At 43.6% G+C, this 72,089-nt stretch overlaps 1 protein-coding gene across 1 annotated transcript; it reads left to right on the forward strand.

Annotated features, from left to right (window-relative positions):
- The first annotated feature begins 25,595 nt into the window (after positions 1-25,595).
- On the forward strand, positions 25,596-49,343 carry ADRA1D (adrenoceptor alpha 1D). The gene is made up of 2 exons (XM_079126182.1): positions 25,596-26,708; positions 45,966-49,343. The coding sequence occupies exons 1-2, from the start codon at positions 25,598-25,600 to the stop codon at positions 46,565-46,567; spliced, it is 1,713 nt and encodes a 570-aa protein (XP_078982308.1). The 5' UTR covers positions 25,596-25,597; the 3' UTR covers positions 46,568-49,343.
- Positions 49,344-72,089: the final 22,746 nt, after the last annotated feature.

Consider the following 72,089-nt stretch of genomic DNA (forward strand, 5'->3'; position numbering starts at 1 on the left):
AGGATGAGCAGGTGTTCCTGGGGCCAACAAGAGCCATTAGAAAGGTTAGCAGGGCAGAGCAGGGAGCTCAGGTGGAACACTGAAGACTGAGTATGTCCACCTCACAGCTGTGCCGGGCATTATCCCTAGAGGGAAGAACCAATTTACCTACTGGTCTATTAATCTAGGGTGCCCTGAAAGTCCTAGGACTGGCTCCCATCTCTTCCAGGTCCTAGTCCCAGGCCCTACTCTTCAATGGCTTGATGTTTTCTTTCCTCTTCAAAACATGGTTCTTGGGGTGGGGATATAGCTTAGTTGGTAGAGTGCTTGCCTCGCAAGCTCAGGGCCCTAGGTTCAATCCCCAGCACCGCAAAAATAGAGCCCCAGCCATCCCTGGGCCCCCAACACAAGCAAATGTGTAAAGAGTCTCTGTCCACCCATCAGGCTTCCTCTTTCCTACCCACCCGTGTGTGTGTGTGTGTGTGTGTGTGTGTGTGTGTGTGTGTGTGTGTAGAAAGATCCCTGGATGATAAGTTCAGGGCTCAGGGCTGAGGACAAGCTAGTGCCCATCTCTGGTCCTCTCTGTTCTCTATCAGCACAATGGAAGTCATAATTCCAGTCCTGTCTACATCACAGGGCATGTTAGGATGAAAGAAGGTAAATGTACGGGAAAGCTCTTTGGAAACTTTCAAATGTTGTGAGGGTTTATTATGATTATTATTCATGTCTGATTTCGCCGCCTCCGTGGAGCCCAAGCTCAAGTTTGTGCCTACGCCATGCCAAAACAACCAGTCAAATCCATCAAAAAGTCACTCAATTGAGTGGGAAAAAATGCAAGCAGCTCTGTTGTATATTATCAAAAAAATAAAGCCACAGGCAGATCACTGGTGTTTTTGAGAAAGTGCAGTGGGTTGTTCTGGGCACAGTTTTGAGTTTTTGGGGGACTTTCACCTCCCATGAACTAATAAAGAGTGACAATAGAAAAAATCAAGGTCCTTAATTGTTTGCCAGGAGGAGCATGGCCTTAGATGCCAGGCTGAGGAGCAGGAGGAGGAGAAGACAGGAATTCTTGCAAGGGAAGGCCCGTCTCTCTCTTAACCCTTACTTATAGAAAGTATTAGGCCAATGGTTGTCTTCTGTTGGGGAGGTCACCTTCTCCAGCTAAGAAGCAATGTTGGGAGGTCCCCACATGGGTTAGAGGGAAGGAAGAAGATACCTGAACAGTCCAACAAACCAGCAAATGCTGCAGGCACCCTGCCCTGACTACATGGGCCTGGAATTCAGAAGATGGGGACTAGGGATTGAGGGATTGGTATCTGGGGAGGGAGAAGATTCTGAGATAAGAGGATGTTTTTAAAACAAATGTCCCAAGAGGGTTGCTTCAGAGTGGCAGGGGAGAAACTCAAGCCAGTTAATTTGCTCTATGTGAGCAGTTCCACCAAGCATTTTGCTGGAGGAAAAGATGGAATCTCATTTTTAAGAAGAGGTTTGGCTATCATCCATGAGTTTTATTTATGTAAACCTCCCTAACACACCATTCTCATCAGGAGGTATCTGGCTCTAAAATGAAATTTTTGGATGGAAATGGGAATATATATATGAGTAAAAAACCATGTTGCATTCCGAATTTAATTCTATCAGTTAACAAGCCCTTCCCCAGCATCTGTGAATTCTCAATCCATTGCTAGAGGCAGATGGGAGGTGAAGTGGGGTGGGAAGAACAGGGTGTCAAGAAGGATAAGACCAACAAGTATAAGCAGGGCCAAATGAGGCCATACCATGTGGTGTTCAGAGTTGAGTGTGGCTGAAGCAGTCCCCATAGACAAAGTAAGTCTCAAAAGTATTTGGAGAAGAGATTTTGGTAAACACCAAAGCAACCCTATCCAAATATGTATTTTGATGATGGTATGTGTACAGTGTTAGTAATGAGTCCAGATGGATGATTAATGTAGTAGCTGTCATCAGTGTCCCATCTGAATCCCCTCAGAACCAACCATTTCCATGACTTCCAACTACCTCCACCTGAAACTCCTTCCGAGGGGCTCCCCTTGGGCTTCAAAAGCTCTCCCTGCATGAGTAGACGACAGGCTAGAAGTGACAGGGAAGTAACAACCCCCCCAGCAGATTACACCAATGACAGGTGGAAATGGGTGTACAGATACCCCACCTCGCTCACCCCACTGGTGGGATAACTCTGAGTCCCAGAGTTCTCTGGTGAGACTAAGTTGCAGTTGCCCACAAGAGTAAGCAACTTGAAAACACACCTTTATTGGTTGCCTTCCCTTGCTTGTCTCATGTCCCCACGCTCAGTCAGTGCTTCCCGGGATCATATCCCAAACAAAATACTTGAACTTCAAAACTTGTCTCAAGGCCTACTTCTTAGGAAAATAAAATTGAGATAACACATTTATTTTTACTATTCTATTGAGTTTAATTTCCTATTTTTCAGTCTATTTTATTCTCTAGAAGGCTAAGGAAGTAAAAATTATTCTCATTTTTCAGGCGATGAAATTGAGACACTAAAATTTAGGATAACCAGCTGAAGATCACATAATTTACATAGCTGGTAAATTACTTACCTTGGTTTGCTGAGTCCTAGTCTGGAACTCCCACCACCACATCCCATACAAAATTAGTTCATGCTAATTTATCCTAATACTTCATCCTGGGAATATTCTTAAAGAACTGGTACTTGGAATAATACATTTTCTAAGACTTTGCATATTAAGACTATAGAAATAATGACACTGTTACCTTTACATATGAACCACAACTTAGCAGGATCATGAATTCCTAGATCACAATCCTGGACTTCTGCTGGTGAATAATTCTCAAAACAGTGGTAGACAAGACTCTTTATTATGGAGATACTAAAGTTATGACATTTATGATTGGGAAATATACCAAAAATAAATACTTTTTACTAAATGGGACTTTTTAATTTTCCAAAGGAAGCATATAGTCCATAGAACTTCCCAAACACATTTTATTAAGAGATTTTTCTTTCAAGCAATATCTATCACATCCTCCCAAAACAATGACGGATATAGCCTCTGCTTAAAAGATAACCATGCACTCTCTTTTTTTTTTTATTGTAAACAAATGGGATACATCTTGTTTCTCTGTTTGTACATGAAGTAGAGGCATACCATTTGTGTAATCATACATTTACCTAGGGTAATAGTTTTTGATTCATTCTGCTATTTTTTTCTTCCCCCCTCTTTTCCCACCCCTCTTTTCCCTCTATACAGTCCCTCCTTCCTCCCTTCTTGCCCCCCTTCCACCCCATTATGTGTCATCATCTGCTTATCAGCAAGCTCATTCGTCCTTTGGTTTTTTGAGATTGGCTTATCTCACTTAGCATGATATTCTCCAATTTCATCCATTTGCCTGCAAAAGCCATAATTTTATTATTCTTTATGACTGAGTAATATTCCATTGAATATATATACCACAGTTTCTTTATCCATTCATCAATTGAAGGACATCTAGGTTGGTTCCACAGTCTGACTATTGTGAAATGAGCAGCTATGAACATTGATGTGGCTGCATCTCTGTAGTATGCTGATTTTAAGTCCTTTGGGTATAGGCCAAGGAGTGGGATAGCTGGGTCAAATGGTAGGTCCATTCCAAGCTTTCTGAGGAATCTCCACACTGCTTTCCAAAGTGGCTGCACTAATTTGCAACCCCACCAGCAATGTATGAGTGTACCTTTTTCCCCACATCCTTGCGAACAACTTTTGTTGCTTGTATTCTTGATAATCACCATTCCAATTGGGGTGAGATGGAATCTTAGTGTAGTTTTCATTTATATTTCTCTTATTACTAGAGATGTTGAACACTTTTTCATATATCTGTTGATTGTTTGTAGATCATCTTCTGTGAAGTGTTTGTTCACTTCCTTAGCCCATTTGTTGTTTGGGTTATTTGTATTCTTAGTGTAGAGTTTTTTGAGTTCTTTATAGATTCTAGAAATTAGTGCTCTATCTGAAGTATGAGTGGCAAAGATTTTCTCCCACTTTGTAGACTCTCTCTTCACATTGCTGATAGTTTTCTTTACTGAGATAAAGCTTTTTATTTGAATCAATTCCAGTTATTGATTCTTGCTTTTATTTCTTGTATTATGGGAGTCCTGTTAAGGATGTCCAATCCTAAGCCAACATGATGAAGATTTGGGCATACTTTGTCTTCTATTAGGTGCAGGGTCACTGGTCTGATTCCGAGGTCCTTGATCCATTTTGAGTTGAGTTTTGTGCAGGGTGAGAGCTAGGGGTTTAGTTTCATTCTGCTGCATATGGATTTCCAGTTTTCCCAGCACCATTTGTTGAAGAGGCTATCTTTTCTCCATTGCATATTTTTGGCCCCTTTGTCTAGTATGAGAAAATTGTACTTATTTGGGTTTGTGTCCATGTCCTCTATTCTGTACCATTGATCTACCTCTCTATTTTGGTGCCAATACCATTCTGGTTTTGTTACTATTGCTTTGCAGTGTAGCTGAAGTTCTGGTATTGCGATATCCCCTGCTTCACTCTTCCTGCTAAGGATTGCTTTAGTTATTCTGGGTTTCTTATTCTTCCAGATGAATTTCATAACTGCTTGCTCCATTTCTGCAAGAGACATCATTGGGATTTTAATTCGAATTGCGTTGAATCTGTATTGCTATACTTTTGATAGTATGGCCATTTTGACAAGATTAATTCTGCCTATCCAAGAACATGAGAGATCTTTCCATCTTCTAAGGTTTTCTTTAATTTCTTTCTTTAGTGTTCTATAGCTCTCATTGTAGAGGTCGTTCACCTCTTTTGTGAGATTGATTCCCAAGTATTTAGTTTTTTTCAAGGCTATTGTGAATGGGGTAGTTTTCCTAACTTCTCTTTCTGAAGATTCATCACTTATGTATAAAAATGCATTGGATTTATGAGCATTGATCTTGTAACCTGCTACTTTACTGAATTCACTTATGAGTTCTAAAAGTTTTCTGGTGGAATTTCCAGTTCCTCTAAATATATAATCATGTCATCAGCGAACAGGGATAGTTTGAGTTCCCCTTTTCCAATTTGTATCCCTTTAATTTCTTTGGTTTGTCTAATTGCTCTGGCTAGAGTCTCAAGGACAATGTTGAATAGAAGTGGTGAAAGAGGGCATCCCTGCCTTGTTCCAGTTTTTAGGGGGAATGCTTTCAGTTTTCCACCATTTAGAATGATATTGGCCATGGGCTTAGCGTAGATGGCCTTTATAATGTTATGGAATGTTCCCACGATCCCTATTTTTTCTAGTGTTTTGAGCATGAAGGGATGCTGCATTTTATCAAATGTTTTTTCTGCATCTATCGAAATAGTCATGTGATTTTTGACTTTAAGTCTGTTGATATGGTGAATGGCATTTATTGGTTTCCTGATGTTGAACCAACCTTGCATCCCTGGGATAAAATCCACTTGATCGTGGTGCACTACCTTCTTAATATATTTTTGTATGCTATTCGCTAAAATTTTGTTGAGAATTTTTGCATCAATGTTCATTAAGGATATTGGTCTGAAATTTTCTTTCCTCAATGTGTCTCTGTCTGGTATAGGTATCAGGGTGATATTGGCTTCATAGAATGAGTTTGGGAGGGTTCCCTCCTCTTCTATTTCATGGAATATTTTGACAAGTATTGGAATGAGCTCTTCTTTAAAGGTTTTGTGGAACTCAGCTGAGAACCCATCTGGTACCAGACTTTTCTTTGTTGGTAGGCTTTTGATGACTTCTTCTATTTCATTACTTGAAATTGATCTATTGAAATTGTGTATGTCCTCCTGGTTCAGTTTAGGTAATTCATGTCTCTAGAAACCTGTTGATGTCTTCGATATTTTCTATTTTGTTGGAGTATAGATTTTCAAAATAGCTTCTAATTATGTTTTGTATTTCAATCATGTCTGTTGTGATATTTCCTTGTTCATTCCAAATTTTAGTAATTTGGGTTTTCTCTCTCCTTCTCTTTGTTAGTATGGCTAAGGGTTTATCAATTTTGTTTATTTTTTTAAAGAAACAACTATTTATTTTTGTCAATATTTCCTATTGTTTCTTTTGTTTCAATTTTGTTGATTTCAGCTCTGATTGTAACCATTTCCTGTCTTCTACTACTTTTGGTGTTGCTCTGTTCTTATTTTTCTAGGGCTTTGAGCTGTAGTGTTAGGTCGTTTATATGTTGATTTTTTCTTCTGTTATTGAATGCGCTCTATGAAATAAATCTTCCTCTAAGTACTGCTTACATAGTGTCCCAGAAATTTTGATATGATGTATCTTTGTTCTCATTTAAGAATTTTTTTATTTCCCTCCTGATGTCTTCTGTTATCTATTCATCATACAATAGCATATTATTTAATGTCCAGGTGTTGGAGTAGTTTCTGTTTTTTATTCTGTCTTTTATTTCTAATTTCAATCCATTATGATCTGGCAGAATACAAGGTAGTATCTCTATCTTCTTGTATTTGCTAACAGTAGCTTTGTGGCATAATATATGGTCTATTTTAGAGAAGGATCCATGTGCTGCTGAGAAGAAAGTGTATTCACTCTTCATTGGATGGTATATTCTATATATGTCGGTTAAGTCTAAATTATTGATTGTGTTTTGAGATCTATGGTTTCTTTCTTCAATTTTTGTTTGGAAGATCTGTCCAGTGGTGAGAGAGGTGTGTTAAAATCATCTAGTATTATTGTGTTGTGGTCTATTTCATTTCTGGAATTGAGAAGGATTTGTTTGATGTACAAGGATGAGCCAATGTTCGGGGCGTATGATTATTATGTCTTGCTGATTTATGCTTCCGTTAAGCAGTATGAAATGTCCTTCTTTATCCCTTCTAACTGTGGCTTGAAGTCCACATTATCTGATATGAGGATGGATACTTTGACTTTTTTGCTGAGTCCATGTGCATGGTATGTTTTTTCCCATTCTTTCACCTTTAGTCCATGGGTATCTCTTTCTTTGAGATGAATCTCTTGCAGGCATCATATTGTTGGATCTTTCTTTTTAATCCAATCTGCCAGCCTATGACTTTTGATTGATGAGCTCAGGCCATTAACATTCAGGGTTATTATTGAGATATAATTTATATTCCCAGTCATTTGACTCATTTTTGGGTTTATTGACACAATTTGGCTTCTCCTTTATTTGACTATTCCTTTAGGGTGGTTCCTCCCTTTGCTGATTTACATCATTGTTTTTCATCTCTTCCTCATGGAATATTTTGCTGAAAATGTTCTGTAGTACCGGCTTTCTTTTTGTAAATTCTTTTAGCTTTTATTTATCATAGAAGGATTTTATTTCATCATCAAATCTGAAGGTAAGTTTTGCTGGGTATAAGATTCTTGGTTGGCATCTGTTTTTTCAGAGCTTGAAAAATGTTGTTCTAGGCCCTTTTAGGTTTTAGGGTCTGGGTTGAAAAATCTGCTGATATCCGTATTGGTTTCTCCCTGAATGTAATTTGCTTTTTTTTCTCTTGCAGCCTTTAAAATTCTGTCTTTATTTTGTATGTGAGGTATTTTCCTAATAATGTGCCCTGGTGTGGGTCTATTGAAATTTTGAATATTTGGAGTCCTATAAGCCTCTTGTACTTGGTTTTCCATTTCATTCTTCAGATTTGGGAAATTTTCTGCTATTATTTCACTGAATAGATTGTTCATTCCTTTGGTTTGTTTCTTTTAATAATTCTTAAATTTGGCCTTTTCATGATATCCCATCATTCTTGTAGATTCTGTTCAGGATTTCTTACCATCTTCTCTGTTTGGTCAACTTTGTTTTCAAGATTAAATATTTTGTCTTCAATGGCTGAGGTTCTATCTTCCAGGTGTTCTATCCTATTGGTTATGCTTTCTATAGCATTTTTAATTTGGTTTATTGTTTCCTTCATTTCAGGGATTTCTGGGTTTTTTTTTTATTTCAGTATCTCTAACTCTTTATTGAAATGATCTTTTGCTTCCCACGTTTGCTCTTTTAACTTTTGAGTGGTGTGATCATTCAAAGCCTGCATTTGCTCTTTCATCTCATCATTTGCTTCTCTAATCATTTTAATTATGTACATTCTGAACTCCCTTTCTGACATTTCTTCTGCCATGCTGTCATTGGATTTTATCGATGTAGCATCTAGGCTTGTTTGGGACATTTTCTTCCCTTGTTCTCTCATATTGCTCAGGTATCTACCCCTCTATTAGTGAAACTCTGAGATATTGCAGATTTCCTCTATTGACTCATAGTGTCCCTGTAGATTTCTAGTATATCACCTCCCAGCCTTCAGTAGCCTGAAGTCTTAGAGGAACTTGATAGTGCAGTGATCCACCACGAAGCTGCCCCTCTAGGGTGGTGGCCTTCAGGTGGGGTATATTCCCTGCCAGTGGGCAGAGGCGCCTCCCTGTTGACTGATGGTCAGCCAAAGGGTCTAGACTACGGGGTGGGGCATGGCTGGTCTAGGCCTGTGTCTCTGGTTCTACTGCCCTGGTGGAAAGTCTTGCCCAGCAGGGAAGACTCACCTGTTGGGAAAATTTTTCTGGGCAGCTCTCCTCTGAGAAGTTCCCTTCAGTCCAGAACTACCGCCTGGGCTGGGCAGCCCTTCTCTGCAACATTCCCTGGGGACCAGACCTACTGCCTGAGCCAGGGAGCCTCACCCTGCACCAAAGTCTTTCGCTGTGTGGCCCTCCTCTGAGAAGCTGCCTGCGGTCCAGTCCTGCCGCCCAGGCCTGGGACCTCACTCTGCATCGAAGCCTTTCACTGGGAGTTCCTCCTCTGCAATGCTCCTGGTTGACTGGGTTCATGGCTCCAGCAGGGGAGTCTCACTGGGCCACTCTACTCCACGAAGTTCCCTGCTTTCCAGGATTACCTGCTTTCCAGCTCCTTTCCGGGGAGCTCACCCAGTGGGAGTGACTCACCTGGCTGCTCCGAGTTGGTCCCGAGTCTCTCAATACCTCCTCTTCTTGAATCCTGAGTCCTGTCAAAGGGCCTCCAGTCTCCTGTAGGTGTCTCAGGAAGGAAGCCGCCTTTCCGATGAGGGTGGCCATGCCCTCAGGAATAATTCAAAATGCCTGCACCTACAAGGTGCCTGCAAGTTTTTAAAAAACTTTTGCAACACAGCAAAAAATAAAATCAAATAGCCTGATCTTTTTAAATGGGCAAAGGATTTGTAGAGACATTTCTCTGAAGATAAATAAATGGCCAACAAGCATATGAAAAAATACTCAACATCGCTAATCAGAAAAGAGCAAATCAACACACACAATGTGATATCACTTCACATCCATCAAATGCCAATGTCAAAAACAAAAAAAAAAAAAAATGAAAATAAGTGTTCATAAGGATGTGGAGAAATTAGAACCCCTGTATACTGTTAGTGAGATTATAAAATAGTATAACCAGTAAGGAAAAATAGTATAGAAGTTTCTCAAATAGAACCATCACAGATCCAGCAATCCTACTTTAGGGTATAACTAGAGGGAACTGAGAATATAATCTAAAGAAAGATTTGTACACCCATGTTCACAGAGCATTTTTCACTAGCCAAGAGGTAGAAGCAATCCAAAGGTCCATCAATCTATGAATGAGAAAATAAAATGTGGTATATATATTCAATAGAATATTATTCAATCTTTAAAAAGGGAAGAAAAATCTTATCATATGCTATGACAGGCATGAGTCTTGAGAATACTATCAAGTGAAATACATAGTCACAAAAAGACAAATACTAAATAATTAAAATTATTATATGTGTTATCTTCAGTCAAATTCACAGAAACAGAAAGGAGAATGATGGTTACCCAGGGCTGAGGGATGTGGAAAGGTGAATGTTTATATAATGAGTATAGAGTTTCAGATGTACAAGATGAAAAATTTCTGGAGACTCATTTCACAGTGATATAAATATAATTAACACTCTAGACTATGCATTAAAAATGCTTATGATGGCAAATTTTATGTTATATGTTTTTAATCACAAAAAAAAAAATAGAAAAAAGCCCAGCAGTTCAGGAGGCTGAGGCAGGAGGATTACGAGTTCAAGCCAGCCTCAGCAAAAACTAGGTTCTAAGCAACTCAGTGAGACCCTGTCTCTAAATAATATAGAACTGGGGATGTGGCTCAGTGGTCGAGTGCCCCTGAATTCAATCCCTGGTATCACCCAAAATAAATAAATAAATAAATAAAAGAATCAAACTTCTATTCTGCCTGTATATAACTATACTTAAGAATAAGATAATTGAAGAGGGATAGTTCTTCATACAGGAATCACAGCTAATCCATACAGAAGGAATATCAGATTTAGAAAATCACAATTTCACACTCCCTGATGAGATAATTAATAAACGTTTTAAAAAAGTCACTCAAACCATTAAGTAAAATTTGTGGGGAAACGTTATGATAGATCAATCAGGCTGACAACCCCTGAATCCATGGTTTATTCTTAGCATCATAAAAATGGACAACCAGATATCACGGAATTCCTAATGTGATACAATAGGATATGTACAATAAGATTATGCTTTAAAAAAAAAAAAAGGTAAAAGACGATAAGCAAAAATATTTGAAAAATTCTCAAATCAAAATATTAAACAATATCATGGGACTGAGGGTGCAGCTCAGTGATAGAGCCTTCCCACTGCCCAGCACTGCAAATAAAATTTAAAAATAACATCATGATAAAGTGACATTGAAAAACGCAGCATACAGACCTCTGCATAAAAATAATGATAAAAGTGGCAAAAAAAAAGATTAGAATAAACTTTTTCAGAACTCTGAAATTTAATCAGAGTGCATTATTAACAGCATTTTGGGGGATGAAAGGACTGAATCTCATTAAGAACATCAAGAACACCCTCCTCCCCAGGTCCATGGTAGTCTCAAAAGAGACACTATTCACAGTGAAAAGCAACATCCTGGTAGCCACCAAAAAAGACCAGAAAAGGACTGGAGTATTTTCAAAACCCTGATTCCAAAGAGCTGTCATTATTTGACCTGTCTGGAAATTCCCTAGAAGATCCCATTTGTAAGACTATCTATTTGACTTGGTTCAGCACTTTCCCAAGGTGAAAAGCTTTTTCCCCCAAGGAACATCAAAAAACACTACACAACTAAATCACCTTCCAAGTTTCCCACCTACCTCACCTGCAGTTCTTCTTCTGAATCTTTGCTAGCTTGCCCTCCATTATCGTGTGATCTTATCCATTTCCATCTGTGTGCTGTTCACCCCCAACCCCCTCCTCAGGACTCGAACATGGATATCAAAACACCTCCTCAACACCTCCACCTGAATGTCTCAGAGCATCTCACACTTACTACATCCAAAACATAATTTTTAAATTTCTCCCCAAAAGTCCTTCCCCTGCCCCACACTCTGCCTTTCTTCTCCATGTCAGGAAACAGAAACTCTCACCATGCAGCCAGTTACATAAGTCAGAAATTCAGGAGTAATCCTTGATACTCTCCTTTCCTTCAATCCCCCTCCACATCCAATCCATCAGAAGTATTGTCACACCACCTCCAAAATACATCTCAAATCTGTTCATTTCTCTCTCTCTCTTGAAGCCACCATCAGCTCCTGCCTGGACATACTCAAAGCTCTATCTGATCTTGGTTGTCTTCCCATCACACCTGGATCAAAGCCCATGTCCTTCAAGCCCTCCATGATTTGTCAATTGTCTACTCCTCAAGCACCCTCACTAGCTCCTGCCTCAGAGTCTTGGCTGCTTCTCCTGGCTTCTTCTTGTCACTCATATCACAACCTGGATGTCACCCTCCAAGGAAGAAGTCTCTAATGATGAACCTCAAGAAACTGCTTCTACTTTACATTAACCTGTTGGATTTTCTTCATCTCACTCATCACCAGCAGAACCCAACTTTTTGTTTTCCAATAGCTCTCCATGAAGGCATAAATCTCTGTTATGTTCATCATCACCTGCCCAAAAGCTAAGAAGAACATAGGACACAGAGCAGGTGCTTCATAGATGTTTATTTAATAAATGAATGGCTAAGAATGAGTTCCCACTTCTATTCTTGCCATTGTCAGTCTGGCATCTAAAGGGATGAGTTAAAAATAAACATCAAGGTACATTGTTGCTCCTCTTTGGATACTTTTCTCTATTGCATGGAAAGTTTAAAACAAATAAGAAGCTATTTTATAAAAATAATAGTAATAGCTTGGTTTTAAAAAATATCTATTTAGCCAGGTGTGATAGCACATGCCTGTAATCACAGTGACTTGGGAGACTGAGGCAAGATGATTGCAAGTTCAAAGCCAGCCTCAGCAACTTAGCAAGGCCCTCAGCAACTTAGTGACACTTTGTCTTAAAATATAAAATAGAAGGTCTGGAGATGTGGCTCAGTGGTAAAACTCCCCTGGATTGACACAGTAGCAAAAATCAAACAAACAAAAAGACACCTTTTTCATCTTCCCAGGACCCCGTTTCCTCTCAAACCTTCAATTCTCATCCTTGAAGCTCTGGGCTCACCAGATTTCATGTGGTACCAAGAACAGCAAGACTTTCTTACGTGCTTTTCTTTCCGCCTGAAATGTGTGTGTTCATCACAAACCTGGTTTCTCAAAATCCAATCTCAGTTGACATGTCATCCTCTTGGGGGCCTGTCCTCATCACTTCACCTAAATTGCCTCCATTATTCTGTCACAGTGCATAGGTATGTCCGTCAGGTGCACCTCATTGCACTTTTGTTCTTATCCTCCCATAATAGACCACAGAATCCATGAAAGTCAAGGCTGACTCTTACTCAACATTTCATCCCCAATGACCAGCAAAGCACTTGATGCCTACTTTACACCTGTAATAAATATTTGTGGCATGAACGAAGGAACAAATGGAAGGCAATGCTCCACCCAAAAGAGTAGAGCAGCAACATGATCTTTGGGGCACTGTGGCAAGACAGTAAGTAAAGTTTGGTTGGCAGAATCTGGTCTCCTCCTCAATTCAATTAACCCAGGTATGAATATCAAGAAGCTGTCTCCATTAGCATTAGCCTGTTTGGCTTTTTTCATATCACTCATCACCAGCTGATCCCATCCTGTTTACTTGCTTGCTTGTCTTTCTCCATGAATTCAAGAACTTCTCTACTCAGTTCACCATCAATACCCCCTAAACTGAAACGATGGATAAAAGGTAATAGCTACTCCCACAGTCAACATTTTAAGGAAAAGGAAATGCAATTAAATAGCACAATGAAAGAAACAAAAAAATCTAACAATATCCTCATACCTCTGCCAACCTGGGAGATCCATGGCATCCTAGCATCTTGATTCTTAATACAATGGCAAGAGGCAGTTCTGGTTTGTCAGAGGAGGTGGTTGTCAAACCCCTTCCTGTGCAGGTGGAATGACGCTTTTAGCACACAGCAGGGACAGATTGCAGGCTGTAATTTCACCCTGGGCTCAGTTATCAAAGCCATGCCACTTGCTCCCCAACCTTACAATATGCCTAAAAGTACTCCCCCAAGGGGTTGGGTGCAGCTGGGGGAGGTCTCTTAATGTAAAAAAAAAAAAAAAAAAATGTTAGAAAAGTAAGAAGAGCATGACCCTGAATCAGAGCTGATCAGAAATGAGCTCATTTGGGCCTGAATCACTGAATCAGCCCCATAGTGGCAACTAACCTTCAGAAAGAAACTTCTAGAGAATTATTGTCAGCATATTTTAGCAATACATACATACCCATGTTTACAGTAGCGTAAGTTCACAATAGCCAAGTTGTTAAACCAGCGTAGGTATCCATCATCAGACGAATGAATGAAGAAAAGATGGTATACATACACAATGGAGTTTTATTCAGCCATAAAAAAGAAAAAAACATATGTCATTTGCAGAAAATGGATGGAACTTGAGAGCATTGTGTTAGTCAAACTAAGCCAAACTCAAAAAGTCAAAGGTCGTATGTTTTCTCTCACATATCTTTTCTCCTTCCTAGAGAGAAAAAAAAAGTGTGTGGGGGGGGGGGGAGGTGGAGGGTGGACCTAAGGAAAAGCAAAGAGAGATCAATAGAGTAGAAGAAAGGAACCAGGGGAAGGAAGACAGTGAGGGAGGGGGAAATACTAAGGAATGATATTGGCCAAATTAGATTGTTACGTGCATGTCTGAATATGTAACAGCAAATCCCACCATTATACACAACTATAATGCACCAATAAAAAAAAATGTGGGGGGGGGGGGGGAAGAAGCAGCCTTTGGTCAATCCCCTTGCCCTTCTTTGACTACCCACCTGCCCAAGGAGCAAGACTACTGCCCAAACCTCATTCTACTACAACTCGACTCTCACTCTGCTCACAGCCTGACCCCTCAGTCTGGCCTCAAATAAACTGCTAATCCCAGGGTTAGACTTGTCCTTGAATGTGCATCTTATTTTCTTACCCAGACTCTGAACTCTCAGGGGTAAGGCACCAATATCTTCGTCATATACAAATGGACAATGGCCAGACCATATGTAACCGTGGAACTCTGATCTGCAGCAACCATTCCATTTCATCTCTTTTGCTCTTTTTTGTTCTTCCATTTTGTGCCATGCTGTCAAAATTGATGTTTGTCACAAGAAGAAGAATCCTAGGGTAGAACGCAGGCATATTCTTCTCGGGATTGTTGATCAACTAACTGACCTCATTGACCAGAGTTTGTGGTTCTTACTGGACTAGAATACATTGAGTCAAATTTTGCTATGGGTCACCAATAAAATTGGATAAAGTTCTCCTTCCTTATTAATCTTTTGTCTAAAGTCTTCTCTCTGATTTTCTGCAGGGAGTAAAATTTGTCAAGTCTCCATTTGACCGATCTCATCAATTCCTGGTAGATATGAGTGCCACTAATTCTTCAAGAAACCCTGCCAACTTTGTTCAACCTCTTCCTCCAAGTAATGGCACCATGTAGGTAGCAGATGTTTCAAACATGCCAAAGAATTTCCCTATCTCACGCCCCTTAACTATAACCCTTAGCTCCTTCCTAAATAATAGCCCCAAATCGATGATTGACAAGTGGGTGTGGGCTAAGAAAACCCAGCTCTTTTGCTGTCCTGGAAACATCTCAGAGGCATAACTTCTATTTCAGAACTTCCCCACTCGATCAGACTAAAGCTACCCTCTGTGGGACAATGCAAGAGACAACACCCTTGCTTGGCTTCCTCCCCTCCCTTGCACCCAAAACCTTATTTGATTTTTTTCTGGGAGAATCTCTGTACATGGGTCCTTGTATCAGGGAGCTCAAGATAAACAAAGTTTTTCTACAGGTTGGAAACGCTTGAATTTTTTTTTTGCCTTGTTCTGAGTTGAAATTAACTCTCCACCTCCGGAGAGGAACAATAATTGGTATGTAAATGTGAGGAATCTCCCCACACTGGCAGGAAAAGAAAGAAAGAAAAGAACGAAAGAAAGAAAGAACGAAAGAAAGAAAGAAAGAAAGAAAGAAAGAAAGAAAGAAAGAAAGAAAGAAAGAAAGAAAGAAAGAAAGAAAGAAAGAAAGGAAGGAGAGAGGGAGGGAGGGAGGACAGTAAGAGATTAGACCTGCAGATTCCAGCCCTCATACATGACCCCAAATAATGCCTCTTTCTACCAGCCACGCTGAAAAACTTCACAACTCACAGGCTACTAGGTAGAGCACACAAAATGATCTTCACTTAGTGCTAGGGCAAAATTATCCCTATAACAAGCACTACTCTGATACCAGCTAACAAAGCGTAACAACAAAACCCAAAAGGACCAAACTGTTTCCAAGTAACTTAACTGCATCCTTGAACAAAGTTTAAAAATATTTACTATTATACAAAAATACCTCATACTCACAAAAGTATAATCCACAATGTCTGAAATCCAGGGAGAAAAATCAATGCATCAAAATTGACCCAGAACTGATACAGATATTAAGTATGCAAAGACTAATTAAAGCAGTTATTATCACTGTACTCATATTTTCAAAAAGTTAAATAGATGCATGGAAAATATTTAAAAGTCCCAAATCAAACTTATAGATAGAAAAACTAAAATATTGAGATGAAAAATATGCTACAAGGTATTAATAGAAGATTCAACATTGCAGAAGAAAAGATTAATGACATGAAGACATAGCATCCAAAATGAAACACAAAGAGAAAAAATAATTAGAGGAGAAGAAGAAGAACAAAAATGAGGAGGAAGAGAAGTAAAAGAAGAAAATACATGCAATCAAATCACAATAAATATAATCACCATATATATAACCTCAAATTTCCTCATGCTCCTTTGTAATCTTTCACTGATCCACATTTTGTTGTTATAGATTAATTTGTATTTTTAGGAATTTTGTAGAAATGAAATCATGTACAAAATAATTATACTCTGCTTTTAAATGACTTCTTAGATCCTCTAGACCCATCAGATTCTAAGACATCAATCTCCTACCACCAAGAAAGATAAGAATATTGAGTCAAGCATGCATTTCTCCCACAGAATCCCTAGCTCCTTGATCTTTCTTATACAGTCAAATTCCAGACACATAGCAAGTCAATCTCTTAACTTCTTTATTCCCATATCCAAACTCTGGATCTTGTTAGAAAGTACCAGAATTTATCCAATTTCTTCTCTCAACTGGACCCTTGGGAATACTTAGCAATCTTATTTGTCCTTGAACAACTCTCTTTCCCATTTCCCTCAAGGGTTATTACAACTTTTTATTACTTATGTCAAATCCTCTACTCTCCACCATCTCCATCAGGCAGAATTTCCCTGGATTTCCTCTCCCAAAAACCCACAAACTTCCCCTTTGCTCATTTTCTCTCTAAAGTCAACTCTAGCTTAAAATCCCCATCTCTGATACCTATTGGGTACTCCATTCATCTGCATCAGCATCCTGCTCCTGAGCCTTCAACTCCTACCTTCCTTTTGGCTCTTTCCTTGGGCTCAAAAATGCACCCAAATCTTTTCCAGCTAGAAAGAGTTCATTGTCATCCTCCTACTTGCCTCCAGTTACAAGTCTTTCCTCTCTCTTTTTATTCCCAACAATTTCCTACATCTATTTTCTCATTCCTATTCCCTCCTTAACCTTCTATGATGGACTAAAATACATTTGGATTATTTTCAGTTTCTGGTATTATGAATGAAGTTGCCATAAACATTTTATACATGTCTAGTGGGGAAAATAAGCCTGAATTTCTAGGTCACAGGTTATTTGTATAATAAACTTTAGTATAGGCTGCAAATCATCTCCCCAACTGCCAATGTCAACAAGCCTGAAATCAAATGATTCATTTCTCCTTGTATCTGTCAGCTTTTGCTACATAACAAACTACCACAAAATCTCATTGGCATGCAACTACCAGTGTTTATGTCTCACATATCTACTGATTGGTGGGGTAGCTTCACTCCAGGTGTGTCATTTTGATTCCTGGGATGAAAATGCAATGGTCAACCAGTATGTGGCAATCTATCAGTGATAGCAAAAGCACAAGAGCATAAACCTAACCACACAAGCACATTTCAACCCTCTGCTTTCATCACTTTGCCAACATTCCATTGACCAAAGAAAGTTACATGGTCAAACCCAATGTCAAAGAGCAGAGATATTTATTCTTTCCACTGTGAGGCCACAAAAAGAAAGTGAATATATGACCCTACTACAGGAGAATGAAATTTAGTGACTGATCATTTAATCTTACAGACTAAACGTGTATTTATAGACATATCTGTGCCTCATTTGAAACTGCTTAGGGAAAAATGCACATACTTAGGATGCTGTCACTTATTCTTTGAGGTAAAGATCCAAAATTTGCTAGAATCCAGCCTCTCAGCTGAATCCCAGCCCCCTAATGAGGCGTGAATGAGGCTATCAACTGAGCCCCAGGTTAAGGTAGGCAACACTCTCCTTAGGCAAACCTATCTACAGGAAGGTGAGGGCTAACCCTAAGAAAGGGTTTTCTAGAAAAGGTTCATGGCTCATAGCTTCTCATAGAGCTGAGAAGTTCTATGCCATGGACAGTTCACTCCTACATTGGCATCAGGGACATAAACCTCTCTGTTCCAGCTCCCTGTTGGTACCTCTCAGCTCTCTCTTGGGGAATGGTGCCCACTCCTGCCCTAGAAAGACCAAGCTCCCTAAAATGCATGAAAACCCTCCCCAGTCATCTCTTGCAGAAGTGCTAGCAACCTGGCACAGAGGTAAGTACTCTAATTCCCAGGGACATCCAGCAGTACACAGTTCTTCATGCTTTCATTCATTCATTTATTGATTCATGCTTTCGCCCACTGACTGAACAGTCACTGAGCAACTCCAAGAGACCAGCATGGCACCAGCTGCCAGGCATGAAACATGTCATCATCACTGAAAAACCCCAAAAGTTCACTACCTCCATGTTGAACAGGTAAACAATCAAATCACAAGACATTACAGAAGACTAAATCAAAGATAATAGAGACACAAAGGAGGAGGTAAGTGGGATTTTTGCAGACTCTTAACCCCCATGTGGGACAGGATTATTATCATCATTTTACAAATGGGGAAATGCAAGAGGAGAAAGATTAGGTGACTAATTCACAGAGAAAAGAGGAAGGGAGAATTGTAGGAGCCCAAGAGAAAAGGCATGGAGAACACTAACATAGGGAAGGCCAGCCTCATTTCCTAATTATTTTCCTAGAATGGTTGGGAGTTTTTGCTTCTTCCATCCTTCCATTCCTCCAGGGAATCATTATCAAGGGAAATCCTCCTTTCTTCACTTTCTTCTCCAGAGATTGAATCTTGGCCCAGGAGAAAGGAAATGGAAAATGGCTTTGGGCCATTTTATTCATGAACTGGAAGTTTGACATCCCAGCAGGAGTTGTCTCAGCCTCCCTAATTGGGATTGGAGTCGTGCAACCCTGCCTGGCCTCTCAAGTTGATTATAGGACACTTCCTCTCTAAATGGACTAGCCTATTTTAAATCTGTGTTAGGAAATCTCCCTCATTAGCATTTGCTGCTCCATTTGGGAATCAGAGAACTTGTCAGGTTAGCAAAGTGTCTCCCTGGAAGTTTATTTCAAGTACCACAGAATATTCTCATGGAATATCTTCCTCACTTCTTCTAATTCCCCATCCAACAATGGGTAGTCAGATCATAGGGGCCAGGGTTGATGGTTGCCTTGTATGTCATGTCTATTGAGAGATATGAAGACTCTTTGATGAAATGAGAAAACCATTATTCATGGAATTAGCAGATCTAGATTACAAAGTGGAATTTCAGGTTCTGATAAAGATAAAAGATTCCCATTGGTGTGGGATGGATCCTACGAAGGGGGATTTCTTACTCCTCATAAAGACTAAAAGAATGTTAGCTGAGCCCCCCAATGGCCTCCTTGATTCTCTTTTTGTATTCCAAAGTTCAGTGAGTTGGAACTGTTTCTAGAGTATTCCCAAATGGTATTCCCCATTCTAACTCTTTTTCAGAAAGTCACACTGGAAAGGTCCATATTAAGCCTGATTTAGAAGGAATAGAAAAGTCGCATGGAAAGTCACAAAAATATCCATGGTCCTTGGTAGAGTGTTAACTGAGGGTTCAAAGAAACCGATAACTGCTGTTTTCATAATGCATCCGTCAGGCATTTCCTAGCTAATGCTCAAATGGAGATTTCCTGTGACTTGCTGTTCTGCAGCACTGACAGGCTGGACTGTCACCAAACCCATTCTCTATTCCTGGGCACTTGGCTAATCTACATTTTCCCCCTTGCATCTAAGTGGGAATGTGGCACTGGTGGGCTTAAAAACAAGTTTTGTGCTTGACTCTTAAAATATCCACATAATCTTCCACACTTTCCTTTTGTTCTTTGAGCACCATTATAGATAATCCACAAGAGGTCTCCACAAGAATCTGGATGATTCTAAGCCTCTGGGAAATAATGGAGCCACACATTGGAAGTACCCTGGATCCTTGAGTCATACCATGGAGGAGATCTGCCCAGGAGAACTACTCAACCAGGTACAGTCACATTGGACTTTGACTAAATGAGTACGTTTTATTGTGCTAAGCCACTAAAATTTGGGGGTTTCTTATTATAAGTTTCAATATACTCCAACTAATCCCTGTCTTGAGAGTTTTCCTCTCTAACTGGTCTTCCAACTTTGTCCAATATCCTGTTTCCCAGCATATTTCCTCTCCTGAAGAAAATAAAAAGAAATAAAAGAATATATCTTTGGAACCGAAAAAAACACAGCTGCAAAGCAAAGAACACACCCCCCCCAAGAGTCCCCAGAGCAGTGGGCTTCTTGCCAGGCTTTGAGTGGGAATATCTTTCCACACGGCCCTCTACCTTTTCCACTATAATAGGAGATACAGTTATTAATTTCCAACTCCATTAAGTTTCAACAGACATTAGAATAAACAATGAAATCATAACTGTCCTCAAGTTCCATCCAGCTTCTGTTAAGAATGGGGTTATGGATTACCCAGCCTCTCCTTCCTACAGAAACAATATCCTTCATCCAAATACTCCCTAACCCATGCCAACTGAGAGGCAACCAATTCTGTGCACAAAACTCTGCTGTTCTGAAGGCGGGGAAGGTGGCACTGAGTCCTTACCCTTTCACCCAGTGCCCTTGCCAATCAGTATGTGTATGGGGAAGAATGGCACAATTAAGGGCATCAAAAAGGCTTAGGTTATAAGTCAGTCAAGATTATGGGTCAAGGTATAGCCAGGGTCAAGGTCAGGCCATGATAATATTTAAGGTAAGGCCAGGGCTAGAGATCGGTTTGCAGCTGAGGAATAGAATATATGTCCACGTTCTTCACAGGACTGAGCCCAGGAAATGGCAATTTTAGCCAAGCCTTCCAATGCCATGCCCTTTCAGATTCAATGGTCAGCTCCCCACTGCCATTCTGAGGTGGAGAGGTGCTGGAAAAGAGTTCCTTTGAAATAGGATTTCGTTGAAGATTTCACTGGGGGTTGGGGGAAATCTCCAGGCCCAGGTGTCAAATCCAGAGAAAACTTTTATCCATGGAAATTGGAAAACTCTCCTCCTAACTCTCCTTGGTAGCATTTTCTGTAATTTGAATGCAAACCTCAGGATAGCAGGAACTTTGCTTCATACAACATTATATCCCCAGTGCCCAGAACAGTTCCTGGCATATAGGTGATGTTCAGTTAACTTGTCCTAAATGGACGAATAGAGGTTGCTCAGGATGGTGACAGGGCACTAGAGGGACCAACTGGTGCCCACAAACAGAATGGATCTGTCACAATCACCTCCATAAACATTGCCTCCCATTTAGCATCTTGACTCTGATGGTGCCAATGAATCTGTACCATCTTCACAAAATAGGTATTGGTCCAGGATGCCTCAGAAATGCTCTTTAGGGGCTGGAGTCCAGAGTTGGTCAACTTCAAACTTCTCACGTATGAGACAAACCGGTTTTTTTTCTTTACTGTCACTCTAAAGAGGGCCTGTAAGAGAGGAAAGATAAATATAGGTGCTCAGTCTATATTTTCTTAAACTGGGAACCATGCCACTTGAAACACAAAGAACCCAAAGGCCAGAGGGTTCTTCAGAGCTTATTGGTCCAGAAACTTTCCCACAGTACTCCTGGAGCTCAAGATACCATGGCAGAGTCTCTGGCTTGAGGGGAGGCCTCCTGATGCAACCAATTGGGTCTATGTGAAAACTTTACTTGAAGCAAGAGTTCCCATTCTTTGCTGGGCATGGTGGCCCACACCTATAATCCCAAAAACTAGAGAGGCTAAGGTAGGAGGATCACAAGTTCAAAGTCAGCAACTTAGCAAGGTCCTAAGCAACTCAGCAAGACCCTGTCTCTAAATAAAATAGTAAAAAGGGCTTGGGGATGTGGCTCAGTGATAAAGCACCACTGGGTTCAATCCCTGGTACCAAAAAAAAAAAAAAAAAAAAAAGAGTTCCCATACTTTAATCTGCATTCTAATCCAATCCATTGGCCCCATATTATAAATTAAACAACTGGGCCCAGGGATTTGCCAAAGGTCATAGAGTGAGAAAGTACAGAGCCTGCATGCCCTTGATGGTTCCCAGGTAAGAGTTCCTATTAAACTGTTAACGACTTCCCTGCTGCCCTGGGAAGGTTCTTCAGTGAGAAGTTACACTTTGCCTGCCAAGGTTCAACTCTAATTGGAAAAGTTCAGTGGATGGAGGGGGGCTTCATATTGTATCATAATTGAAGCTACCACTGGTCTTGCTCATTCTTGTACTATCCGTGACAAGTAGTTTAACCAAAGGAATAAATCCAACCATAAGTCTTCTTCAGCTGAGAGAATCGATGGGTCACATGCATGACACTTTCAGAAAGTCTTCCCACGTATCTTAAAAGGATGGCCACACTTCCACAGGCTGAGTCAAAGTAAGGAAGAATGAAAAATGGAAGGCAATTCTTGATCCAAAGTGCATTTAAACTCTCCCTGAAGTCTACTTTCTCCAGGAAGACTTTGAAGATGGTTGAAAGGAGACAGATTAGATGGAAATGAATGGAAATGCACTGGGAATGTGCCTGAGAATCTGAGTTCCTAGACCCTGAGTTCTAGCCATTTGGGGAGAGTATGTCTTTTTGGATGTGTCTGCTCTAGAATATAAATATCATATGAAGTTCATTCACTTTCATTCATTTGTAGTCAAAATAAATTCTAGGGTCCCATCCCATGTGAACCTGTCTCAGAGCAGCATTCTTGTAAAACAACAACCACCTCATACTCCCTGGCATTCCATCTAAAGTAATTACTTTGCATGCCACCACTTCCCAATAAAAGAGAAGAAAGGAAAGAGTAAAATGATCATACTTAGAAAGATCCATATGGCAACAGACTAGGAGGAGGCATTATTGAAGTTGAGATGAAAATTAGAGGGAGAAATTTTAGACTTGACCTAAGATAGAGACTACAGAGAGAGGAGATGATTCACAAAGTCAAGTGGCAAAAACAATCAGTAGAACAATCAGTAGAGGGTGAACCATAGGATGTATTTAGGTGTTCAACTGTAACAACTGCCTGGATGGTGATGCCATTTTCATAAGGGAATACAGCAAGTTGAGGAGTTGAGTGAGGATTTGAGTCCAAGATGGTGAGTTTTGTTTAATTTGTCTTGTTAAACACCTTTAATTTGAGGTGTCCATGATGTATCCAGGCAAAAACGTAGGTGCGGATGGTGTGCTTAGGGTGGTATTTAGCTTCTTTATCCCATCCCTTCACTGCTAAGACCTCCCTTCAGAGAGAGACAACTCCTTCTCTCTTTGCCCCTCCCTGCAGTACATGTATCTACACCCTTCCCAGAATCAAGCATCTGATAAGCTAGCTCAGGAAACTGATAGCTGATCTCACAGCTCTATCCCTCCATGTTCCTTCCTGAAGATCTCTAAAACCTCCTCTTGCAGACCTTCTGAGGACCACAGAAGTCTGAAAGGGATGAGGCTACCCCATCTTCTTCCACCATACCCCATGTCTCCTTCTCACCTTGCTGGCAAAGACACCTCCAGTCTTCTGCTATCTCTCTAGACAGAATCAAGCACAGATCTCTGTGACACCAACCAAGAAGTCCCCTAGTACTCCAGCCCCAGTCTCCTATCCCCAGTCTTCTTTGAAAACTGACTAGACCTAGAAGCAAATGGACTCCACTGGGGTTACACCTGTCGCACATTATGAGAGGGCAGTCAGTCATGGGCACTGGGAATGCCTCCCTGCTCTCCCAAGTGAGGAGCTCCTGGAATTCCCGTTCAGTGCCCTCTGTCCTTCCATTTCAGAGAGGAAGCCCAAATCCAGTGTTTTGTTTTTGGTCAGCTGCCAGCTAAGCCTTACAAGCAACATTGCTTTCCTTTCAACCCACAGTGTTAAGTTCCCAAAGACCCAAGTAAAATATGGATGATTTAATGGGGTAACCATGGGCCTTGAAGAGCTGTTTCTAAGTTATGATTATTACAGCATTGGCTTCCTAGGCTGGGGGGCTTACCCATATTTCATTTTCTGCTTCTTCTTCAAAGCAGTTTCTCATCTAGGACTTTCAAACAACTTGCTCCAGTGTTAGCTACAACCAACAGACACCAAGACCCACCTCCTCCCAGCCCTCTCTCCAAAGAGTCCCCTAGAAAGTGTTAAATGTCTTCATCCTGCACCTAAATGGTGGCATTATGCTCCCTATGGTCCTTTCCTCCTCTGTCATTCAGTGTCCAGCAGCCTTTTAAATGAAGGATCGTCTTGTGTCTCTCCCTGCCAGATCTGCTGGTCAATAAGAGGCTCCTCCTACCCTGACCTCCACCAGTGTCCCTGCTTCATACCAGTGCCACACACCTCTTCTGCCTCCTGTCCTCCCTATTCAGACCCTGCCATGCTAAGCCCCATTAAACTAAGAAACCCAGGCACTGCGTAGACACTACCCTTACTCTCATTTTACAGATGAGAAACTGAGATACAAAGAGTTCCAACAGCTAAAATGGACGGAGCCTGGGTATTCGAGCTAGACTTCTCTCTTCCCTCCCCCTCCCCCATCCATCCTGCCAAGTGACCTTTCCCACCCTCCAGCACTTGAGCTCTCCCTCCCCAGCACCAGGCCGCTTATTTGGAGTAGTAGTAGAAAGATTTATTCTGACATTTGATGTAGAGTAAAGTAACAGAGTGGAAGTTGTTATGTAGACCACTGTGTAGTGCGCAGGGTCTCAGGGCTACAGCCACACAGTCTCTTCTTCCGGTGCCCATCATACCCAGTTTCGGCCTCAGTCCATACCAGGTTTCTGACCCCTTCCGGGGCTCTCTCCACGCCTTCGCAATGGGCAGGAGAAGCGTTTGAGACCCTGCTCTGGCCTGTGGTCTGAAAGAAAAAAAGGAGGTGCGGCAGATTAATCCAGGCAGTCTCAGAAGACGACCGCCGCGACACTGCACGGTCCAGTCCGCAGTCCGCAGATCCCGGGTGCTTGCTGCTCTCTGGCGGCGGGAGTCGGGAGTCCAGGGTCCGGGGACCGGGAAATCGCGCCTTCTAAGCTCCGCGCGTCCAAGGGCAACCAGTGAGTGACCCGGAGACTGGAGAGAGGAAGCGAAGAAGAGGGACGCGGCCGAGGGCTGAAGGCAAAGGGGGAGGGGGTCCAGAAGAGGAGCCGGAGAGAACCCGAAGGGAACAGCGAGGGCAGAGAGCTCTTGTGGCACCAGCGGTGAGGCGTAGGTGGCGAAGCACAGGAGCCGGAGCGCTTGCCAGCACAGCCACCCCTCCGGACCTCCGCACACGCGGTCTCCTGGAGTCCAGAGCCCCTTCTCCCAGGGAGCTCGGCGCCCCCTCTCTCGGCGCCGGCCGCCCCCTCCTCCCTCCACGCGCTGCCCCTCCTCCGTCCCGCCCCCCGCGCGGAGTTGGGAGCGCCGCAGTGGCCACTGCCTGCACCGCCGGGTCCCGGAGCCGCCGCTTTGCCCAAATCGCCTGGGCAAGCTCAGAGAGCAACGCGAGTCACCCGCCCAGACTCTTTGGTCCGACTCCACGGCTGGCCTCGGGGAGCCCCGTTCGCCTCCGGGCCTGGCATTCAGCTCTCCAGCTGCCACGCTACGCATCACAGGAACTTGGGCAGGACCCAGACGGGACTCGCGCGCGGGGCCGATCCCGGAGCCCTGCGGCTATGCCCTCCGGCCCCCTCCCTGCCAGTCGCTGGTCCTACATCTCCGCAAGGCACCCGACGGCTGCGCGTTGAGATGACTTTCCGCGACCTCCTTAGCGTCACTTTCGAGGGACCCCGCCCGGACAGCAGCGCCGGGGGCTCCAGTGCGGGCGGCGGCGGGGGCGGCACAGGCGGCGCTACTGCCTCGGAGGCCCCAGCGGTGGGCAGCGTTCCGGGGGCCACGGGCGGCAGCAGCGGCGTGGTGGGAGCGGGCGGCAGCGAGGACAACCAAAGCTCCGCGGGGGAGCCGGGGGGCACGGGCGCGGGTGGCGAGGTGAACGGCACAGCGGCCGTCGGGGGGCTTGTTGTGAGTGCGCAGGGAGTGGGTGTGGGTGTCTTTCTGGCAGCCTTCATCCTCACCGCTGTAGCGGGCAACCTGCTTGTCATCCTCTCGGTGGCCTGCAACCGCCACCTGCAGACGGTCACCAACTATTTCATAGTGAACCTAGCTGTAGCCGACCTGCTGCTGAGCGCCACCGTTCTGCCCTTCTCCGCCACCATGGAGGTTCTGGGCTTCTGGGCCTTCGGTCGGGCCTTCTGCGACGTGTGGGCCGCCGTGGACGTGCTGTGCTGCACGGCCTCCATCCTTAGCCTCTGCACCATCTCGGTGGATCGGTACGTGGGCGTGCGACACTCACTCAAGTACCCCGCGATCATGACAGAGCGCAAGGCGGCCGCCATCCTGGCGCTGCTCTGGGCCGTAGCCCTCGTCGTGTCTGTGGGGCCTCTGCTGGGCTGGAAGGAGCCGGTGCCCCCGGATGAGCGCTTTTGCGGCATCACGGAGGAGGCAGGCTATGCCGTCTTTTCTTCGGTGTGCTCCTTCTATCTGCCCATGGCAGTCATCGTGGTCATGTACTGCCGCGTCTACGTGGTCGCGCGCAGCACCACGCGCAGCCTCGAGGCGGGCGTCAAGCGTGAGCGGGGCAAGGCCTCAGAGGTGGTGCTGCGTATCCACTGTCGTGGTGCGGCCACCGGCGCAGACGGGGCGCATGGGACTCGGAGTACCAAGGGCCACACCTTCCGCAGCTCGCTATCCGTTCGCCTTCTCAAGTTCTCCCGCGAGAAGAAGGCAGCCAAGACGCTAGCCATCGTCGTGGGTGTCTTCGTGCTCTGCTGGTTCCCCTTCTTCTTCGTCCTGCCCTTGGGTAAGTGAACCCTCTCCCACTGGCCCCTTCTCTTCCTCCCCAAGCCTGTGGCTATGGCTTCCTGGCGGGCATGGATGATCTTCCACCCTGGAAGGTTGATTTAGCATCCTTGTACATGGAAAATAAGAAACGGGTTTCGTTTTGTAGGGTTCCAAAACCTCATTCTTCCCCTCTTCACTGCTAGTACAAATCCTGGTCTTGTTTCCAGCTCCTCTGACCATAGAAAATCCTTAGAAATCCTTGTAGATTTCTCCCGTAGTGTGTGGTCAACTGTGTGTGTGACCCCTACACACACACCCACCCCCACGTGAAGTAGGCACACAGAGTGGGTGGGTCCACATGTGTTCATTCATTCACGGGCATCAGGCCCTGGCCAGTCAACATGTGCATCAGCAGACACCAGAAGCCACCTGCCTCCTCCAGCACTCATTCGGTTTGGGAGCTGGCCTTGCTGGTATCTTTGAGTGCACCCTGAGCTTTTATTTCTGAAGGCTCTTTGTGAAAGAGTTGCAGGAGAGGATTGTGTGGCATGAGAAGGGAAAAGATGGGGAAAATTATAAAATGGACAGTTTATATTGTTTATCATCATTTCTTACATTTTCTAAGTCCTGTAGCTCTTTCAGGGAACTTTCCTAATTCCTTCACAAGTTGCCCTGGGATTATGGGCAACTGTTTTCAGGGGCTTCCTTTCACTCCTTGAGAGCTCTCTTGCAGCAGGGACTGGGGGCTGGACCAGCACAGGGAGAAGAAGGGGATAGCATCTCTGGGGACATTTGCCTGGAGTCACTTCCCACACAGCTACAACCTCAGCCAGCTCAAGCGGGACATCCCCTGCCTTTTCTCCCTAACCTGACTCCTTCCATCTTGTGAGGCTGAGTCAGGGAAGAAACAATGGCCTCCCCTCTGCTCCCCTGTAGGCCCTCTCCACACAGCAGCCACAGTGACCTTTATAAATTATATATTAGATGTGTCACTTTCTCACTAAATCCCTCAGTGTTTTCCCACTACCCTGGAAAGAAAATCCAAACTGTACCGTAGACTGGAGAGGGTGGCCTAAAAATTTATTGTCCACGCCAAAACAGGACACTGAGGATTTACACAAGAACCACAGACATCAACTAGGGCGAGTCAAGACATGTGATTCCCCTCCTGAGAGGAGGTCCCAAGTAAGGGGCCACCTCCAGCTACCTTGCCCCCATTCATTCCCTCTACCTGCCCCCTGCATGTTTTACCTCTCTGATCCTCTTTTCTTACCAAACCCATGCCTATTTCTGAACCTCTGCATCTGCTCTTCCCTCTGTCTGGACAGTCACTACCACCACCACCACCTCTGGGTCCCTACTGGCTAACACTTCATCCTTTAGGTCTTCGCTTAAACTTCCCCTCTTCTTAGAGTTGTCAGTCTCAGTTGTCCTCCCTAGATTCTCCTTTAAATCATGAAGTTCTCTTTCTTCCCTAAATCATCAGTTATGTTACATCTGTGTGTGTGTCACTTGGTTTGATGTTTGACTTCCCTACTGGCTCTGAAGCTCTGTGATGGCAGGGTCGCATGACTGATTCATCACTGAAGGCACAGTGACCAGCACAGCACCTGGCATATGAGGGGCAATAGAACCCCACATTTAAGGTCACAGGCACTGGCACCAAACAGCCAGGATTCAAGTTCCAGCTCTACCTCTTACTAGCTGTGTAACTTCAGGCAAATGCCTTACCCACTCTGTGCCTGTTTCTTCATCTATAAACAGGGATGGTGGTGATGATAATAATGCTACCCTAGAGTGCTGTTGTGAGAATTATCTTGCATGAATGTAACTGTGGCATGTAGCAAATGCTGGATATGCTGATACCAGTGCAGAGTAAGGCATGAATAAAATCCCCCACTTGAGATCATCTGCTCAAAAGCTGTTATGGGTATGGGAGCAAGGAATGTTCCGAAATCAACACACGTGGACGAGAGGACAAATGATCAGTCAGGAGAAAGTGGGTGTGCCCCCCACCTTAGACACCTGCTCACCCACCCAGGGTTTAGAACTCTTGAGCTCCAGCCCCTGCACCCAGTTCATGGGTACCCTCATTCTCCTCCTGCCTCTTTATTTACACATTCCTGGAGGGAATACCACCTCCCTTTTTATATTTTCTTCAATGTCTTTTAAAATTTTAATTACAGAATAATACACAACTGAGTAGAAAATAATATAACAAGCACCTATGTGCCATAACCACCCACGTTGAATAGATGTTAACATTTTTTCCATATTTGCATTAGATCCCTACCTCTTGCTCCTTTCAAAAATGAAAAAAAAAAAAAAAATAGAACCGAGCTGCAACTCAGTGCCCTCCTCCAGGCCTTCCTCTTTCTCTCCCTGCCTCCCCAGAGGCAAATCTGGCATTTGTCACTCCCGAGTATTTGTTTATACTCTTACCACAAGCATCTGTATTCATAACAAAGGATAGCATGGCTTTGTGTATCTTTAGAATTTGTATCAATGGCACCTGCTGTGCATTTCATTCTTCAGTTTGCCTCTTTTTACCCAATATTATGTCCTTGAAATTTATGCCATGCTGGGCCATTTTCACAGCAGTACATTTGAGTGTCTTCCAGGTGCGTTGATCCAGTGTCCTGCTGATTGTGTGGTTTTTCTTGGTTTTTGCAGTAACAATAAGCACTGAAAAGGACTACTGCTGCTTTTTGAGGTCCAGATCACATGTTGCCCTCTTCTAAGAAATCATCCCTACACTTCCAGGGTCTTTGCCCCTTCCTCAATTCCTACATTTCTGCTGCTTCTCACAGGTGGCATGGGGGCCCTTATAGATGTTCTGTATCTTGCTCTGGGCAGAGATCTGCATGGGTGTGTGCATATGTAAAGTCACAGAGCTGTATGTTAAGACATACACACAAGAGCTCAGGGATGCTGGTGGAGCCGAATGGAATGGCGTTGATAATAATGAGGCAAGAGACCAGAAGCCAAGCAAGGAAACAGAATATTCCAGTCCTCCTCATGTGACTTGAAGAGCTAATACAAGGGCAGAGGCTGCTATGGGAGCAGGAGTGGCCTGGAGGCTGTGTAGGCAGAAAAAGTGGGCAGGAAGGTCTCACACCCCCAGGCCTGGGATTGGGGAGGTGCCTTTGGAGGAGCCTGAAACATTCTGAGCAGCACCGCTTTGTAGGGAAGGTGGCCTCCAAGGGGCAGGCAGATCTTGGCATGGAGGTGCCAGGTATATGGTAGAGGATGGAGAATGTGAGGAACTTCAGTATGGGGTCGAGGATGGGGGTGCTTGCAGGAGCATGGGGTGTAGTCTCCCAGAAAAGGATGGAGGGAGTAGAGAAGAGAGGCGCTGGGGTGGAGCTTAGGGAACACCTGCTTTGAAAGAACCAGAAGAAGCAGAGAAAGAGGTAGCTGGGCTGGGTGTGGTGGCACATGCCTGTAATCCCAGCGGCTCAGGGGGTTGAGGCAAGATGATCACAAGTTCAAAACCAGCCTCAGCAATTTAGCAAGGCTCTAAGCAACTTAGTGAGACCCCATTTCAAAAAAATTTTAAAAGGTCTAGAGATACGGCTCAGATGTTAAGTATCCCTGAGTTTAATCCCTGGTACAAGGGGGAAAAAAGCAGCTGGGCAAGAATGCCACACAGGTAGAGAACCTCCCTCCTCACAGGTCCCAATGGCTACACTAGTTGTAATGAGCACCTGAGATGGAGGGATTAGGATAAAGTAGTATGTGTCCACAAAGACCATGAGCCACAGAAATTATGGGACTCATAAAGACACTACCCAGGGCTGCCTAGCACACCACAGTGTCCCCACTAACACCTGCACACACAAAGCTAAGTAGAAGCAGCAGCCCCAAGAACACAGAGACAGTGCTGGTAACAACAGCCGCCAAAAGCCCAGGGGATACGAAGAAAAAGATGCAGAGTCCTAAAGGGACATTGGCACTGTAGACCATGGACTGATCACCTAATGCTGTGGGTCAGGCCAGAGAAGCATCAGAGAGAGACAGCACCACCAGTGGGTGTCCTAAATTATGAGAGCCCCTGGGGACACAGATGCCAGACACCTAAAATCCTGAGGAGCCCAAAGAGACTGGGGATCATCCCCCACATTTCTGGCTGCCCTGCTTTCCTGATAAGGAGCAACTGTGTAGCAAACGTTCTCCTGAATCAGGCAGAGAGTACCTCAATGGAACCTTAGACATCAAAAGTTCAACACTAATTCTAGGCAGCAAGGATTCTGCTGATTGCAGAGATGGCTGTGGACACATAAACACCACCTACTCCTCACCCACCCCGTGACCTTGGCTTCCATGCTGATACCCCAATGAACCTTCTGTTCCATGCATAGAGATGGCACATCCCTGTTTACCTAGGACAGACCTGCTTTGTGCCTGTTGACCAATGTGATTATGATAGTGCTCTCCTTTCAGTCTCAAAGATGTTTCTGATTGGATAAGAGAGATTATGGACACTGGTCTGTGAGGCCTGTGGAGGAGGGGCTGTTGGCAGCCCTGCCCAGGACAGACACATACCCACTGACCTCAGCAAGCTGGCGCAGGGCTAAGTGCCATGGAAAATCACAGGAAACTGCGTAAACGGTCTCCGCTCACGGGCATCCTGTAGCCTCAATGTCTAGAGCAGCGCAAACCTGCAGAGGGTTATAGGGAGGGGCAGCAGTCAGTGCTGCTGCCTGGGACTTCCCTGGAGGATCCCTGAGGTGGGAGCATGGTCAGCATGGAGTTATAGCCCTGGGAGGGGTGGGCGGCTGGAAGTGTGCCCGGTTCAGCCTTCTGCCCCTGGGATACTTGATGCATGAGTCCCCTTGCTCCCAGAGGTCTGGACTTATCACTCAGTGTGATCATGCAGGTCACCTTCCCTGTGGACCAGAGAGGCACAGGAAGAACCAGGGAACCTGCCGCTAGCAAGCATCCATCTGCTGTAGAGCTTCCTTCCTCTTCCCAGAGACTCCAGAGCCACGTCTCTCCTTGGTATCTTCATAGCAATAGCACTCGGCTACCTTCGGCTTTTGCTGCCTGGGAAATGCCCCCAACCAGTCCCAGAGGCGGATCTGTCCCCTAAGACTTACACACACACACACACACACACACACACACACACACACGCACACCAGCCACACCCCCTGTCATTCCTGATGACCACTGGCAGATCCCCCAGACTTGCACTCCCGACTGTCTTTTGTTAGGCAGGTCACAAAGCATCCCTGGCCTCTGAATGCTATCACGCAAGGCATGCCTAGAGGCTCAGAATCCAGGACCCCCCAACAAATGCACTTCAAGATGTTCAAGCTGTCCAGAGACCCAGATATCAGAAGCCCCCACACAGTCCAGCCAACGTCCTAGGACTACACATCAGCCATCCACAAGCCACACCAGGTCTCTCTCCCTACTGTCAGTCTGTCTTTCTGGTACAACACACCTCCCTGAAAACCCAGACTTAGTTAGGTGTCCACATGCTCCTTAAACACTGCACATACTTTCCTCAGAGTACACTGTCCTTGCCGATACTCAATGCATATCACAAAGTTTGAGGAGCGAGAGAACTTACTATGTGGACATAGAAGAGTAGCCATATTTCAGGGGTGCCCCTGGCTTGGGAGTCTATGAGACAGTCTTGTAATGCATAAGAAGGGTCAAGGGATGAGGCCAGCTCCATCAGCAGGAGAAGGAGAAATAAACTGGACTACTGTACAACAAGGAAAAGAACAAATTATGGGTGCACACAACAACATGGGTGAATTTTGTGTACACTATACTAAATATAATAAGTCAGATCAGAAATTTAAAGCATGTGTTCCATATGGTTCTATGTATAAAGTTCAAAAACATGTGAACTTAACAATAAGAATCAGGGTAGTGATTGTGTGTATGTGTGTGTGTGTGTTGGTACCTACTGGAAGCAAATACTAGAACCTTCGGCAGGGCTGACAGTGTTCTGTATCTTGTTCTGGGAGGTTATCACATTGGTGTTTGCATATGTAAAGTCAGCAAGCTGTATGCTTGAGATGTATGCACTTATGAACTTGACTGTCAATTTGAGTACCTTAATTAGAGCAAGACAAGGCAGGTGGGAGAATGTGACCGTACTGAGGAACTGATGTCCAGAATGGAAGGCACGCTGTGACAGTCAGGTAAGGAGAGGTGCAGACAGGTGTGTCTGAAATTTGGCCAAGTGCCAAAGGACCCACCTCCACAACTTCCTGAGATACTTCTTGGGTCTGCAGATGCAGGAGAAGAGATGGGGACGCTGTGTGACAGGTCTTTGGTAATGACATTAGCCCCCCATCCCAATGCGAAAACCTGAAGAAGAGGCTGGCATGAAGTCTCCTATCTGTGCTTTTGTGGTACTTAGCACATAATATGTACTCAGAAAATATGTGCATAAGAAGGAAAGGGCAAAAAGAAAATTTTTTTAATTAAAAAAAAAAGAAGGAAAGGGCAGAATCCATGGTCTCTCCCCATCCTGCCATGCCAAGGGTCTGTGTGGTAAAGCACAGCCTCCTACTTACTTTATTTTTATTTATTTTATCCACCTAATGTGAAATCTACCCTCTTAATAAAATGTCAAGTGTGCACGCAGTATTGTTGACTATAGGAACCATGTTGTACAGAAGAGCTCCAGAACTTATTCATCTTCCTGAACTGAAATTTTATGCCCATTGATTGGTAACTCCCATAAGGAATTGTGAATCACCATCCTGCTCTTTGAGTCTATGAATTTAACTATCTCAGGTGCTTCACATATGTGGAATCCTGTGGTATTTGTCCTGTGACTGGTTTATCTCACTTAGTATACTTCCTTCTATTAAATGTCAACCATCCTTACTAGTGAAATGAGTGTGTGACTATCAATGTACATGCCTTAAAAAATTTAAGCATATCTAACATTGATCAAGTGAATGTTAATGAATAAGCCATAAATTAGGGTTCTTTGTGGGGGTTGTTTTTTGGGTGTTTTGTTTTTTTGGTTTTTTTTGTTTTTTTGTTTTTTTGTTTTTTTTTGTTTTTTTTTTGGTTTTAGTTTTGGTTTGTTCTGCAGTGCTAGGCATCAAACCCAGGGCCTTGGACATGCTAAGCACACTTCTGCCACTGAGCTAGAGCCCCAGTCCTGGATTTTTGTTGTTGGTGGTGGTTGGTTTCTTTCTTTCTTTTTTTGTTCTCCCTGGAAAATTTCAAGTACCTACAAAAGTAGAATGGTATAATTAAACCCCATGTTCCTATGACCCTGCTTCAACCCAAGGCTAATCTTGGTTGGTTTCAACCCTCATCCACTCCCCCACCACTACAGATTATTTTGAAGAAAATCCCAGATACCATATCACTTTGGCTGTAAATTTTTCAGTATATATTTCTGGAAGATAATAACATTAAAAAGTTAATTACAATTTATTGAAACACATTAAAATGACCACTTAATATCATCAAATACCTACTTAGTGTTCAAAAGGAGCTGATTGCTTTATAAACATTTACTTTGTTTGATCATTGGATCCAAAAAAGATACATGTATTGTATGTGGTTCATTTGCCTATTAGGTTTATTTAATTGATAAATTCCTCCCCACCACCACCACCACCACCTCTTTTTTTCTTTCAATTTTTTTAGTAAAGAAACCAAATTGCTTCTCCCAAGGTGTAACCCACAGTCTGGACTTTGTATCCTGGTAGTGCCATTTACCATTTACCATGTCCCTCTGTTCCCTGCACTGCCTATAAGCTGGTTTGAAGAGATTCAGGTTTGGTGGTTTGGACAAGAATTCTCTTTTGCAATGCCAAGATTGATCAAGGTTCAGGTACTGTCAGCCGGAGCTGTCCATTATAAGGTCTACTGCCTTTAGCAGCACTGATCATGGCCTGGACCACTGGGGCTTAAAGTGGTAGTATTTTAATCCTATCAGTACTTCTGCATTTATTCACTAGAATTCCCAAAAGAATTCACCACTAGCTGTTTGACTGAAATAGTGTCTATAGAAAAGGCAGGAAAGGTACTCAGTGTTCCCCCTTACTTATCAAATGAGGAGTCAGTTCTCCAGTGTTCTTTCCAGAGGTGACCAATGGGGGATTTTTAATACCATGGTAATGCCATGGTTTTTAGACATCCATGCTATTCTGACACTTTACACACATCACAATTTGGGGCTTGACCAGTGGGTGCCTTTTCAAGTTGGCTCCTGAGACCTTTGGCACAACCTAGAGAATATTGAGTACTTTCTTGCTTTCTGATCTGGTGAGACATTTTACTTTCAGCTTATGCTTTCTTGCCCTGGACCTGGAAATAGTTATTTCTCTAAAAATTTCTGGTCTCTTTTAGTGGAAAATGACAAGTCACAGACCAAAGAAAGTCTGAGCTTTCAGCTGTTCCCTTGATTCTGAATTGTGGACAGAGCTAGGAAAAATAATCTTTTGTAAAGGAAATATACACCACTGATGGGGAAGGGTTTTTGTCCTAGGGCACAGATACAGATCCCTTCCCTGCAGATCTCATCCTCTGCCTAACTCCCACTAAAGTGCTGGCCCAAACTTTCCATGACCTTTTGAATGACCTGCCTCATTCATTAAAGACCTGAGTCTTAGGGTCACAAGATTTCTCCCCCAATTTCACCCCTGCCCTGTCATCAGTGTGACATCACTATATTGAGGCTAACCATGATGGTACCTTGGCCTCCCATTACAGTGACCTTCCTTCCCCCAATTCTACTTAGGGCCATGCCCAAGTTCAGATGCCTGCCCCGATCTGCTCTTGTCCTGCCTCCCATTATATCTCTCATTGATCTCAGCCACCCAAGGCTTCACCCTTCTGCCCTACATTTTGTCACCTGATCAATTACACCTCCCTTCCCTAGTCAGTTAGTCCCATGATCTATCACTTCATCCTCTCTGACCATTTTTAACTCTCTCTCCTCAACCTACTTCTACTTCCTGACTCAGGCCATTCTTCCATGTGGTATAGAGTGGTGTGCTGGGAAATTTTCAACAATGGCTCTGGGATGGAGTTGATTTGTAGCATCTGCCCATTCCCATGGTATAAATATTCCTACTACGGTCAATTACAAGCTAGCAAAATACACACACACACACACACACACACACACACACACACACACACACATACTAACCAGCTTGCAAAGTTGGTTAGTAAAACTGAATCATCATCTCTCATGAACCAAAGCAAACCAGGATCTAGGTAAGCACTCACTAAAGAAAAAATCATCTTTCATAGTCTGGGCTCTGCCTGGCAGCAGGCCTTAGGATCTCTCCAGAAGTCCTGCAGGTTCCCAGTCAGCTCTGACTCCCTTTCAAAGCTCTTTCCTTTCCAAAAGATCTTCCTCTACCAGCCACTGCTTGACGCTCCTTACCTTCCACCTCTCCTCTGCCCACACCCAGGGTACTGATATGTCAAAAGCTTTCTTAAAGAAGACTTTCTGTCAACCTTATGGCCCCCTTTTCCCTTACCCTCTTCCTGCCTTCTCACTGTGATCTTTCCTTCTTTTCACTTATTTGCAAGAGTATTCCTTATTACTTAACTTCTTTAAAGAATATTCTGCTATTGATAATACTCCACCTACCAATTAGTCTCACTCAAATATCTCCTGCCATCCTCTCCCCAACCCTCATCCTCTGAGGACACACTGCCCTGGATCTTCCTTTGGCATGGTCACTGGTGGCTGCCAGAACCTCATACTCAGGGGCTTCTTCAAGTTCTTCTTTCATTCACCCCTGTATGTCAGCTTGCATTCTCTCTTCTGGCCTCTCAGAATCCTTCATCTCTCTCTTTACCTGTTACTCCTCCACCTGTGCCTTCTCAACCTTCCTAGAAGGCCCTCTTCCCCTCAGATCCATATTTAAGTTCCAGACCCACATTTTAGGTGCCAAGTTCCCACCAATGTTATTTTCTTGTTTCTGCTATAATAAATTACCCTAAACTTAGTGGCTTAAAACAACATATTATCTCCCAGTTCTGAAGGTCAGAAGTCCTAAAAATCAGTCTCTGTAAGGCTGAGCTTTTCCTAGAGACTCTAGGGGAGAATTCCCTTCTTGCCTCTTCCAGCCTCTGGGGGTGGCTGTGTTCCTTGGCTCTAGGCCCCTCCTCTACCCTGCAGGCATGCTCTGATCTCTGCTTCTGTTGTCATGTCTTCTCTGAGTCTGACCTGCCTGTCTCACTTCCCCTCACAAGGACCCCTGTGATTACTTTGTGCCTATCTGGAGAATTGAGGATTGTCTCCCCATCTCAAGGTCCTGAATGACATCTGCAAAGTCCTTTTCAACATAGAAGGTAGCTTTCATGGGTCTGGATATTTTGGGGGCTCTTATTCTGTCTGTCACACTTGCACACCCCAACCACACTGTCTTCCCTTTCTGGACTCCCCTTTCTTCTCCTTCTCAAGCCTTCCAGTCTCCCCAGGGTTAAGGATCAATCCACAGCCATGTTTTCAGCTATATCTCTCACCCAACCCCTCAGCCCCTGCACCCAATGCCCAGGCTCAGTGCCATGCTCCCTCCTACCCCAGATGCTGGCCAAGAGAAGGTCCCAAGCATTGCCATGGGACATGACTACTTCCTGCGTGGCCCAATCCTCTTCTGGACCTGCAGAGACCCTGAGTCTACTCCTTGGGGATCCCATCTTTAGCCCAGGGAGCTCTGCTTCACCTTGCACCCTAGAGATGATGGAGGATTTTCATTCCTTCACTTTGTGGGTGAAGGCCCAGGAGAACAAATTTCTGGGCCCTGAGAACTAACATGGGGCCTGGGAGGCAATGCTCAGGCAGCTCAGTGCTGGGACTCCCAGACAGAGTGGCCACTACCAGAGGACCTTCTCTGCACTGGCGGAAGTGCCATGTACCATTTGCTAGCTTGCCCCAGAGCTCAGAGGCTCACGCCTAGGTCAGGGTCCAGTGTGTCTGAGCACAAGGGCCATTCAGAAGAACTGCAGTCTTGGAGTTACTTGGAGAACTGCAGAACTTGCAGTCACTCAGAGCTTGAGTATGGCCTGTTCTAGGGCTACAGATTAGATTAGGGAAGATCAGTGATGAGGTGGCAACAAAGAGGAGGAAGAGGAAGAGAAAGTAAAGAAAAGAGAGGAAAAGAGGAGGGAAAAAAGTGGAAAAGAAAGGAGCAGGAGCTGGTATAGGCCTCTCCATGGCAAGAGGACATGAGTCCATGGCTCATCTCCTTAATGTGGCCTCCACACAGCCTCTGTGCTCTGGGAACTGCCCCTCCCTCCCCACCCTGCAGCCATGGAAGTGTGTCCCAGGTCAGACCAATAGTTCACTGTTGGCCCCAGGGAGCCCAAGGATCCTGAGACTATCATGGCAGCACAGAAAGACTTCTGGCCTATTCCTGGTCCCTCTCAAGAAAGAAGAGCCTGCCAGTTGCCCCTTACCATGGAAAATTGGCAATGCAAGGAATTCAAGAGATTTGGCTTGTCACAGCTGGCCCCACGGTGCCCTCAACTCACCCCTCCACATGCTCACAATCCATGAGATCTGACTCCTACCCAGCTCACCTCTTTCTGTCAGCCTTCTGTGAGTGTTTCCACTTCAAATGGCTTATCTCTTACCACTCTCCTTGCCTTCTGCTGCAGCCATCCTGACTTCTGGTTATCCCCCAATTTATCAGGTACCCTGATGCCTCATGACCTTTGCTCATGCCCTTGCCTCTGCCTGGAATTCTCTTTCCTCAGTTGTCAGATGCATGGCGCACTCCCCACTGGGCCCTCAGGTCTCAACCCAATGTGCTTTATTAGAGAGGCTTATCTGACCCTTTCTAATTTAGCAAAGAGGTCTGTGAGGAGTTGGAGGTTCAGCCCCTCTTGGGAGGGGCTGTTGAACTCCAGGGTCAGAGCCACTGCAGGAGCAGCTAGAGAACTGAGAGACAAGAAGGGAATCTGGAGCTGGAATTCCTTCTCTGCTAGCCTCACTGGTGGGAGGAGACCTGAATATCTAGAAGGACAGAATATTTTTAACACTCTGTATCTTTCAGTCAGAGAGGATGGTGTACTATGGGTAGAAAAATCACTAGTGGGAGGAGTAGGTAAGAAATGGGGAAGGATGGGGTAAAGCCTGATATTTCATGGTTGGCTACAAGTTATGGGAGAGACTGGCTGTGAATTCTGATGGTCTGCCAAGAACAAGTTCCCTTCTGGTGATGCCAAAAGAGTACTGTTAATCACACAGTCTGCCCCCTGGCTTCAGAGCTGTCTGTTCTCGGCGCGCTTGGGCCAGTTTGCTCAGCTCCAGCCATGTCCTTTCCTGCCTTACCTGTTATCTCAGCAGCTCCTCCTGGGCTTGGCCATTCCCAGTCCTTAGAAGAGAGGACTGGCCTGTGATAATCTACATTGCAAATAATCCCCCACCTCAGTTTCCCCAATAATTCTTGGACCAGGCTGACCTAGCCAACATGCTTGTTTGCTGACACAGGTGAAACCCTGCCTCTTCTGCCAGCAGAGGTCCAGTCCACTGGGCTCTAGGTCATATTCTTGACACAGACTCCCCTGTGTGAGTCAGTTCTGCATCACTGTTAAAAAAAAAAAAAAAAAAAAAAAAAAGTAAAGTACCTAAGATAATTAAATTAAAAAGAGAAAAGGTTTATTTTGGCTGATAGTTTGGGAAGTTCCAGCTGATGATCAGTATGCTTTGAGGCCTGTGACAAGGCAGTTCATCATGGCAGAAGTGCATGGCAGAGCAGAACCACTCACCTCATGGCCAGGAAGTAAAGGAAGAAGACGAGGAAAATACCAGGGTCCCAAAATCCCCTTCAGGGACATGCCACCAGTGACCTGAAGATCTCTCACTAGGTCCCATCTCTCAAAGGTTCTATCCCCTCCCAGTATCTCCCAGACTGGGGACCAAGCCTTTAACACATGGGTCTTTGGGGGACATTTATCCAAATCATAGCAACCCCAATAGAGGGAATGGGGGAAGGCAGGCAGGAGCAGCCATGCCAGCTGGAAGGCCCACCACATGACAAAACAAAGACAAGTATCAGAGAGAAGCAGGCAGGAGCTGTTTATGGTCAGTCATCTCCCACCTACATCCTTACTGTCTCTACTCATAGGTGGTAAGAGTAGCCACTGCACTTCCACCCCACCCCAAGCCACCTTTCAAATGAGAAGAAATGGACACAAATGTGCACACTCTTGTCCCACCTTTCCCAACAGCAGGCAGACAAGTTATGGCGGTGACCAAGGACTAATCCTTGGATCAAAGTTTGAGGACCAAGCAAAAGAACTTGAAGAAACATTCAGGAACTTGAACAAGAGTGTGTTGGATCAGGTTCCCTAGAAGCAAAGTTTGAGATGGGGGCTCTTTTTATAAAGAATTAATGGAGAGAGTGTTCTCAGGAGACACTTGGGAGGAAGGGAGGAAGCAGATAGGGCAGGGGAAGAGTTAAACTCAGATTGTGGTCTCCAACAAAAGCTGGCATCAGTCTGACTCCCCTAGGGATCGGAGCAAGAAGGGCAGCACAGAATTGTACCACATTCAGGCAAGGAGGCTGTTCCTGGCTGCGGGCTGCAACATGGGATCAGATTCATCTCCCCAGTTGAAGCAGTGCCCATTGGCTAGGGACAATTCTCCAGATAAGAGGATGAGTAGTAGCCTTTGGTAGCCAACCCTCACAGCAGCTGGGAGTGAGGGCACCAACAGCAATCCACTTCATGCCTAAAAGGTAACTTTTTTCCATATTTTTATTGGTGCACTATAATTATATGTAGTAATGACATTAGTTATTACATATTCATAAATGTATACAATAAAACAATATAATTCGGTTGATATCATTCCCCAGTATTTCCCCTCTCCTTCCCCTCTTCCCACCCCCTGATCCCTTTCTTCCATTCTACTGGTCTCCTTTCTGTTTTCATGATTTCCCACCCACCTTATTCTCTAGCTTCCACATGTGAAAGAAAACATGCAACCCTTGACTTTCTGAGTTTGATTTATATCACTTAATCTAATATTCTCAAGTTCCATCCATTTTCCTGAAAATGGCATAGTTTATTTCTTCTTTATGGCAGAATAAAATTTTGTTGTGTGTGTGTGTATATATATATATATATATATATATATATATATACACATATATTACATTTTATTTATCCATTCATCTGATGATGGACACCTAGGCAGGTTCCATAATTTGACTATTGTGAATTGTGCTGCTATGAACATGGGTATGCATGCATCTCTATGATGTACTGACTTTAATTATTCAGGATAAATACCTTGGAGTGGTATAACTGGGTCAATGGTGGTTCCACTCCTTGTCTCCAAAAGGTAACTTTTGAGCAAAGATTTGCAGGAGGTGAAGGAGATGCCCAGGCAGCTCTCTGGACTCATCCTAGGAGTCTGGGGTCTACTTGGTGCTCTCTCCAGAGAGCAGGCAACAATAGCCCAGCCCTTCTGAGTGCCATAGGGTACCCTTGAGGCCCTACAGAAAGCCAACAATGTCGCATAGCCTGGGGCAAGCTGAAGAGAGTATGCAGGACACACACAATCCAAAGACCACCACCACCTGCCCAGGCCACAGGCAGGGTGAGATTAATCACAGAAACACCTGCAGAGAAGGTGGTCTCTGCAGAGTCCACAGGGGACAAGCCACCTGTGGAGAAAAGAGGAGGGCCACACTCCTGGCCAGATCAGCCATGCTAAAGCCCAGAAGTGGGTACAGGCATGCTGCTCATGGGGCACCTGCTAGAGGAATAAAGGGAATGACTGTGGTCCCTGACCCTTTATCTTTAAGTGATGAAGTGGGAAGACCAAGAACTTTAGGACCAGACAAGCTCAGTGCATAGCTTGACCCCAATCTCTAGGGTTAACTAGAACCTCCACAAAGCAGGATGTCTTGAGGATTCATTGAAGAAAACACATCAAGGGCCCAACATGGAGCCTAATGGATACTAAGCACTCAGCACATTGGAGACCACCTATCCAAATGCCATTTATGCATTCATTCAACAAATATTTCAGAGCCACTGTTCTGGGTCAGGCACTTGTAGCTAGAGAATGGAATAAAAAGACAACTTCCATCCCTGCCTCCAAGAAACATCATGTCATAGAGCAATGGAGCTATAACAAATTTTATTAAAGGGTAAGTATACGAAGAAAGAAAGGAAAAGAAACTGACAAAGGGTAGTTTACAAATCACAAAATTGGCATCCTGGAAGTCACAGATAAAATGAGCAGCATCCAGGCGGACAAGAGGGATATCCGAAGGCTGGGAAAGCAGCGGGGTGACAGGTGACATGCCCTGGGGAAGAGAGGCAGCAGGAGTGGCCTGGAAAAGGTGAGAAGAACAAGGTCATGGCCAGAGAGACAGCAGCTGTGACAGGGTGGATCAAGGACCTCAACACAGGCAGGGACACCAACCGTGGGTGGAAGAGTGACTCCTTTCTAACCAAGGAGGAAGAGAGGCCAGAAGGTTTGGGCAAGCGGCTAGCTTCTGTGGCCTCGGTTCCCTCTGTGAAACAGAGGATGAGATCGGCTGCTCTGGAGAAGAAGAAAGGGTGGTAGCCAGACTCAGAGAGCTGGAAGGGCTGGCACAGAACAGTAGAGAGAGCTGCCAAGGATGACGCTGAGATTGCTACAGCTCCTGGACACGGCTGAGGTTGGAGGCCTAAGCATGCTCAGAGATGGGTTAAATTGCCTGGGGTTAAGATCTGGCTGGATGAATCCAACCTAAGTCCAAGGGGAGGATGGAGTAGGGAACGGCTGAAGTGCTAGCAAGCAGGTGTTCAGCTAAGCCTAGAAGCAAGGGCATGATCGGAGGAATCCGAGGAGTTGGAAGAAGGTCAAAGCACAGATGAGAAAGAGAGGACAGGAAGTCATGGTCGGCAGTGGGAAATGGGTTTTAAGTGAGGAAATGAAATGCTCAGGCTTCCGTTTTCAAAGGATCCCCCAGCTGCCGTGTGGGAAGCAGGCTGCAGGAGACTTGCCCTTAAATGTGTGGCACACAGGGCTTGAGACATTTATGGATTCTTCTTTTTCTTTTTTCTTTTTATTTCTTTTTGCTACTGGCGATGTATCTCAGTAGTAAAGTGCCTCTGGGTTCAATCCCCAGTGCCAAAAAAAGAAAAGGAAAAAAGAAGAAGAAAGAAAGAAAGAGAAAAGTCCATGAATGTATCAAGCACTATGTGCCAAGCATTTAAGGTCAAAATAAACAGAAAACCAATAATTACCTCCAGTGTTCTTGACCCTTAGAAGTAAGTGTGATGATCTGGGGGTTGGCTGGGGGGAAAGAAATACAAATAATTCTGCTGGATCAAAAGGAGTTGATAGAAAGAAGTTCTCCAGAAAGAAGTCCCACCAAAAGCTGGCCTATAGGAACCTCGGGCCTGCCATCTATGAGAACAGGAGGAACGTCTCCTAGGAGCTGTGGAGTCTGAAGCCCAAGGCACAGACCTTTAAGGTCTTTAGTCCCCTAGACCTTCAGTGCATATGGAACCAATTCTCCCTTAGCACCTGCCTGTATCACTACCCAGGAACTTTCTCTGCCCACCAAAATCCTTGTTCACCCAGTTAGCAGGCAAGAAGTAGGAAAAATGAACACCCAGATGGAGCAGCCTGACATGACTGATAGAAATATCCCACCTCCCTTGCCCCTAGTTGGGTCACTCTGAGGTTTGTGTTCTGCACAGTCACCCAGAGCCCCTCTGGTAGGATTAAGCCCCAGTTACCCGTATCAATAACTAACTTGATAGCCATCTCTTATTGGCTCCCTGCTTTTCTCTTTTTCTGTCTCCACTCCAGGTATTTCATTTGTCTCCCAAATTAATGACTGGCATTTAAATCTTTCTCAGAGTCTGCTTCTGGGAGATCCCAAAGTAAGACAAAATCCTCAATAGGACACACTGGGGAAATCTTGGGACAGGAGGCTAAGTTCGAATTCTAGCTCTCTGATAAATAAGGAATTCCCTGTTCACAGCAGGCTTCACACAGGTCAGTTGAGCATAAATCAGAATATTAATGTTTACAAGACCCAGGCCACATCATAAAATGCTATGTTGCCCCCCAATCTGAATAAAAACCATGCTGGTAACAATGTCCTTTGGCCGGCTTCAGGCTCACCACTGGAAAGCATAGTCCACTGATTTGTCATCCTGGGCTAAATATAAAAGAATTGTAGTCTGAGTCAGAAAGTTATTTTCAGCACTTGATCTGACTGCAGCCGTTGAGGGATGCTGTTTTTGAGGGCCGCCTTCCTGGAAGCTGAGGTCCACCCTGGTGGCCCGCACATTCCAGGGACTACCCAGACCTCTCCCAGGGAGAGTCACCTCTTCAACCCACCCAGACTGATGCTCCAGCAACCCTAAACCTACCACATCTCAGCTACTGTTTCTGGTCACTCTCTATATGTGGAAACTGGTCTCTCCTCAGGGATATATTCTCCACTCTCAAAAGCCACAGAAAAAGTAGGAAGGGAGGTGAATAAACACCAGTTTGTGGTGGTGTTGCGATGCTGGGGATCACAGGGCTTCACACATGCTAGACAACCACAGTACCACTGAGTTACATCCCCAGTCTCTCACTGGCATTTAAGAATCTGCTAACACAGTAGTTCTGAAACCTATAAATCTTTACCACATCCCTTTCAGAGAAATATTATTATCTCTATTTCACAGAAATACAAAGTGAGACTTTAGTTAGCCAAATAGCTTGCTCATGGGCTGTGTGATGCTGTGTGGCCCTCCTCTCCTCCACCACATCTGTGGTACCCAGAACTGTTTCTATATGGTAAGGGTGGGCGACATACAAGGGTCTCCAGGTCAAAGAGTGGGGCATGGTGCCTTTTGCCCCTCACTAGGGGATCCTGCTTTTATTTGAGGAGAGGGAGCAAGAGGAGATACAGAAGTTTCCACAGTTTGTCAAGGACCCTGGACTGTTCAGTCTCATAGGCAGCTGCAGCCCCTGTCTAGGATGGAACACCCTGGGCCCCCTACTGCTGTTGAGGTAGAGAAGGACAAGAAAGTGGCCTCTGTTTCCTGGACTCTATCTTTGCAATTGGCTGTTCTTTCCAGACACATGGCCTCCTTCAGGTCTATGGCAGGGATGTCAGGGGAGGAGGGTCTTCCTAGCACAGCTCCAAGACCGGTATCCCCACCCCCACTGCCTAGTGCCCCACAAAGTCATCCCAGAAGTCTTCCCTGACCACCATGGAACAGCCTCCCTGTCCTGCATTCTGATAACCCATGGGCATTGTGATTATTGAAGCCTAATTCTGTGCCCAGTCTCTGACCTGCTTTTAAAAATTCATGGTTCTTAACCCACAAAATAAAAGTTGAACTTTCCAGCATTTAAAGCCCTTCACCATCTGCCCCAAGTGAAGTTTCATGAGTTGATCCTACGGCTATTTCCAGGCTCCAAATTTGGCATCCTCGCCCACCTGTGACTTTTGCCTGTAAGACACTCTGACCCTTCCCAACCAGGCTGATTCTCCGAAATCCCTGGAAGCTGTTGCTAAGCCTGAGCCCCCTCCATATGTGCACAAAACTGAGTACTACACTACCATCACCCACCTGCATTTCAGTGATGTTCATATTGCTACCCAGGGAGCAAGAACCATCCTTCCTGCCTCCTCACAGGAGAAACCAGTACAATGCCTGGCATGGGGTAAGCCTAGGTCAAGGTTTAATTTCCAGGTTCTTACCCTTTTGGTGCTAGGTACCTGGTGAAATCTATTCCTCTTCAGTAGTACTTTCAAAAGCATAAAACAAAATACAAAAAAAAAAAAAAAATGGCAGATGAAACTGATTTTACTGAAAATGTTGTCAAAATATTTTTACATGAAATCAGTGACTTTGGTAAGAAATGTGCCTCCACATTAAGGCATTAAATGAGATCTAGTGATACATTCTAACGACTGTCATTTTCAAATAATGAGAAGCACAGAGAAAATCTCATGACATCCGCAGCAATTGAATGTGATAGGAAAATAACTGCGGGAACTGCCAATCTTGCACTATTCGTTTTGATCTACAAAAACAGCAATTTCACATGGTTTTCTGCAATTCTACTCTAATTTGTTGCCTGAACTCACTGAAGAAAATGTTCAGTTTCAGGTGGAAGTGAGTAAACGTGGAGATGATTGCTTTTCCCCCATCCAAGTTCATGGAGCTCCTGAATTGTATCTCTGGGGGAGATCCCTTGAAGCTCCCGGAAGTGGGTAGAGAGGCTGTCCCCTTTGCGCCCAGGGCCTGCCTGGACCTCTCCTTCCCGGAGCAGCTAACCAAACCAGGTCTCTGTGCCCTACAGGCTCCCTGTTCCCGCAGCTGAAGCCATCGGAGGGAGTCTTCAAGGTTATCTTCTGGCTCGGCTACTTCAACAGCTGCGTGAACCCGCTCATCTACCCCTGCTCCAGCCGCGAGTTCAAGCGCGCCTTCCTCCGCCTCCTGCGCTGCCAGTGCCGCCGACGCCGACGCCGTCGTCCCCTCTGGCGTGTCTACGGCCACCACTGGAGGGCTTCGACCAGTGGCCCGCGCCCCGATGGCTCCCCCAGCCCGAGTGTCGCGCCCCCCGGAGCGCCGCTGGCTCTCATAGCGCCCCCAGCTCCTGACTGCCCAGGCACGGACGAGGTGCAGGCTCCAGGCTCTAGCCGTCGAAAGCCGTCCTGCGCCTTTCGCGAGTGGAGGCTGCTCGGGCCGTTGCGGAGGCCAACCACCCAGCTGCGGGCCAAGGTCTCCAGCCTGTCACAAAAGATCCGCACCGGGGGCGCGCAGCACGCAGAGGCCGCGTGTGCCCTGCGGTCGGAAGTGGAAGCCGTGTCCCTAGGCGTTCCCCAAGATGTGGCGGAGGGCGCCACCTGCCAGGCCTATGACTTGGCCGACTACAGCAACCTCCGGGAGACTGATATTTAAGGACCCCCAAGTTAGACTGGGGAATGTGCTGAGTGTGGGGAGTAGGGGCCTTGTGGGGAGGGAGGCTGGGTTTGTTGGAGAGGCCTGGGTGGATCAAGGACTCAAAAAATGTTCAGGTTGGGTGCTTCTGTGGCATCCAGGAGCAAGCAGGGCTGGAGCCCTTGAAGGGTGGGGAGTTATGGGGCCCCCTGCTGGACACAGGTGCGCAGAGCTCTTTTCCTAGGAGGGAGGGGCTGCAGTATCTGTGATGCCATTCGCACCCAATTCCTGTTTTATAAACTAACAGCCCCACCTGCCCTGCCCTGACTTGAGTAGGCACCCCCAATATGGCCAGGCAAGCCCGTTACTCCTCTTCGAGAGGAAGAGGCACCAAGGTCTTGCGTGACTGCCCCCAGGGGAAAGGACAATGGGGTCAGGGCTCCTGGATGGGCAATTTCTCCTTAACTGCCTACTGGCTGGACCCAGTGAACCTATCACCACTGCTGGCAAGCTTTGGTGGCATATTGGATGACTGTCATACAAACCCGTTGTATTTTGCCCTGGGCCCACTACCCCCTCCCCACGCTCCTACACTGGTCCATTGCACACCCCATCACCTGGCTCTGCCCCTCATTACTTCCCTTCAAGGGCCTTACTGTTTACACTCTGTACATAGCTCATTGTGCCTGTGCCCATCACTTCTTGCTGGGATTCTGAGCTGCCAACTGGGGAGAGCTTTATTTGTCATTTTGAAACATATTTATTGGTAAGAGTACTTATATTTTGTCCAAATTGTGCAAACTTTAGCCTATAATCCATAAAGAATTTTTTTTCTAAAATCCTTAGAAATCCTTAGGTGCACAACAAGATAGACTAGGTATCTATTTATCTCTCTAGTTTCAACTCAACTGTCTCTTTAAATGATGACTACTGTCCTTTGGGTCTTTTAGAATGACCAAAGGACTTGGGAGTTTTATTGGCTTTTAAAATTCACATGACTAATCTTGGTAACCAAATTGTAATCATAAGCACAAATTTTCCCCTGATGCATCCCTGATGCTTTGAGGGCCTCAGTGAGGAAGGTGGTCATCAGTTAAATGGGTAAAAAAAAAAAAATCGCTTTAAATAAAAAGATATACAAGCCCAAGTAGACAGGTATACATGGCTAGGAAGAAAACCCATACCTAGCATCAGGTGTTTGTTAGCTTTAAGTAAAATCTCATATTCCCATGGATTGTAGGAAGTTCAGTCTTCAGCTAGATAATACCAACCACATTTATCCAACCAGCATCAGAGTGATGATTGTGGCCAGTGAACCCTTGAAAGGAGCAATGGTTAAACATCACCCTGGGGTGCCTGGGATTATTCTGAAACTAGAAAAGCCACTGCTGAGCCTACATGGACCAATATTGTGTGCCAGAAATTTCTATCTTGTACAAGGGAGGTAGTCTATTCAAAAGGTCACCACAATTTCAAGCCTTTGACATCCCTTTACAAGGTAAAAAAGCAGCCAACAGCAGGACTTAGAAGCAGATATTTCACATGGTGGGTCTATAAAAAGATCTGGGCTTGCAGACCTGGTCTTCCCAAACCCCCAGGCACAGGAAGGGCAGTTCATAGCCAGTGCTGTGAACTGTTCATAGTATAGTGCATACTTTGCACGTATTGCCACTGTAAAGCTGGGAGGCATCCTTTGCTGTCTTCTCACAGAGGTAGGAGCAATCTTTCAAATCAGGGGTTGGAGAAGAGGCAGAACCCAGTGTCAAATGACTGAACATTGGCTTCATGCACAGTGGTAAACAAAGAGTTCTGAGCAAGGTAAATGCTGGCTCCCACACTCCAGGCTAGTTGAATCCACAAGAGGTCAACAGTGAGGGCAAGAGAAGAGAATGGGAAGGAGGATTTGGGGGGCCTCCCTGCCCTACATACCCCAATGGAAGTGAGGCAGGAAGAACTGAAGTCTTGCTCGGTACTTGTTCCAGGTGTGATGATCACCTACAAAACAGTTCTTAAGTTCAAGCTTCAGCCCTGTCTCCTGGGCACAGCAGCCATTTGCACCCAGCTGCCTCCTCCTGTACCCTCACACCAGGTACCAAGCCCACCAGAGGTGCAGGAGGGCTGCAGAGCCCCCAGCGAGGCCATGCCATATAGCAGAGGCATCCAGGGATCTTGCTCTAAAAGCCAATAGAACACTGCCACTGACCTTGCTCTTGGGACATGTCAGAGGGTCAGAGAATCCCCAAAAGGAATGAAAGGAGTAGCAACGCCCTTGTGGGAGAGGGAGTGTTGTGAGTGATTTGGGAATGCCTGGAAGAAATGCATTCGCAGCACCATCTCCTGGGTCCCCAGGTGCCTCGGTCCCCCAGTTGGGACCATATGACTGATTAGAGAGACTGTCCTGGAGCTGCACGTAAAAAAGGGTTATTGCCTTCAGGGAATTTCCTTTACATGTGCTTCAAGGATGGATGAAGCCTGAAGGAATCGGTGAGTGGGAAAGGGATGATCCTGTGAGATGTGATGGGGATGGAAGCAAGCTTCCAGGGACAATGGCATTTGCCTAAGTCCACCTCCCCTATCCTTAGAAAGCTTCATTCTTGCTTCCCAAGGGATGGAAGCTGCAGTCTGCCCTCCCTCTCTAGCAGGCTTCTGCCACCCACCTTGCCTTGCTTCTCACACTCTTCCAGGACCAGGGCTGCTTTTGCAAGTCACCTGGGACAGTTCCTTTCTCTGCTCTCCTCCACTATGACTCTGCCACAGTCCATGTTGATGGCTGCACCATGCTTGCTGCAATATTCACTCCCTGCCTCTGGGCCATGCAGGGAAACCTGTGGGATCTCTCTCCCCACACACACACACATCTCTCTCTCTCTCTCTCTCTCTCTCTCTCTCTCTCTCACAAACACACACACACACACACACACACACACACTTTCTCTAAAGCCTCCCCTCCTCTGCCCTTAAAAGTTTCCCCAGGGTTTTATTCCAACTTTTCTCAACTCTCCACATAATCTCATCCACTTCACATCATCTCAATGACCACTTGCTTATAAATGACTCCCAAAGGACTGTCTTCAGCTCTGCATGTGTTCACCCTCCCCCTTGGTGACCTCCAGACACCCCAAATACAAACCCCAAGGCTACTTGCTTCCTGAACCTGCCCTGCCCTTTTGATCTCCAACTTCCAGAATCTTCTCAAGCTCTCAAGACCTCCTTCAAAGATCCCCTACTCAGAACTAAGCCCTGAGTAGCCCGCAGCCCCCCTGGATGCTCACACACAGTTCATCCTGGCCAGAGTCTAGAAAGTCAGCTATGCTGTGCACTCCTGTGGGAGTGCCTGCTTCCAGTCCACCTTACCCTCCCATCTGGAGCCCCACTGCCCCTGCAGGCTCCACACCGCCACTGCCACCAGCCATTCCCTCCCTTGGTCCCTCCTGTTTCGGGCGCTGACAGGTCCTAGGGAAAGGTTTGGAACCTCCATTGCCCTCCCCTCAGTGACCTGTCAGAGCTCAGACTCCTCAGAGCCTTTCTGACCCTGATTCTATTCCTGTCCTGTTATACCCCCAGGGGGGTACATGTTCACCATCCACTTGGAAAGAATTTCCTTTTTTTTTTTTTTTTTCCTTCTTGTGACTTCAGGAAAGCACAAAACCAGATGCTTGCAAAGGCTAAACCAGTCCCTGCAGCCTCTCAGCCTGGAATAGCTCCCCAGGGAGCTATTGGACCCAGGTGGCTCTGGGGGGTGGGACCTTTGGGAAGTGGGACTTGGCACTACTCTGGCTGTCTGAGCTGACCCACCTTCCCTTCCCCCATCCTGCCCCTTGGGGGAAGAAGGGCAACAAAGGGAATGTTGAACAGATCCTACGCACATTCTAAAATTGCCCTGGTCTCAGGGTTACTAAGGGGAAACCACAGGATGTGTTTGGAATCAAGAAGAAATCCAGGAAATGGAGCCACACAGGTTGAGCTTTCAGAGCCAGGAGCCAGAGGTAAGGATGCACTGGAAGCATCTGCTGGCACCTCAGCTGTGACATTTGTGGACATTTCCTTCAGGATTCACCATTCATGTATCTCCACCATACTGCTAGTGTCCACCTCTTTTGGTCTTACCAAAAACCAGAGAAGGAATCTCAGTTCCTTTTCCTAGAGGGAATCGGATTGATCCCACTCATCATTTGAGCCAAGCCATAAGGTCAGTCTATGGATTGACTAATTTGGGGTCAGGCCTATCAGCAGGGGCAGCCAGATGGGAGTGGGATGGGCCAAGTGGGACAAAACAGCCTACTGTGCACCAACCTGTGAGAAGCAAGTCTTTCCCAGAGGGAGCAGGACTGGTCAGATAATGACATCTCTAGCACACTGGGTCAGTTACACATGCAGCAAGCAATGAGGAAGCTGATCAATATCTATATAAACCCCTGGGCATTAGCGTTCTCACTTGACAAGTTACAAGGCAAACAGGTTGCTGAAATTGCCACACTCTTTCTATCTGCTTCATAATCTGTTGAGTGAACTTTTGTCTTCTTTGTTGCTGCATCATGACTAGTGGCTCCATTTTTCAAGTTGTTATTCAAAGCAGAGAAAGAGAAGGGTCTACCTCCTTTCCTCAAGCTAGCAAAGTTTCCCAGAAACATCCCTACAACCCCCACCTCCACTCAAGGTCATATTTTCCAGAACTGGGTCACATGACCACCCTGCACAGAGACCGGAAAAATAGGTGTGATTGGTTTAAAGCTGGAGTCCAGAAACTCTACAAGCCACCACCCGACTTGGTACAGCCTATGAACTATGGATAGTGGGGAAAAACAAAAGAAAAATATTTCATAACATGTAAAAATTATATGAATTTACTGCATAATATCTTCGATTTTGCTGATTGACCACAAAGCCCAAATTTTATTCCCTTTCCCTTTACAGGAAAAGTCTGTCAACCCTTGTTTTAGGGCAAGTAGGATCACTGATTGCCTTCTGTTGGGCACACTGTTACCCTGAACTAAAATCAGATTTCTGGCCCCAATAAACCACAGAGAATGGATATGGGGCAGGTAGACTTCCATGTCTGTTATATATGCCACCAACCCATTTCAAGCCTACATTCAATTATTTCACTCGAAAACAGTATAAACTAAGGGTTTCTCCCTCTCACCAGGACCCTGGCACAAAGGGATTATTCTGGAAGCGCTCTTCCTCAAAGACATCTTCCAGATTGACCAAATATGTAGGATTTTTTTTTTTTTTAACCAGGGATCGGACCCAGGGTTCTTAACCACTAAGCTACATCTGCAGTCCTTTTTATTTTTTATTTTGAGACAGGGCCTCACTAAGTTGCTGAAACTGGTCTTGGACTTGCAATCGTCCTGCCTTAGCCTCCCCAGTTGCTGGGATGACAAGCATGTGCCATCATACCCTGCTAAAGGTGCAAAATTTTGAGAGAGACCTGTGAATAGGAAAGGGGGACACCAAAAAATAACTGGCTGGCTGGGCCAAGAAGCTGACCTTAGAATTACAGCTTGAGCAAGCTGTTCTAGTGACCAGTCTCATAAAGCTAATGCAGACTGCCTAACTCACTAGGAAGTGAGGTTTATAAACCCAAGGTCATTTGCTAATATTTAATGAGAAATATAACTTAACTATCACACAAACCAACATCCCTGTGACAATAAATGAACTTGACAACAAGCCAAACCATGGCCTCAAAACCACTTAGAGAGATCAGAGGCAAAGCCAGGAAGTTCAGGGCCAGGGTTCCACTTCTGTTTCCGTGATCCATCCCTCTCCATCCTCTTGGCTAACTGACTCACACTTCATTCCCAGTCTTTCATCTTGATCTGAGCCTTGCAGTTCACTTTGCTTGTCTTTAATCTCAACTACCATGGTTCCATTTCAGAGTGGAACCCTCAAAAGACAGTCTTAAGGCTTTTATTTTCAAGTTCTTAGGAAGCAACGATGGTCACCCTAGTGGACAAACCTACAAGTGTTGAATGCCTGGGCCTTATTCAGATTAGGTACTTGAGGTTCCCTCTCCCCAGCTGTGAGCTGTACCTGACAGGTGAGGCCTACGTACCTCCTGGCACCCTTCAACCAATCAGTATACTTCAATCAACAACAAATGGTGAGGTCAGGTGAGATCACTGAACAATGCATACACTGAATACTTACTGAGCACCTACTATGTGGGGACCCATCAGCGTATAAAAGGGGAAAACCCCCTCTGCTTCCATGGTGTTCTCATTCTAGAACACACAGGAATAATAAGCAATAAACAACATCAACAAAATACACAGTAGGTTAGATGGTGATAAGCAAGAAATGCAATGGGAAGTATTGGGGATAGGGAGATCACACTTTTAGATCTAGAACCCCAAGACGTTCTCAGCTAGAAGGTGATAGATGAGAAAAAGCCTGGAGATGATAAGGTAGAGAGCCACACAAGTCCCTGGGGAGAAACATTCCAGGCAGAAGAGATAATGGGCGAAATCCTGACTTAGGAGGATATGTGGCATATTCAAAGATTAGCAAGGATGCCAGTTACTGTGTACCTTCAACAGTCCAGATAAGAGATGAGGATGCCTTTGTTAGAGAGATGGAGGTAAAGGTAATGGAAATAGGTAGATTCTAAGGAGATTCTAGAAATGAAGCAAGCATCTCCCTGTACCATACCCAAGCTCAGCAAACCCTTCCCGAACTACCATCTAGACCTGCCTGCCTTATGAGGGTCCCTTAAAATCTCAGGTAAGTTTTTTTTTTTTTTTTTAATCAAAGACAGACACTTTCAACTTAAAGTAGAATCCTGCCAATTCCTTTATAAGACCTTTTCTCTTAAAATGCCAACAAAGAACAAAACCCATCATTATGTGCAACTATAATGCAACAATAAAAAATGTGGAAAGAGAAAAAAACTAAATGGAAAAAATGAAATAAAATACCAACAGAGACCTAAAATGAGCATACAAATTCAAAATGGGTCTGAAAAATAAGGATATCAACCAACCATTTGCAAGCAGTGGGGATTTCAGGGGTGAAGAAGCTGAATTAAAAGACCTGGGGCCCTTGCCAGAGTTTTACCCTTTGCATCAAAGGCATTGTTCACAGGGGTAAAGAGAAGGTTTGATTCTCTCCACTGCCTAGATCCTTATGACTCACCCCTAGCTCCAAAAAGTCTGCCCAATCATTAAATCTATGTCCACTGTCCCACTGCCCATAAACTGCTTTCTGAGTATCTGAGTACAGGAGCCATGATTCTCCCATTCTTCTGATCCTCTTTAAGAACTTTCTACATCTAGCAAAGACTTCATGTGCACTGGACTATCCATATATGTGGATCTGGGGGCAGAAGGAACCTGGAAATCAGAGTAAGATACTGAAGTTTTGCAGGTGTATCACCTAATGGAAGAGAAGTGGTTAGCAGCTCTGAACTTTTAAAATGAAGTTCTTCCTTTTCAATCAAGAATTGGGCAGTGAGGGTAGAAGAAGATCCTTCCTGTGTCTGGTAGAACAAAAAGAATGTTCACCGTCTCTATTTCCTGCAGCTCCTTGGGTCTTGGTCAAAAGCCTCCTCAAGGGGCTCAAATCCCTTGGGCTCTTCCTTCCAGGCCCCTTTGCTAAGGAGCCACACTTCGCCTTGGGTACCTTCCCAGTCTATCAACCCATTATTCAGTCTATCGCCAGTGCCCAGAAATATCCCTCTTGGGCTGGATGAAAGGTGTATCAGTCAGCTTTTACTGCAATAAAGCTGTGAAACAAGTTACCCATAAATTCAAGAATTACAACAGTAAGCATTTATTTTTCTTGCAAGCATTTACCTTTTTTGCTTGTAACTGTCTACAGATACCAGGTTCAGTCCAAGGCTTTAATGGACTCACATCTCTTACTTTTTTTTCCCATATTCTCCTTGAAACTTCAGCTCTCTGGGGCATGCACTTCTCATGACGAATGGCAAGTACTTCTCATGACAAATGGCAAGTACACAAGAATTCAAAATTGTACCCACATGTTAAAAGCTGCTGCTCCTATTGCAACATGTCTGTCCACATTCCGATGGCCAAAGCAAGTCACATAGCTAACCTAAAAGCCAGCGGGGCAAGACAACATACTCTGCTCCAAGGAAGAAAGTTATATGACTTATATTTCCTGAATAATCCTCCAGTGTATTACAATGAAAGTAAGTCTTGTAGCAGAGTTAGCCCTCAGCTTCTCCAGGAGCCCCCACAGTGAAATTAATAACCAGGCCAGGGGCATCCTGTGGGACCTGAACCCTACAACTGATGAGGGCCAGCCAGCTTCCAGCAAGCAGCATTTGCTAAATGAAGGTGGGACCACAAGCAGGAAAATCTGGGGGACTCCCCTGAGTAAACAAACAAGATATAACTGCAGAATGGTAGTGTCACATCCAGAAGGCAGCTATGTTCCTGGCAAGAAATCTGAGAATCACATTGCTGTATCTTTCTGAAACTCTTCTCCACAATGTATCCATTGCTCTGGCCCTAGGCTCCCTGGTTTTGGGTCTAAGGCATCTTCCTTGGTTATTCCTTCAACTCAATCTTCTAAGCAACAACTAGGCCCCTACACTCCTCAACACTCCTTCCCCATCTTCTTCTGGCTGGGAAGGTTCAGGGATGTGCAACTGCCTCCTATCAACACAGGAAGCTGTGTAACAACCAACCACAAAATTCTCACTGTCTGAGGTCAGCTGGGCTTGGCTAGGTTCACTCCTGGTCTACAGGCTGGCTGGCTGTTTGCTGATATAGACTGACCCTGGCTAGGGAGACCAGTGTGACTGGAGTGACTCAGCTCTGCTCCATATGTCTGTCGTCCTCCATCAGTCTAAGCCAAACATGTTGTCATGGTGACCACAGAAATGCAAGAGCACAAGTAGAATGCTCAAGGCCTATTGGCATTCACTCGCTTCCACTTCATTTCCTTGGCTGAAGGTCACCTGGTCAAACCTGGATTCAAGCAGTGTGGGAATATGGACTCCACTTCTGCATTCATTTTCTAGGGCTGCCATAAAAAGGTACCGCAGACTGTATGGCTTAAACAACAGAAATCTTCACAATTCTATAAGGCCAGGAGTCCAAGGTCAAGCTATTGACAGGATTGGTATCTTCCAAGGTCTGTCTCCTTGGCTTGTAAATGACTGGCTTCTCCTTATTGTCTACACATGGACTTGCCTCTGCGTGCTTCTATATCCTAATCTCTTCTTTTAGGGACACCAATCATACTGAATGAGGGCCCACTCTAAAACTCAGTCACATTCTGAGTTAGTCAGAACTTCAATAAATTTGAAGGCAAGGACACAGTTCAGCCCATAAGCATCTCCTAAGTGGGAGTAGATGGGAGGTCACATGGAAAAACATGCAGACATAAGGAGAAGAGAAGAACAGAGGTCACATGCACTACCTACCTACCACAAGTGGCAACACACCAGTGTAGCTCATTGCCTGAATTACCACACTGCTCCAGATTAGGTCATGTACTCCTGTAGCCTGGGACAAGGACTATCTCCCTGCCAAGTCCCAGGTTTTTCATCTGTCATAGGGTCCAGATCACACCTGTTTTGTATGTAGAAGTCACAAGGAGAGACTGGTTTCCTTAACTAAATTGAGTATCATTCAAGGATAAAGGCAAGAGGCAGATATTCTCAAGCATGAATGAATCCCTCTTTTTAAAAAGGTACCCTTGAGGAGATCCAAGATGGCAAACTAAAGGGAGTCTCATTCCTTGTCGCTCCACAACTCAGGATTCAAGCAGAGGAATTCTGTTTCTCTGTGAGGCAATTGTTGCTGCCCACCAATTTCCCTGCTGTTCACCCCATTCATCTACCATGATCACCCACCACCTGCAAGCATATTGCCTGCCTTTTGAATGCCACCTATCATCTGCCATTTACCCGTCTTTTGCCTGTCCATTGCCTGCCTTTCACCTACCCTTGGCACACCACCCAATGTCCACCTGCTGATCGTCTGCCATTAGCCTACAGACCACCTGTAGAACACCCGCAGACCACCAGTGGATCACCTGCTGCCCGCTGTTGCCTGGAATTCCACTGTCACGGTACCCACAGGTTTGGTTACACACAGCTGCCACCATCTTGGAACAACAGTCAGAGCCTGCAGATTTCCCACCACAATCGCCACCATCTTAGGATGTAGCCACCTCAGTCTGGGGACTCAGGCCAGGGTCTGGAGATATATTAGAATACCTGCAGGTCTGGTTGCACCTGAGGTCTTTCTGCTTGGTGTAGTATCTGGCTGCCTCTCTGCAGTGTCACTCCTTTGTTTGAGCAAATACCTGGCACTCTGCAAGTTAAAAGGGCACTAAGATCTTGGGCCTATAAGAAGACAGGGCCTGGGGAAGTTGAAGCCCAGATCCATCAGATTGCAACTGAGTTTGTGTGGGTCAGTCTGGGTCTGGCAAGCCTATGGAAAGCTGGAGACTTAAGGCAGTTCCCTGGGGGAAGCACAGGTCAAAGAAACTGGAGAAAACTGCGCTCTCTCCAGCTCAGAGAGCCTGAAGTGTGCAGGGATTGGAGGGGCCAGCTACAATGGGTAGGAAAACTGTAAGAGGATGTGAGGGCATCTTGCTATCAGCCCACCCAGCCAACCACTCCAGCACCTACTGGACTGGAGCTAACACCAAACTTCAGACAACCCCACCTATTGGTGGAGAAGGGAAGCTGAGAAAATGTTTGAAAACCAGTGGAAGCAATAATTCAATTTTCCATTGAGTCTTTCCTCCTTCTTTTATTTTTTATTTTTTGCCCTCTCTTTCACACCTCTACCATCTTTGAATCCAAAATATTTTTCATGCATCATATTTTTTTCTCTCACCCCCCTGTTTCCCTGGATTCTCTTTCTCACTTCCTCATACTAACAGCCAACCTCTATTCATTCCTCCCTGGCTCTTACCATAAATTTTTACCTCTATCTTCTCTCCCTCTACCTCATAAACATCACATCTTACACTACTTCTGGTCCCTCATTGCCCATCATTTGAAACAGTAAACCCTTTTGGCAAACTTAGTGTTTATATTGTAGACAATAATCGAACACTTCCTTTCTATTGTGACAAAACTGTAAACACCTTAATAGGAGCAATTTGGTTTAAGGTGACATATTGTTTGCATTGGGTGCTGTTAATATTGGCCGTCCCCTTAAAGGTGAGGTATTAGAAGTCTTCAAGGACACTAAAAGACTACAGGGTAGAATCTGTACTGCCTCAGATCCATACTACTAGATGAGAAGACACAAAAACAAAATGAAAAAATAAGGGAACAAAGTGCCTCAGAAAAACCAAGATGTTCTAACAATAGAATCCATAGACAACACTGTAGAAAAATGTCAGAGAAGGAGTTTAGAAAATACATAGTTAGATTGATCTTCAAAATAAAGGATGGTACTGGAGATAAAATACAGGAGGTGAAAGATCACTTCTATGAAGAGGCAGAGATTATAAAATGGAATCAATTAGAAATCCTCAAAATGAAACAAACAATAAAACAAAATAAAAATTCAATGAAATTATCACCAACAGACTAGACCACTTGGAAGACAGAACCTCAGACAATGAGGACAAAATATATACTCTTGAAAATAAAGTTGACCATATAGAGAAGATAGTAAGAAACCATAAACAGAACTTCCAAGAAATATGGGATAACATGAAAAGACCAAATAGATGAAGGCATGGAGATACAAACCAAAGGAATGCACAATCTTTTCAATGACATGATATCAGGGAACTTCCCAAATCTAAAGAATGAAATGGAAAATCAACTACGAGAGGCTTATAGGACCCCAAATGTACAAAAATACAGTAGACCCATACCAACGCACATTATAATAAGAATGATTAATATACTGAATAAAGATAGAATTTTAAAGACTGCAAGAAAAAAAATCAAATTACATATAGGGGGAAACCAATTCAGATCTCAGCTGATTTCTCAATCCAGACCCTCAACACCAGGAGGTCCTGGAATATATCGAGCTCTGAAAGAAAATGGATGCCAACTGAGAATTTTATATCCAGCAAAATTAAGCTTCAGATTTGAAGATGAAATAAAACCCTTTCACAATAAACAAAAGTTAAAAGAATTCACAATTAGAAAGTCTGCACTACAGAACATTCTCAGCAAAATATTCCATGAGGAGCAAATGGAAAAAAAAAAAATGTGAACCAGCAAAGGGAGGAACTACACCAAAGGAAAGGTCAATCAAAAGAGAAACTAAGTCAATTTAAAAGCCAAAAATAAACGAAGAGAAATTAGGAAAACTACCCCATTCACAATAACCTCAAAAAATAATAAAATACCTGAGAATCAACCTAATAAAAGAGTGAAAGACCTCTACAATGAAAACTATAGAACACTAAAAAAGAAATTGAAGAAGACCTTAGAAGATGCAAAGATCTCCCATGCTCTTGGATAGGCAGAATTAATATTGTCAAAATGGTCATACTACCAAAAGTGTTATACAGATTTAATGCAATTTCTATTAAAATCCCAATGACTTTCTTCATAGAACTAGAAAAAAGCAATCATGAAATTCATTTGGAAAAATAAGAGACCCAGAATAGCCAAAGCAATTCTTTGCAAGAAGAGTAAAGCAGGAGGCATTATACTACTTTAAACTATACTACAGAGCAATAGTAACAAAAACAGCACAGTATTGGCACCAAAATAGACATGTAGACCAATGGTACAAAATAGAAGACACAGAGGCAAACCCACATAAATACAGTTAACTCATATTAGACAAAGGTGCCAAAAATATACATTGGAGAAATGATAGTCTATTCAACAAATGATGCTGGGAAAACTGGAAATCCATATATAACAAAATGAAATTAAACCTCTATCTCTCACCCTCCACAAAAATCAACTCAAAGTGGATCAAGGACTTAGGCACTAGAACAGAGACCCTGTGCCTAATAGAAGAAAAAGTAGGCCCAAATCTTCATCATGTTGGCTTAGGACCTGACTTCTCAAAAAGATTCCTAAGGTGCAAGAAGTAAAATCAAGAATCAATAAACGGGATGGATTCAAACTAAAAACTTCTTCTCAGCAAAGGAAACAACCAATAACATGAAGAGAGAGCCTACAGAATGGGAAAAAATCTTTACCACATGCAACTCAGATAGAGCACTAATCTCTAGGATATATAAAGTACTCAAAAAACTTAACACCAAAAAACAAATAACCCAATCAATAAATGGGCTAAGGAACTGAGCAGACACTTCACAGAAGTACAGTTAATCAACAAACATATGAAAAAATGTTCTTCATCTATTGTAATTAGAGAAATGCAAATCAAAACTAAGATTTCATCTCACTCAAGACAGAATGACAATTATTAAGAATACAAGCAATAATAAGTGTTGGTGAGAATGTGGGGGAAAGGTAAACTCATACGCTGTTGGTAGAACTGCAGATTGGTGCAACCATTATGAAAAGTGGTACAGAGATTCCTCAGAAAACTTGGAATGGAACCACCATTTGACCCAGCTATCCCACTCCTTGGCCTATACCCAAAGGACTTAAAATAAGCATACTACAGTGACACAGTCACATTAATGTTTATAGCACCTCAATTCACAATAGTTAAACTATGGAAACAACCTAGATGTCCTTCAACAGGTGAATGGATAAAGAATATGGTATTTGCAGGTAAATTGATGGTACTAGAGAATAACATGCTAAGTGAAATAAGCCAAACACAAAAAAACAAAGGTCAAATGTTTTCTCTGATAAGCGGATGCTGATCCATAGTGGTGGGTGGGTAGGGAAGAATGAAGGAACTTTGGATTATGCAGAGGGGAGTGAGGGGAGGGATGGGGCAGTAGGGATGGGAAGGATGGTAGAATGAGACAGTCATCATTACCCTATATACATGTATGAAAAAAATTAATAAAAATAAATAAATAATAAAAAGAAAATTTGATTTAGCAATAATACCACCCAATTTAAATCCCTAATTATATTATATCCCATTGTTCTTTATACCTTTTAATGTAACTGCTACAATATTTTATGTCCCTAACATCAATTCTTCTCAACTCTTATTGGGTATAACTACTTGAGGATCCTTCTATAAGTGGATTCTTAGTCTAAGAAGCACTGACATTCTTCATGTCTAACAAGCTTCCAGGTATTGCTGATGCTGTTGTTCCAAAAAGAATACTTTAAATATTGGCCCTAGATCAGTGCTGTTTAATAGAAATATAATGGAAGTTTGGTATATGATTAAATTTTTCTATTAGCCACATTCTAAAAAATTAAAAAGAAATAAGTGAAATTTATTTTAATCTTATCGTTTATAATTATATAATCTGATATGTATCATATTATCATACCATATAATAATACCATGTTTTCATCTATCATATTACATGAAATATATTGAACCAACATCCCCCAAATATACTTTCAATATGATTACATATTGAAAAGTTGTTGAAATATTTTACATCTTCTTTATGTCCAAACTATTCAAATCCAATGAATAGTGAACATTTATAGCACATCTCAGTTTGGACAGGGTACATTACAAGTGCTCAGAGGCCATGTGTAGGTAGAGGCCACCATATTGAACAGAGCAGCCCTAGACAGAAACATCAGGTGTAAATTATGACAATAAAATCACCTATCAACTTCAAGTGTATGCTATCCATGGCAACACCTGAAAAAAGTATGCATAGTAAGACCTATTCAAGACCAGGAGAGGAATTCATCTACTTATGTGTGCTTTGGTTTTCAAAGATAACTATAAATAAAAACCATACCCAAGGCGGGGGAAGTACCCTTGACAAGGCCCAGTCAATGGAAATATGGAAACAAAGTACAAATCTGAAACACAAAGAAGACATAACCAGTCACAAAAAAGAATTCCATGAACAACTTTATGCCACCAGATGTGTAAATCTACAGGAAAAAGGCCAATTTTCAATCAAAATTTACAAAATTGGATCTTTATCAAAAAAGTAGAAATTCTCAACAGAACATTAACCATAAAACAAATTAAAATGGTAGCCACATATCCTTTCCAAAACACACACACATGCATGCACATGCATACTGCGCTAGACCCAGCCAGTTCTACAAGTAAATTCTTTAATCCTTTAGGAAACAGATAACTAACATTTTATTAGTACTTTCTCAATTTTTATAGTAAAAAGATATAATGCAACCCAAATTATTTTTAAATCACAAAAAATGTCTGTAGGTGTTATGGTTTGAATGTGAGATGTCCCCCAAAAGCTCACATGTAAGACAATGCAGGAAGGTTCAGAGGAGAAATGATTGTGTTTTAAGGGTCTTAACCCACTCAGTGAATTAATCCCTGGTGGATTAATTGAAGTAGTAGGGTGTGGATAGAGGACATTGGAATTGGGGCGTGACTTTGGGGTATATATTTCGTATCTGGAGAGTGAAGACTCTCTGCTTCCTGATGATTCGAGCTGCTTCCCTCTGCCACACTCAATGTTTTGCCTCACCTTGAGCCCTGAGGAATGGTGTCTTCTATGGACTAAGACCTCTGAAACCATGAGTGGACCCTCAAATTAACCTTTCCTCCTCTACAATTGTGCTGGTCAGATCATTTAGTCATAGCAGCAAAAAAGCTGACTAAAATAGAATTAGGTCACTTGTGAGCATAAATACAAAAAACTAAATAAATATTTGCAAAACAAACCCAGCAACATTAAAGCAACAATCAATAATGTAGATTGTATTATTGTAAGAACATTTGCTGCCCCTACCTATTAGGCACCTCCCTGGAGAAGCCTCACATGCCTGCCTCATTGGCATCAGGCTTAGTGACAGACTTGCTTTGCCCAACGAAATTTGAATAGAAGTAACACCTGTCACTTCTGAATAAAAGCATTAAGATTCTCCAGTATCTGCTATAACATGTTTCTTTCTAGAATTAAGAAGATAGGAAATCAATCCTCAATGCTCATGTGACATGAGCAAGGAATTAACTTCTGTTGTAATTCATTAAGATTTGGGGGTTGCTTGTTACCAAAGCAGAATTTAATCTAAGCTGACTAATACAACAAGGTAAAGACTAACCCCCAAATACAAAGATATCATGAGAAATGTTACCAATGTAATTAAAACACTAGCAAATAAGGAGAAAATTCTGTAATACTCTCAAGAGATGCAGAAAAAGCATTTGATAAAATTTAATGTCATTCACAAAAAAAAATTAAATAACCTGAAAAAACACACCCACCAGAAATACCTGCCAGAAACCTAGAGCAAACAGCACACTTATTAGAAACTTTATTATTTATTATTTATTTAGATGTAGGCCACTGACATTCTTCTCTTCATGGAGCCTCAGTAAGATGTTTTATTGGGCAAGAAGTCTGACTCATCTCCAGGGAACAGACATATCTTATGACCTGTCAAGAAGCTGACTTATGCCATTTTAGAGCACAGAAAGGAATCACAGGTTTTGTTCGTGTCTGGGCTACCTGGCACAGGTAATGAGATCTTAATTATCATAGTTGGCCCTTAATTTGGGAACTTATTAGAAACTTTAGAAGTATTCACATGAAAGGAACAAGGCTGGGACCCCATGCCAATCATTTATTCAACACTGTAATAATTATGCAATAGTTAATGCAATCATGGTACCAGTAGCAATAATTAATGTGGTAATTTAAGGGTGAAAGAAGCAATAATAATTTTGACAGAAAAGAAAGTAGCTATCAAAATTTGCAGATATAATTCTCTATCCAGAAAACTGGCTGATAAATAATTCGTTCTAGAAAAGAGTTTAGCCAAGTTTAAATCAATATTCAAAAACTAATAAGTTTCCTGTTCCCCAGCAATAATCATTAGTGTTGCAAGCCCAGCATGATGATCAATATCTGCAATCCCAGCGACAAGGGAGGCTGATGCAGGAGGATCACAAGTTTAAGGCCAGCCTCAACAACTTATCGAGGTCCTAAGCAACTTAGTGAGACACTGTCTCAAAATAAAAAATAAAAATGGCTGGGGATGTGGCTCAGTGATGAAGTGCCCCTGGGTTCAATCCCCAATACAAAAAAAAATCGTTGTTGCAGAAGAGACCCCCTGCCCTCCGCACACGCGCGCACACACACACACACACACACACACACACACACACACACACACACACACAGCTTGAGTGAGGTTTCCAGGCCAGAGAGAAGACTTAGTAAAAGAATAGCACAGTTTATTAGAAGCAAGAAGGAAGAAAGGAAACATCCTCAAGTGAGAATGGGTCCTCTGGGAGAGGAGAGTGACAATGACCCTCACCAATTCAGGAATTTTTAAGGATTTCTGGGTCTCATTGTTCTTTCCTCAATTTCTCATACCCCCTTAACCTGTTTACCCTTTGGATAGCCCTTAGCAAATTTTCTTTGTGAAGATCTGGTACGTCCTGGTCACAAGAAGTGGTTGGGATGGTTGTGACACAGTTTCATAGATAAGGGAAGGTTCGCCTGGCCACCTGGCAGGCTTGACATGATCTTGAAACAATAGTTTTTCTTAAGGGGATGTAGTTATGGCTGGAGGAGGTTTTGACACAGCAGGTTCCCATCCTCCAGGTGCTTACCTGTCTGATAAGGCTCCCTGTGGTTTTCAGTGGCCTTTCACTGTCCCACTCTTGCTTGCCTGTTCATGGCTGACCTAACAACTAGGTGACATTTCAAATCAAGGGGAAAGGGCAGATCATCCAATAAGTAATACTGAGATAACCAGTCAAAGTCAAGGACTAAGGCTAAACTTGGATTCCTACCTCAATAGATACAAAAAGAATCTTAATAGATGCAGAAAATCTGTAGATCTGCTATAAATTGAGGTTACCATAATCCCCCTCTTTGGATTTGATAATTAGCTAATATGGACCACAAAACTCAGGGGAACACTTTATTAGTTTATCATAAGATGGAGATGACAGATGAACTTCCAGATGAAGAGATGACTAGGGCAAAGTATAAATCAGTACAGAGCTTCTGTGACTCCTCTGGATACACCACCCTCCCAGAACCTCTGCGTGTTCAGCAACCCAGAAGTTAATCAGAACTTTTATAGAAAGTTCAAGAGTTTGTATAGAGCTTGATCTAGTCACATCCCTTCCTTGGGGGTGGGCGGGTGAGACTGAAGTTCCAGCCCTCTAAACATCTATTCACTTGGTCTTTCTGGTGACTGTTCCCACCTTGAGAATACCTAAGATCTTACCTAGGTCACACCTCATTAACACAAAACTCAGGTGTGATGATAAAAGGGGCACTATAAAAAACAATTAACAGATATAAAGCATTCCCATCACTCAGGAAGTTCCAAGGATTTTAGGAGTGCTGTGACATGATTAGGGGACAAAGATCAGATCCCTAAAGGAGTCCCCCTGGCCCCATCCCCCAAATCTGAGATTTCATTTTCCACTTTCAGCTACCCATGATCAACTTCAGTCCAAAAACACTAAATGTTCAAATTCCACAAATAAATGAAAGTGTTCAGTTTTGCACTGTCCTGAGTCAAATGCTGAAATCTCTCACCATCCTGCGGTGTCCTGTCTGGGACCCCCATCGTTTCTTTATCTGAAGTATCCATGCTATCTATACTATCCATTCATTAGTCACTTACTAACAGGTATCAGATTGACCCTCATTGTATCACACTGCTTATGTTCAAATAATCTGTGTTCTGTTTAATAACAGCCCCAAAGCACAGGGTGGTGATTCAGAGGAGGCAACAGGACATAAAACCATAAAACATACAAGGACAGATTAACTCTGCTAGTCCCTGGCAATGCTGCAGGGCATATAGGCAAAAACATAGTGTATGTATAGGATTTGGTATGATCAATGCTTTTTCTCCCCTGAGGGTCTTGGAACATATCCCCCATGGGTAAGAGGGACTACTGTATTTCATAATACACCACAGAACCTAAGGAGACACGATATCTAAATGTAATATGGTATTCTGGAATTTTAAAAAAAAGGATATTTGGAAAAAATAAGGAAATGCAAATAATGATGACCCTTAGTTATAAAAACGTATCCACAATACATATTACTTGTAACAAACATACCATACTAATGTAAGATATTGATATTATCTGTAAGTCTAAAATTGTTCTAAAAGAAATAAAGTCTTCTAATAAAAAATAATTGATAGTGAAACTGGGGTCCAGTTCATGCTTTGAACATTTGCAGCTCTGCTACTGTGGCTTACTTTAAAACTGACTTTTTTTTTTTTTTCTTCCTCTATTCCCTCAGCTCCTTCCGAACCTTGGGGGAAGCAAGATTACTCTTCTTATCCTAGGTCGAGCTATCTGTCCTATGCACACACACCACAGGAATGAAGTAACTCAGACTTCAGGATAGCCACAGAAGAGCTAAGATACAGCTGTCTCTCAAGTCTGCTAGTGAATTATGACCCTGATGGGGCACAGCTGGAATGTAGCCTTTGGATCACCTTTTTAAAAGCCCTCTGTTTCCCCTAACAGGTAGAATCACAGCCTCTGGGACAGGAGTCCCCTGTGTTTCTCCTTTGCTAGCAAAGCAATAAAACTTCTCTTTTCCTTTTTCTCAAAACCTTATTATTTGATTGGCACTGGGGACAACTACCGAGCTTTCAGTAACAATAGAACCAAAACACAAACAATTATAGTTGGAGACTTCAACATCATTCTCTCAACATTTAATAGAACTAGACAGAAAATCCACTAGGGTATAGAAGAATTCAACAGTATCGTCAACCAAGCATACTGAATCAACATCTACAACATTTTCTACACAAGAGTAAAATACACATTCTCTTCAAGCAGCCGTGGATCATATAACAAAACCATATAATAAATTCTGGGTCATAAAATAAACTTGGACAAAGTTAATAAAATTGAAATCATACAGTGCATTCCCTGACCACCATGGAATCAAACCAGAAATCAATAACAGAAAGATAATGGGGAAAATCTCCAATTGGAAATTAAAAAGCACATCTTTAAATAATCCATGAATCACAATAAGACTCAAGGAAAATTTTAAAAAGCATTGAACTCTCTTCCATCATGTGAGAATACACAGAAGGTACCATCTGCCAAGCAAAGATCCCTCAACAAAATTAACAAAATAACTTCTGGAGGGTGGAACCTCCCACCCTCCAGAAGTCTGAAGATAATTTTCCCAGTTCTTTTCTTTACAAGTTCACCAGAAAATTCCCAGGTACCAATAATTAAAGAGAAACACAAAGCCAGGATGGTGATTTTGAATCCATCATAGGGCCCTCAAAGATCAGATCTGAGTATAATTAGGGACTAGGGCTCAAAAGTCCTCAAGGACACAAGACTTCAGGCCACAACTCCAGACTCTGGCACAGCATAGACCTGAAACTGAGCTCTCTGCAGAGGTGAGCAGCCAGGAAAGGTTGCTCTGCCTGTGAAGCAGGTCAGAGAAAAGTCCTGCCACTGGAGTGAGTAAAGACAGGCCAACAGGAAAGCCAGGGACAGAAAAGAGGTCACCAAGAGAAATCCAAACCTGAAACCTCTGCTGCGAGTGGCTGCAAGTACCAACGTGTACTGTCTTCAAGGTGAAAAAAACTGAAGCCAAAAAATAAAAACCTCATGCAGACCCAGTGAAACCCAGGGGGCCCTAGCAGAGTCATGCAGAAATGACCCGCAAGGACCCTTCACGAATCAGAGCACAGAGAATTCCCACAATAAGCAAGCAAGGATAGACTCCCAGTCAAAAATGAGAAAGAAAACATCTCCGAGAGTCAGTTGATCCAGCAAACAGCAGTGTAGCAAAAAACAGGCACCAGAGGAGACTGAGCAATATTTAAATACATTTATAATCTTCACAGAGGAAACACTAGAGACTAACCAGGGAAAAGGGCATTTATGAACGAGAGGAAATGAGAAATGTCAGAAAGCATCCAGAAGGTGGCGCAGAGAGAAGGGAGACTATAGGAAAGACTTAAGAAACAAGAAAAGTGGATTGAGAAGCTTCAATGTGCCAGGTAAAAACTCCAAGAGAAAGTGGAGAGAGGACAGGAGAGAAGCAATATTTTAAAAGATAATAGTGGAGGGGCTGCAATTGTGGCTCAATGGTACAGCACTTGCCTAGCATGTGTGAAGCACTAGGATCTATCCTCACCACTTAAAAATAAATAAAATAAAGGTATTGTGTCTATCTACAACTAAAAAATAAAAATAATTTTAAAAGATAATGATAGAGAACTTTCCTAGACATGAATCCTAAGACTGAAAATTCTGATGAATCTTAATTGGAAGGAATACAATCAAATCAACACTTAGACACACTGACGTTAAACTTGATTAATCACAGCTTAATAAGTACATCTTCAAATAGACTGAGAATCAGAAGTGGAAGGGTCAGAGTGGGGAAAGAGATGACCAAAAAAAGGAAATATAATCACAGTGACATGGGTTTGTCATCAATGGTGGACTTTTTATTAGCAATAATAAAAAATAACAGGATGGGGAAAGCACTCAGGAAGACGAAGCTCAGTGGCAGATTCTTTTCAAGAGCCACAGTCCTCAGACATCAGATCTGGACTAGTTATTAAATTGTTCCTTCTCTGTAGCATGTCTCTAGACGGGATCTTATTCTCTCTGTCTAGACAGGAGAATTTGAAGAAGGCCCAGTGAGGACAAAGTTTCCATTAGGAGGTTTAAAAAAAAAAAAAAAATTAAACTGAGTGAAAATGAAAATATAACAAATCATAATTTGTGGGATACAGCTTAAGCAGTGCTGAGCGGGAAATTTATGACACATTAGAAAAGCGGAAACATCTCAAATCAATAATCTGATCTCCTGTCTACAGAACTAGAAAAAAAAAAAAAAGTAAGCTCAAAGCAGCAGGAGGCAGGAATACTAAAAACAAGTAAAAATCAAAGACATGGGAAACAATTGGGGAAAATCAGTGAATCAAAAAGCTGGTTCAATAAAATTGGTAAACCTCTAGCAAAGACAAAAAAAAAAAAAAAAAAAGACACAAATTACCAATATCAGAAATGAAATATTGGGCTGAGGTTGTAGCTCAGTGGTAGAGCATGTGTGAGGCCCTGGGTTTGATTCTCAGCACCACATATAAATAAATCAAATAAAGGTTGACAACTAAAGAAAAATTTTTTAAAGAAATGGAATATCATTACCGATCCTGCAGACATCAAAACTTACAGGATAAAGTCAAGGTTGTGATCAGAGGAAAATTTATAGCTTTAAGCATATGTGTTAGTCTGGCCCTGTGGCACACACCTGTAATCCCAGAGAATCGAGAGGCTGAGGCAGAAGGATCACAAGTTCAAAGCCAACCTCAGCAATTTAGTGAGGCCCTAAGCAACTTAGCGAGAACCTGGCTCAAAATAATAAGTAAGTAAGTAAGGAAGGAAGGAAGGAAGGAAGGAAGGAAGGAAGGAAGGAAGGAAGGAAGGAAGGAAGGAAGGAAGCAGTGGGGAGGGACGGACTGGGAGCTAAGCTCAGTGGTAAAGTTGATTTAGGTTCAAACCCCAAAACCAAAAACACAAACATATACATACATATGTTAGAAGAAAAGCTAAAATTCATAAGGTAAATGTCCATATCAAAAAGAAGAGAACATGAAGCCTCAAGAAAGCAGAAAAAGAAGAGAAAGATAACAGAAATTAATAAATAATAAAAGTACAAAAGAGAGAATCACAAAGCCCAAAGTTCTTTCTCTTAAGATAATATAAAATTTTCCAATGAGCTTGAGCTCTATAAAGAATTAGCCAGGCACAGTGGTGCATGCCTGTAATCCCAGCAACTTGGAAGACTGAGGCAGGAGGATTGCAAATTTGAGAGCAGCCTCAGCAACTTACCCAGGCCTAAGCAACTTAGTAAGATCCTGTCTCAAAAATAAAAAAATAAAAAGGACTGGGAATGCAGCTCAGTGATAAAGCACACCTGTGTTCAATTCCCAGTGCGAAGAAGAAGAAAGAGGAGGAGGAGGAGAGAAAAACAATTAATGGTCAATGTCAGGACATTACTAATCACTATGATACGTGTGCATAAATCAAGATTGAAAAGTATATTATGAAATTTAGGCCAATACACTTGAAAATCTAGTAAAATGAACAAATTAATCTTAAAATACAACTTACAAGTCTCTTCTAAAATAAAAATACAAATAACCTTACAATGAAGAAATAAATTAAACCTGCAACTTAAAACTTTCCAAGACTGGATACTTCACCTGTGAATGTCATCAAACATTTAAGGATGCAATAACACCAATTTTAAACTGTTTCTTAGACCGGAAAAAGTGGGAATACTTCCGAATTCATTTTACGAGGCCAGAAAAAACTTGATACTAAAACCAGACAAGGACATTACAAGAAAGAACTGGGAACCACTGAGGCCTGGCAGACAGCACAACCACTTGGGAAAACTGGTTCACCTTACTACCCAAAGATGAAGTGACTTTCTGAGCCATCAGATCCATTTCAGGCACAGATCAGTCAAAACGTGTTCGCATGTACACCCAAGGACAAGCACACCTAAGAGCCACACACTAAAAACCACCCAAACATTCAACAAAAATAGATTTGGTAGGACTGAGGGTGTTGCTCAGTGGCAGAGTGCTTGAAGAACATTCAGGAGACCCTGGGTTTGATCCCTGGCACCACTAATAATAATGGTAATAATAATAACAACAACATGGGTTAAGAAAATTATATGTAGAAAAAATGCACAAACTTCAACCACATACAACATGGATAAATTTCATGAATAAAACACTTAACAAAAGAAGCCAACCACATTCTGAGTGGTCCCCGTTGTGGAAAGTTCAAGGTAGGCAAACAAATCAGAAAGAATAGTGTTAGAAGTCAAGTCCTTTGGGGAGGGGAGAGGAATTTGTGTTTGGGAAGAGCTATGACTTGAGTGCGTCTCCCAAAAGCTTCTCTGCTGGAATCTCAGTGCCTTAAAGCAGAAGTGTTGGAGGAGGAGCCTGGTGGGAGGTGTCTGGGCCAGAGGAAGGACCCTCCTGAACAGATGAATGCCTTTCTTGTGTGAGTTCTGGCTCTCATGAAAGTGGGTTATCATAAAGCAGTCCACCCCTCATGTTCTCCCTTTTTCACATACACCGGCTTCCCCCTTCACACAAGATGAAGCAGCATGAGGCCCTCACCAGAAGTCAAGCAAATGCTCATCCTTGGACTTCTCAGCCTTCAGAACCAAGAATCAAAATAAATTTCTCTTCTTTTTAAATTGTCCAGTCTCCAGCATTCTGTTATAGCAACAGAAAATGGACTAAGACAAGAAGATTCACAAAAGGGGCTTTGGTAGTGCTGGCAATGTTTTATTTCTTTACAGGGTTGGTGGCACAGAACTGCGTAGTACACGCAGGTCATTCATTCATCATATATTCATATTTTGAGTAATCTCTCTATGAAGCAGGTTTACCATACACTGGCTACCAATTTGTTAAAGTCTGGTAGAATGGAACACCGTATATACCACAACATATAGAAAGTAATTTTATTACTTACAGATAACACCAAGGGACAACAGAAGCAAAGGATTCATTGCAAGCTGGTCCCCCAAGGCTTAGAAAAGCTGCTCAGAACAGATACAGTCTCGGGTCAGGAGAACTACCATATGCTCGGCAAGCTATGCTTCAGTATAAAAAGTTAAAGTAGAAAGGATTGTTATAGAAAAAAGAAAGACTTGAAAAACAATGGTTCCTAATCACATGTCTCTTTGATGATACAGAGGTAATTTCTATACTTCTCAGGCATTGCTAAGTTCTTTTATTCAATTGTGGGGTGTAAAAGTTTGATGGTGAAGAATTTGTTGTAATATAATAACTGGCCAAAGACAAATGGCAAGTTTAAGGAAACAGGAATGATGACAAATTGTCCAAAAATTTACCCCTGGAATATGGCATGATCTATGAAATGGATTAATCTGGGTAATTGCACTGTCCCAGAACCCCTTAAATAAAGGAGAAGGTTGATTGTGCTTGACTAGGAACCCTGCTATGACATCACAAGCTTTCTTTTGTAAACATTCTCTTTCCACAAAAGTACCTGTGTGATAGTTCACTAAAAGGAAAACTTTTAAAAGAACACCAGTCACAGTAGGGGTTATGCAGGTAGAAATCTCATGGACCTTTGACCCAAGTCTGTCTTGTAATAGCCCAAGAGATCTGAACCCCTTTGGGTTTAGTTCCCCAATTCCTGCATGAAGAACTGACGTAGATATGCTTGGTCGAGTTCACCTCTTTGGTTCCATCACTCATGGAACAAAGGCCGTTTGTGTTAGGAGAAGCCACAAGGAAGCCCTTATTGGAAAATCCAAGACAGGAGCTGCAGCCAACATTGAAAAGCACAGAGGTAAGGCTGATTCAAATAGAGCTCTGGAAGTGGCCCTGGGCACCCATGGCTTTTAAAGTTCCCCAGGTGATTGCAACATGCAACCAACAAAGAAATCATAACTCTAAGCCTGAAACTCTGGGTGGTTGTTGTTGTTGTTGTTGTATCTCCCCCAGATAATCCTAGTGCGTAGACAGCACATCTCAGACTTTACC

The sequence above is a fragment of the Sciurus vulgaris genome, assembly GCF_902686455.1.
Source record: "Sciurus vulgaris genome assembly, chromosome: 2".
Taxonomy (NCBI): Eukaryota; Metazoa; Chordata; class Mammalia; order Rodentia; family Sciuridae; genus Sciurus; species Sciurus vulgaris.

Bases quoted from the DNA above. Each gene is read 5' to 3' on its own strand.
- ADRA1D (XM_079126182.1), top strand. From the start codon at position 25,598: ATGACTTTCCGCGACCTCCTTAGCGTCACTTTCGAGGGACCCCGCCCG. The intron at 26,709-45,965 runs GTAAGTGAACCC...TGTGCCCTACAG, and splicing joins CTTCTTCGTCCTGCCCTTGG to GCTCCCTGTTCCCGCAGCTG.